This window comes from Periplaneta americana, chromosome 8 (assembly GCF_040183065.1).
Source record: "Periplaneta americana isolate PAMFEO1 chromosome 8, P.americana_PAMFEO1_priV1, whole genome shotgun sequence".
NCBI lineage: Eukaryota > Metazoa > Arthropoda > Insecta > Blattodea > Blattidae > Periplaneta > Periplaneta americana.
Window position 1 is genome coordinate 150,570,963 of NC_091124.1, and position 72,089 is coordinate 150,643,051.

A 72,089-nucleotide genomic window follows, 5' to 3' on the forward strand; every position below is an offset into this window, starting at 1 on the left:
CACACCGGCTGACTACACTAAGGTTCACTGCGTATCCAGTTTTCTGACAGGCAACTCCACTCGATCCAGGATCTGCTCTTTCCGTTAGTCGTTCGGAGGAAAGTTTAAAATAGGGATGACTGGAGATTGCTGGGTTTGCAGTGAAAGAATTACCCTTAGATAGAGGACTATAAATAAATAAATGAGTATAGTATTTGTATAGGTAAATAGCACGCACACACGTCAGAATTTCATTTTTCAGTAGATAACACTTAGCCCCTTTTGAATTTCTTGTCTTAAATTGTATATAAATTAAGATTGTAATGTTTTTATGCAAAGTTCTCAAAATTTCTTAAGACTGTGTTTTCCTTATTTGCACCACTTGGTACAAAATCCTATCAGCCACTGGAAGCCATGTTACTTTAGGTTTATTGATGTCATCTGAACCACCGTCAGATTCCATACTTGTTATTTTCCTTACCTCTATTGTACGCATCTCGTATGAATTTTATTTTTGCTTTCACTTCGGCAATTCCGAATCCATAGATATTCATTGTCATTGCCATGTTTTCCTAAGCCTCTATTCTGGCATCTCTATTTTTTTAAATAAAAATTAGAGTTCAGATCCCACAGACACTGGTGTTTTTCATATAGGTAAAGGAACTTTATGACTATGTCAGAATTCCACTTCCTCATTCCTATAAATCAAATTTATATAACTTAATGCAAAGACATCAGCGGACTATGTTCTGTACAATGCTGGTGTGCCGATGAGAAACTTCATGTTTACACGTGCAACAGAAATGTTCGTTTGCGCATGCAGTGTCCAAACTTGCACGCAACTAAAGGTTTACACGTGAAAGTTGATTTTACTTGCACGCCAATAGATATTGGCTGTGCAAAAGCGAAAATTACCAGAAAAATGTTGGTTAAAGCTTTATTATTAGAAGAGTGTATAATTTTACTAACTCCTTTCATGATCTTTTATCACTCTATTTTGCCTATTAGTAATACTTATTACTAATCCTTATTTTCCTGTCCCCACGAAATATTTTCATTAACTCATCGAAACTGTTTTCTACTCCACCTAGAACTCTGTTTTTGAACTCTCTGAAACTGTCGGGAACTATAGTCCATACATTGCTCCGCACTCTTTTATCTTCACCTTATTTCTTTTTCTCTTTGTCTGCTCCGTTTTCATCCATAGCTCCTCCTTCACTCCTCACACCTTCATCACTTTCAATGTCACAGGTCCAGCCCTTTCTGCAATTTTCTACTATATTTATCTCTTTATTGCTACTGTCATTCCCCTCCCCCATATTTCTGATTTTTCCCCTAACCATTTCTTCTGCTACTGTACTCCCCTTTTCTGTACTTTCCTTTTCGGTTTTACTTGCTGCTCAGTTCATTGTTTTTACACGTTTCATTCCTCATTTTGCTCTCCCAATCGATAAATCTCAATTTCCTATTCAGTTTGTTGCTTTCACACTCATGATTTTGCTCTTCGCTTCATTAAATGTCACTATTCATGTCTTATCTGCCTGCGTTGCTCCACACTGGTGATATTTGTTGATCTAGCCCCATCTTTTATCCAACATTTTTGTAGTTGACGTCTGCAAAAGCCTACACACTTCTATTCATCCCCTTCATATTTCCTATTGTTGCACTTTGATTTACCTGTGCATCACTTCGCACATTTTTCTTCTCCTCGTCTGCCTTCCTTCCTTTCCAGCTGTTCGTGGTTTTCTGCCGCCATCATTCTACTTTTTGTTGATCTCGTCATTTTTTCGTGTTCATTGCTCTGCCGATTTAGTTGTCCTGACGTGTTCTTATTTATCCCAAATTCCAGATGAATAATCATTTATCTTTAGCCTACAAAACTCTAGGTCGTAATACTTTCCATTTATACTTTCAGTTTGTCTTCATGTATTTTTGTAAAATGGTCCTTATTTCTTACATTCATGAATGAAAGTAACTTGCGTTCATTTCTTATTTCATATGGCATATACCTTCCTACTGTCACCTTGTTTTTTTTTTCTTAAATTACTCAGGATTACTTAACTAATTCTCATATTTTTTTAATTTCACTAGTATTGCCTACAAATCTAATATACTAAATTCATTTCTACATAGAGGTACATAGAGTAATAAAATAAAACAGATAAGATTTTATTGGATCAATAGAATCTGGTACACAATGTTTAACTTTTTTCAAAACCAACAGAGGAGGGATTTCATTGGATCAGTAGAATCTGGTACAAAATGTTTAACTTTTTTCAAAACCAACAGCGGAGGTAGGTGCTAGTGATAGGATCCTCCTAGGGCGAGAACTGCGTCGTCGTCGTCGTCGTCGTCATCGTCATCATCATCATCATCATCATCATCATCATCGTTGTCGTCCTCCGATCCTGCATTTAGAAATAGAGTAGCGTCGCGATGTTTCTTGCTAGTCAGGCGTCCTTCCATACTCAGCCTGCGTCCAGTAGCAGAGCGATGACTTCCGATCTCCGGAACCTCGAGCTGGAAGCGGCCATTGTCGGTCCTCAAGATTCCGTAGGCCACTCCTCGTTGCAAGGCTCTGTGTATCTGCCGCTTCAACTTGTTGGGATCAGTGGGGTAGAGCGACTTGATATACTTTGCTATCGTCTTCGGAGTAGAACCGTTGTGCTCTCGTAGATCCTTGATGGCTGATACCACCGACCCATCCTCCAGATCCTCGAGCTGGTAGCGGCCAGTGTTGTTCCTCAGGATACCGTAGGCCACTCCTCGTCTCAAGGCCCTGTCTACCTGCAGCCTTAATTTATTAGGATCATTGGGGCAGCGCGAAATGATATACTTTGCAATCTTCCTCGGAGTAGAGCCTTTGGATTCTTGTAGAATCTTGATGGCCGATACCACTAATTGCATTGGATTTGGAGCTTCCATCTCCGTTGAGTGTTGAGATTATTCTTGACCAAAGCCTTAAATATGCATAGTTAACTGACAAACAAATCATTTATCTCGCCTTATAGTGTTCAAAAGTATAAAGAAAATTTATCAGGTATTTAAGTACTTGTCCCGGACTGCCAAGAAAACACTACATACAATGATTTTGAAGAGTCTTGAACAGTGTGCATTCTTCAAATCAACGAATGTATAAAGAATCATTATGACTGTGTCATTATGAATATAATATAGAAAACTAACTGAAAACACCCAGCGTTGCACGGATTTTACTTTCTGCTTCTATTTTTAATTAAACTGGTTATTACATTTTTGGAAATCTCGGAAACCTAATTATAGGCAACCAAACCGAATATTGTCTTTACTAAACTAAGACGAATCTTTACTTAAGTCACTTACATGAATAGATGAGCTCCTTAGCGAAATGCCTGCCAGTGTTAACTTAGTTTAAAACAGTTGTAAATCAGACACCGGAAAGAAAATATGTCATCATGTGCCCGACGTTCAAAGGTTTTTTAAATTTATATATATTTTTTATTTATTTATTCTGGTGTAGAGGCCATTAGGCCTTCTCTTCCACACCGCCAGAAATAAAAATAAAATAATAGAAAATCAATCTATGAACAAAGTAAAACCCAACGAAAATATGATTCCTTTTCCTCTTTCTGATCAGTTTCAGAATCGAATCAATATGTACATATATAATTTAATTTATATTGGAAGATTTTTTAACCCTTGACCGCTGTACACCCACTTATATTATACCTAGTGTTTTTTTTAATATGACTTGGAAAACTATATCTCACAAATTCAGAACATATTATATTAATTCTTATTTTATAAACAGAATACAGATACAATATAAACTTGCAATAAGTCATTTTTTTTACATAAAGACTAATATTCTGAGAGACGTATAGGTGTAACGGTATTTTAGAAATTAAGAGATTCTTATTTCCACAATGCCTGACATACTACATTTGCAACGTGATTATACAGATATAATTTCGCAGTAACATATTTTCGGACGTGAACAACAATATTTTGAGAATTAATACAGTGTAATTTTCAGTCGCCTTTCGTACATTCACATATTACATTAGCAACATGACAGAAATATCATTGAATTGCTTTTTGATATGTGTAAAATTTTTTTATCCACTCCTTTGTATAAAATATAGTCGAGGATGTGAAAAACATGCAGTTTTTAAGTCAATGTCTCCAACTTAGAGCTACTGTCCTTGAGCTTCATTTTAATATGGCGATTACAAATGTTAGTCGCACTAAAATTGCAGTTGGTTAAAATCGAATGGGTATAATAGAAATACGTGAGATAAAAACATCTTCCCCTTTCGTTTTTTCCAGTTTAATATTGCCACTTCTATTACATTTCGCTTGAGTTCTTCACATCAATTCTTGTTGCTGCATAATTTTGATGGGTCAATATTTCGCAGTAATACTTCTGGTTATTCAATATTAAGTAAATTATGTGGTAGCAATCCTTGTAGTTTTAAAGAATTCTGGAATTCAGTTGGATAAAACACAATCTGCTCACTATCTACAACGGCATCGAGAAATTCATAACACCGTCCTGGACTGCGTAAAGATACTTATTGCACGAATTACCTAGTTTTATCCTTCATGATGTGTATCGACAATTTATTTAATTTCGTGTTATAATTTCCATGGCCTCGTGAAAGTCGATGTTGAATACAACAGATAATAATAAAAAGCAATTGATTATAGAAATGGGTCAAAGCGTGTAAATTTTTATAGAGAACATACATACGTACATACATACATACATACATACATACATACATACATACATACATACATACAGTTTTATATATTAGATATGAGAACATGACATAATAATATTGGTGATGTAATGACCCTTATGCAAGTGACGAGAATCTTATACAAGACCAAAATATATTAATTTATTCCAGACAGTGAGAAAGGAGGATGAAATTCAACACACAATTCTAACGTCATACTAACGTTACTTAGCAACAGCTCAATTTTAAGAAGATGTAGCCTAAAAAAAATTATTAGAACAATACATTAAAATGCTGTAATGAATACTGTAACTTTGAAACATTCTGTATTTAATAACAAATGTTTCATTACAACGAAATTTATGTTCATAAAACAAAACTGGCATCAGTTTCAAAGATCTATGGTTCATATAACTGGGTTCATTATTACTGATTATTATAGTTTGATAATTAATTTATTAGTGGAATATTGTGAACAGAGTTGTGTGTTAATTTATTTATTTTTATAATAGATTTGATGCAAAATGTAAATGCCTACTTCCTCATTAAATTGGTCTTCTATGTCATGTTTAAGACACATAAAGTAAAATATAATATTGGAACCTAAAATAGAATGCACAATCACTTAAAATATGATGATTAAGCTATATTTGTCATAACCAAAAATAAATTCATACAAAGTTATGTGTGGATTGCACTAGAGCCAAACGACTTTTGTCTTCATTTGTTTTGCCTCCTAAGTGATCATATGAAGCTTTACTGTGCACCATCTTCTATTTCTTAGTTTTATCTACTACGTGGCTGTGAATAACCATTGATTTGTAAATGCGAATTATAGGTAACATAATCGGAAGTGAGAATTAAACACGAAGGAATTGCCTATCTGCAACATAATTGTAATCAGAAAGGCCGTTTGCTGATAATATGAAGTAGTTGGGTGAAAACCTGCTAATCAGTGTCAATGTCCACTAAAAGTTTCAGAGAATCTGTTGGAAAATGAACCCAGTATTCATTACTTATTTACAAATGACTTCTAAGGAACACTCAGATTCATTGCCACTCTCACATAAGCCCGCCATCGGTCCCTATCCTGTGCAAGATTAATCCTCTCTCTATCATCATATCCCACCTCCCTTAAATCCATTTTCATATTATCCTCCCATCTACGTCTCGGCCTCCCCAAAGGTCTTTTTCCCTCCGGTCTCCCAACTAACACTCTATATGCATTTCTGGGTTCGCCCATACGTGCTACATCTCCTGCCCATCTCAAACGTCTGGATTTAATGTTCCTAATTATGTCAGGTGAAGAATACAAACCGTGCAGTTCTGCGTTGTGTAACATTCTCCATTCTCCTCTAACTTCATCCCTCTTACATGCAAACATTCTAATGGGGGCAGATAAAAAGTTATTTTTTTTCTTCCACCATGTTAATAATATCAAAAGAAGTGTTTATACAAATTTTGACCACTAGACCGAAATTACTAGGCCGTACAGACAGTGATTTTCCCTGGGACTGTGTACAGAAAAGAGCTCAATTGCATGGAAAGATTTAGGCTTTTGAAACAGATATTGTTGCGCTATTTGTGAACATATCCCTCACTGGAATTGAGACATTTGTTATACCATGGGAACAATTTTTGTATCTCTGTGTCGTAGAAGTCAGCCGTTTGAAATTGGAACCAGCGTTTGACAGCCGTCTGCACCTCTCTGTCGAGACCATGATATGATAAATGTCTCATTTCCGGTGAGGAATATGTTAAAAAATAGCTCACAATTGCTGTGTCTTTTCCAATAAATTTTTCGATGAAATTATGTTTTCTTTCTGTTAACGGCCCCTGGTGAACTTATTTTTACGGCCCCAAATATTTTCCTAAGAACCTTATTCTCAAACACCCTTAATCTCATACAGAACAACCGGTAATATAACTGTTTTAATAAATTATAACTTTCCGAGTTTTTGGCAGTAGACCAGATGACAAAAGCTTCTCAACCGAATAATAAAACGCACTTCCCATATTTATTCTGTGTTTAATTTCCTCCCGAGTGTCATTTATATTTGTTACTGTTGCTCGAAGATATTTGAATTTTTCCACCTCTTCGAAAGATATGTCTCCAATTTTTATGTTTCCATTTCGTTACAATATTCTAGTCACGAGACATAATCATATACTTTGTCTTTTCGGGATTTACTTCCACACCAATCGCTTTACTTGCTTCAAGTAAAATTTCCTTGTTTTCCCTAATCGTTTGTGGATTTTCTCTTAACATATTCACGTCATCCGCATTCAGAAGGAGCTGATATTATCCGTTCACTTCCAAACCCCCTGTGTTATCTTGGATTTTTCTAATGGCATATTCTAGAGCAAAGTTAAAAAGTAAAGGTAATAGTGCTTCTCTTGGCTTTAGTCCGCAGTGAATTGGAAAAGCATCAGATGGAAACTGGCCTATACGAACTTTGCTGCAAGTTTCACTGAGACACATTTTAATTAATCGAACTAGTTTCTGGGGAATACCAAAATCAATAAGAATTTTTTATAAAACTTCTCTCTTATCCGAGTTATATGCCTTTTTGAAATCTATGAATAACTGATGTACTGTACCCTTATACTCCAATTTTTCTCCAATATCTGTCGAATACAAAAATTCTGATCAATAGTCGATGTATTACGCCTAAAACCACTCTGATGATCCCCAATAATTTCATCTACGTACAGAGTTAATCTTCTGAAAAGAATATTGGACAAAATTTTGTACGACGTCAACAAAAATGATTATGCCTCGAAAGTTACCACAGTTAGTCATGTCCCCTTTCTTAAAAATAGGTACAATTATGGACTCCTTCCATTGTCCTGGTACAATTTCCTTTTCCTAAATAGCAAGTACTGTACAAGTTTATAAATTTCGGTAGATAATACGCTTCCACCCTCTTGTATTAATTCTGCTGGAATTTGATCGATACCTGGAGACTTGTACTTTTTCAGTATCCAGCATGAGAAATAATTAGCCAGCTGGTTCATTGACTGATTCGTAGCAATTTATCTGCAAATGTATCCCAATTCTTGAAGGAAATGGTGTCGTTGCTTAGAAATTTAGAACAGAGATTGAGTTAAAATGTTGTATGACTTTCCATGATCCTTCATTTTGCATGTGTGTAGGCCTACATTAATTTATATGATTTCATTTCTTAAGATACACACTAGATTACATGATTTTTACATCCACACTGTAACCACTGTTTTTCGACCACTTTTATGCAGAGATTCCGAATTGATTTAAATTTTGCATTGTATCACATTTTTAAGCCGTTCGATTGCCCATTGAAATTTAAAATCACTTCACTCTAAATAGAAAACATAAGCATGAGTTCGGTTTTGTGTACTTCCTATTTCCTAGTCTTACTGTGTATGTGACCGTTGGAGAAATATGGGTGTCCAACCTTAGTTGGGGAACAACGTTTCTGTGGAGGGGGTAAGAGTAGAAGGGAAGGTCGGGCGTGTGTCTACCGAGTTCAAGGCAAAGGCTAACCCATTCCCCATTATTCTTAAGTAGACTCATCCGATCTCGTGCGCAGCTCAGTAGGAAGAATGGGGGAGTGTTTGGACATAATGCATGAGTTGTACTTGATTGATCTCGGTTTGGATTATTATGTAAAGTTAACATCTCTTCTGTTAACAAAAAAGAACTTTTCATAGTGTTACAGTTCTCTAATAGTTTTTTTAGGAATATGTTTTTGTATGGAAAGCCTATAAGTGAATACTCGATTCGTATATCCTATTTGTTTAGTAGTGTAATTGATTGAAGAAAGTCAATGATAACTAAATTCGAGTTTTTGTTTTAAATGATAGTGCTTGATTTGAACGTGCAATGGATAAAGTTAATCAAACACAATTTTCCCGTCAAATTTCTATTAAGCATGTGGATAACTAACACGAAAATTCCAAGAGGAAAAGATATAGGCTATAAATTAGTATCCTCTGTGTATATGTTGTAAAATTGAATATTAAGAGAAGAAATTGGCCGAAAGATTTTATTTTATTTTATAACCTCCACAACTAATCCGAAATGTAATGATTATATACTGTATCTGGGTGCAAATGAAAAGGGACTATTTGGAGGCTTCTAGTTTCATATATAGGCAATGATTTCAGCATGATCCAGTTGACGCAGAACTATGTCTATACAGTTTAGTGCCTAGGATGTGATGATACGAAATACATGAAAAAAATCACCAGTTTGAATCCTCCCTTTATTTTTTTAAGAGTATAGCATTGAAATTTGCCTATAAAATTTTCATGTGATATCTAGATAACTGATCAAAAGTATATTCCAATTCCTTATAGAAGCTCTCCTATACACAGTCATCTTTCTCTCCTGTAGGGGCGTGAGCATTTATGACTACGATATCGCACCATCTACAGCAGTAAAAGTTTGGAAATATTCAACATTTGTTTCCTCTATTACTGTATATTGTACAATAATGAAAATTAGTACGTTTAAAACACTGTTCTTGTGCCATATGAAAAAAAAATATATATTTTTACGATTAAAAAAATATATATTTACATTTTTTTCCAAAATTCAGTTCACTGTGCAGTGGTGAAGCGCTTCTCACATAACTAAAAAACTATCCAACATTCTGTTATGAATTTTTTGTGTGTATTTATGGATGTCATATCTACCTTTGATAGATTGTCCGAAAAAAATAAATTCATTTAAAAAATGGTCAAATATCAGTATTTTCTTCTAACACAAAATAAAAAAAATATTATTTATTAAAGAATGTAGTTGAAAGAGCATGATATTGTAAACATGAGTTTCAGCAATAAAATAATTTTAATTTTATTTTTATCTGTGTTGGAATCCCCTCCTGAGCACGAGTCTTACTCATTCAGACGTGGGCTAGTTTATCTTACGTTGCATTAACTTGTATTCATTTCAAACTTACTAGCAACAAAATAAATAAATAAATAAATATTACGCATTTACAAAAGCGAAAATATACAAATATATGCATCACACAATTCGGTTTGATAAGCTTAAATATTAATGATTCGTGAAGATAATAATTAATAATAATAATAATAATAATAATGATTTATTTTAGCTGGCAGAGTTAAGGCCGTAAGGCCTTCTCTTCCACACAACCAGCAAAAAGTGTATATACATATGCATGAACTTACAAAGAATTCATTAATCAGAATTTCATTACAGTCAATGCAAAAATATAAGCAAATGCATGAACTTCCTGGCCCTGGCAATGACAGGTATAAGAAATGTTCTAAATACCTCTTTACACCGTGTCCCTCTTAGAGGGATCGAGAAATAAATGCTCACTACTTAAAACCAGATAAAGGTATCGTTGAGATTTATATCTGACAAGATAGAGAAACTATCCAAGTTTACGAAACAAAGTTGAAAACAGCTGCATGCATAACTGTCGTTTGTTTGTTGCTAAAACAAGCCTGGCGCCATTTTGTAGGAGAAAACGCTATGGTCAACATTGGACACCACAACCGAAAGTTCAGTGTATGCTATGGCTAGCATAAGAAAAATCTGTTACGCGAGTACAACCGTGTTCGTCGTACATGGATAGACGCTACACATCTCATAGATGCGAATCTTCGTGGCCATGGGATCGGTATAACACAGGGCCACCGCTGAGACATCACAGAACAATCATAAGACAACAGATAAACACCCAGTCCCGTGGAAGAAAGATGCATTTCTTGCGTTGCCCACGTCGGGAATCAAATCTGAGAGCAATCGATTGCGAAGCGCATGCGCTATTCAAATAGCCAGAACGGCGGATGTATAAATGGGGATAACGAAACAAAAATTATGAAATAATATATCGTAGCCGGAGTCAGAAATATAACGGTTTTGCTCAGTATTTGTAATGGTGATAGTAATTGGTCATAGAATTAAACTAATTTCAAAATGATTAGAAATCAGAAATTAATTAATTTCCCTTAAAATCACAGATGTGTAAATATTTCCTGAGTTCTACAGAATTGTTTTTGGCAAGATTTACCGACCTACGGCATGTGGACCGGCCGGCATTATAGTGAGGGACACATAAGATCAGTTCCTAAACAGCAAATATTGCCATCTTGTCAGTGTTGCCAACTGTTACCAGATATCACACAATCATACGTACTAAATGACTTATTTACTTACCGTACTTTATGTTGGAAGGTTATTCTAAATAATTCAATAATTTGTAACATATTTTCGTAGGCAAACTATACGGGAAAGGGATCAACAGGCCAAGTATTTTGTCTAGCAATACGAAATTCATTGGTTTGACTAAACAAGACTCACGAGACCTAACCTAAAAATGTATTTTGTTTGACCACTTGAAATTATTAGTGCTAACTCCGAAAACTTACCTGACTATAGTCTTGAATTATAACCACACAACACATAAAATAACTATCATGTATTAATATTAATACTGATATTAATTAAATTATTAGTATGTTTATACTTCACTAGCTTCCAGTAATCGGCTCAGAAATCTAGTGCAATTTTAATTTCATGGAACTCCAGTACCGACAAATACTGTCGATATTTGTCTCAGCTGTCAACATACCAGTTACAAAATCGCTACCATTTGTAGTATTTATCAGTATCGAAATTCGAAACGAAGTTGGCAAAAGAAAATTCAACTTGCAAACTAGAAAATCACCACAATCCACTAACACATGTAGTAATGGGGGGAAAAATGGTTAGGTTTCACCCTTATGGTATGAAGTAAGCTGACCCGGACTGTAGTTGCTTCCCAATTCCTTTTCACGTTGGTCGGGTCCATATGTGTTGTGCACGTTTGCAATTGTTGTGAGTGCAGTTTCATGTGACATTAGATCACATTGGCGCTATTCTTGAACGTCCTCCACAAAAATCCCTAAAGAAAATTACTTATCAGACTGCCGTGTCTACATCATCTTCAATCTAATTATTTAATTTCTTTAATATAATTAAGTTGACATGTAATTAATTTAGTTGTCAATGGTTGGGTTTAATAGAAATAGGTTTACTTATAAGTTAGGTTTACGTATACATAGGCATGCTTTATGGTTTAGTCTATGTTAATGAACACTGCTTTTATCGCAGTTACTTATTTACATTTAAACTTAATATCTTATTTTATTCCTGTAATTATGTTATTTTATTGCTATAATATTTTTGTAATATAATTAATGTTTTTTTAGTTGGTTATTTAATGACGCTGTATCAACTACGAGGTTATTTAGCGTCGATGAGTTTGGTGATAACGAGATGATATTTGGCGAGATGAGGCCTAGGATTCGCCATAGATTACCTGGCATTCACCTTACGGTTGGGGAAAACCTCGGAAAAACCCAACCAGGTAATCAGCCCAAGAGGTTTGTGGGGAATTATTTAAATTGGTTTCTAGCTTCCATGTAAGGTAGCGTAATTGACTCACCGCGTGTTTTTTCTTTTCTCAGGTAAGTTGTGGTTTCATCTAAACGGCAGTGTGAACGACCACAACAGATACTGGTGTGCTGAAAAACCTGAAGTCTAGAAAATTGACAATGTGTACAGTATTTATGCTGTATTCCACTTGTGAGGGACAAGAGGGTCGATATTTTTAGCATCTATTATAAGGTAAGTGTGTTACAGTTTAATTGCTCTGTTACGGAACTGATTCTGGCGGCTGTAACAGCGGTCCTCGCCGAGAATCCAGGCGCCGCTACATCGATAAACCAAACAGATAATAACCCTGTATTTACACACCAGAGACCTGCAAAATAGAGCTTACAACCAGTTTAGATTCGACCGGTTGGAACTACAACCGGTTAGGTCGATCGTCCGGCCGAATATTGGACTTTCAAGCGGTTACCCCTGATGTACTGCAGTCTAGTCAGAACACCAGGCGTACCTAATCATACATTAAACTGACTTTTTTTTCGAGTAACAATTATTGAAGTAAATTTACGTTATCTTGTTTTAAAAAGATATTTGCAAGCAATTCTACAGTTGATTCGACATTATAACACATCATTTACTTTCTTTATTATTTTGAACTTGCAGTAACTTTATAAGTATCGTTTATATTTTAAACTTTTACAGTTTTACTAATAAAAGTTGCTTATAGATGTGTTAAACAATGGTATAGTTTTACACAGAACAAGACGTGCATGAACTTATATTTTTCTTACCAATAAACGCTATACAGTAGCGTGCAAATTAAATCCGAACACGACATATTTTTACATTTTCTGTCATTGTTGGCCTCACAGCTGCTCATACCTCTTTAATTGACATCTGTAGTACGTGTAATTCCATTGTTGAAGGTCTGTCATTATTTTTTTTATAATATGTGACATTTTGCCTGTCGTTTTGTACTTATAAGCATTTCAGTTGTGTTGAAGACTTAATACTGCAATCCTGTGTACATTCTGTCGTCTTCACAAATGGATACAACTCCACGAAAACGGTCTAAAATTATAACATTAGCACAGCATTCTTCTATGACACAGAGGCAAATTGCTGCAGAATGTCACATCGGTTTGGCTACTGTTAATTCGATCATAAAACGATACAGGGAGATTGGATCCATCACACCCCAGAAAAAAGGAAACTGTGGCCGGAAAAGGAAGACTTCACCTGCAGATGATCTTTTAATTGTCAGGAAAAGTAAATTAAATCCTAGACTAACTGCTGTCAATTTAACCCGCGAGTTAATGGCTACCACTGGGGCGAATATTCACGTCACAACAGTGCGGCGTAGGCTTTTGAAAGCTGGACGAAGGGCTCGTAAGCCTATTAAGAAGCAACTGCTAACCCCTGTTATGTGCAAAAAACGCTTAATGTGGGCAAAATTACATCAACACTGGACAGTGAATGACTGGAAGAATGTACTTTTTTCCGATGAGTCTCATTTCGAGGTCCACGGCCACCGTGTTTCTTACGTACGGAAAGGATCCGAAAAAGTAACAGCAGCTCATCTCCAACAAGCACCCAAATACCCCCCTAAAGTAATGTTTTGGGGTTGTTTTACACGTGAAGGGCCTGGAGTATTAATACCTATCAAGGGAATGATGAATTCTCACAAATATATTCACTTATTGGAAACCAGAATCGTACCCCAGCTGCAAAAATCATTTCCGGATGGCAGAGATGTGTTCCAACAAGACCTGGCACCATGCCATACGTCTCGAAAAACTACAGAATTCTTCAACAAGGAGAATATTCAGGTACTCCCCTGGCCAGACAACTCACCCGACATCAACCCCAGTGAGAACTTGTGGCCAATTTGCAAAAGAAGAATGCAAAAAATGGACTGTTCTACAAAGGAGAAGATGATTTCTGCCCTCATTGGTGTATGGTTTCGGGATGAAGAAATGAAGAATATTTGTGGGAAATTAGTGGAATCCATGCCAAATCGTCTCAGAGCTGTTATTAGGAACAAGGGAGGCTACATATAACACTGAGGTATGTCTTAGATAATTTTTTGTCCCGTTTGAGTGTTTTTGCATCAGTAATTACGTTGTTCGGATTAATTTGCACGCTACTGTATAGCTGATGTTTTACTATACTAGTGTTAAACAGTAGACTTCATAACTTCATCATTTTATTACGTCGTAACTGTTTCTCGTCATATATCGACTGAATCTCGTTCGATTAGTATAACCCATAATCGATGTTATATAATTATATACTGTTTATGTAAGATTCGCGGATAATTTAGAGCACAAATCTCACACAGAAAGAAATGGGAAAGGGAAGAACATACGATCTCCAAATTGGGACAATACAGAAAAATGAAGTACCATATGCAGTACTTTAATACGTCATTGTTTATATTAATAAACGTCTTTCATAATAGGTAGGCATTATATTAACAAGCCATGAGAATAATCAGCTAATATGTTACACTACCATAAAGGTATGTTTTGACCGTAAGTAGGTCGAGATAAATGCGGTACTTATTCTTATTCTTAAGGAAAAAAGGAGATATTGTAGATTATGGTTTAGTCAACTGTTCCGAGACACGTCCGAACCTCACAAATGATACCAAGAAGGCACCACTTATAAGACAACTAATGCAGAAGATAATGGGGTAGGGTGGCTAGTTCTTTTTTCCCTCCATTGCAAACATCCCCTACTATAAATGTCTAAATAATGGTTACTGAAACGGACAAGTTTTCTAGAATTAATTTATTTCAAATAGAAATTTTGTTTCCTTTATACTGAAAAAAAAACAACATTTAACCACTTATAATATTCAACTCCTAAATTTGCAGTTATAAGCACTTAGATTTCCACTCGTGCCAGAGCCCTGCTTTCTTATATTAATGAAAACTTCACACCATTTCGTGACTTCTTTGGTGCAGCCTTTGGAGAGAATTATAAAAAATATTGATTAAAATGATCTGTAATATTATTTTTAATTATTCAGTTTAGTGGCCAGTGCATTTAGTAACGAAAGCGTGCTTTAATCCATTCTCTACCCCAACAGGTCAGGGAAGGATATGTTGGAAAAAAAGGCATGGCCCATTCATTTTCCCGAATTCGGACACATTATATAATATAGTAACCGTATTCATAGATCTAGGCCTACTTAAAATTAAGTCAATATTTCATTTCTTCGTCGTGTGCGAAGACTTCGACGTAATATTAAAATTTGCAGTTTAGAAGTTATTATAGATCCTCCAGCTTTGAATCTTCTTTTACTATATCAGCGACAATTCATATATATTGCTTGTGAATCTACATTTTCCTTTAAAATTCTCATCGTTAAATTTAAATAGATAAAAAGGAGATTGTACTGCTTTATTTTATATATACCGTCAATGTCCTCTGTACTTATTAAATAATCGTTTCAAACTTTAATTTCGGTTGCATAACTTTATTTACAGGAGATATTTAAGCTCAGTTTTGAAAAAAAAAATCAGGAAACAAACGATCAGCTGTTTATGGAGACGGCCATCTTGTCCTTCTGTGTAATGCTTATACTAGAGTGATAGATTGTGTAACGATTATCATGTGTAATTGTACAACTCTTATATGTAGAACAGCTTATACACTGTTTATTAGTTACGTTTTACATTCCAACTATGTATACGTCCTGTAGCCTCTAACCTTCAGACTGTACACAGTTTATTAGTAAAATGAAAATGTATATCTAAAAAGAAATTGTTATTCATATGTAATGCTTTTTAAATACTGTAAGTACACATGCATAATTATTTCATTAACAAATAATTTCTAAGAAGATAGAATGTCAGTTTTAAGAAAGAATATTATAATTCCTAATGAATGTAGTATTACGTTTTAAGTTGATGCTATTGACGATAGCTAGGTAATTGTAATATCTAGATGGCTCAATGACGTAATCAACCTTTTATATCCAAAAGCCGCAGACGTCCTCCCACAAAGAGAGCGAAACAAATCGAGCCTTCGGTAAACCGAATAATAAGACACCCCGCGTGGTGGAAGAGCTTTGCATACTGCCTACACAGCTAGGCGCTCAGTATCGTTGTGTAATAAAAAATTATTGAAAACCGGTTTTGCAGGAATCTATTCCACACCATTAAGATACTTGCCCTTTGTGGTCTTATGCTTGCTCTTATACCTGCTGCATCATGGGTTCAAACCCGATTGAAGATGATAGATTTTAGAGGGTGGAAAATTTCTCAGTATGGCTTTTTTGGACATAGAGAAGTAAATGTATGTATTCGGCGTCGTAAATTTACTGCACTGGTAAAAATCTGCAGACAAAATTTGTGGGTAATTTCTAACCCGCGTTGAATTCCGAAAGTGAATAACCTCTGGAGTTGAAGGTATTGTTAATGAAATATAGGCTAATAACTAGCAACGAAGTCAGGGTATGTAATGGTGCGAAGGCGAGGAGATAACCGAATTAGTAGGAAAATTCTTTCGGTTAATTAAACTGAGAATCAGTTCGGAGTTCGAGTCACAGTATGTCATAAATGTAAGAGATTATTCTATGTAATCTAATAATTGTAAGCTTAATTTGTGTTTTCAAATCACCTCTAAAACATTTACAAGTAACAAATACAGAAAAGACAATTGTAAAGGCAATTTAAAATCACTTCTAAGGTATTAAAACAGGACAAATATTAATAATTTTATTTTATACATAGCATTATATGCAATGATACCTGTAATAGAGTGTAGTATTAGGATATTTGATCCGATATACATTCTTGATAATTTTCTTACAGTTCTTCTCTTCCTTCCTTGAATCGTGAATTGCTGAATCCCCGTATATCCATTTGAGTAAATATTTCAGGAAGCACAAAATCAGATTATCTTCAAAGTGTTTGGTATTAATTTGAAGTGAATCTTTATCTCTTTATTAAAGTATAAAAATAAGTTCTAGTGTTTCACACATATGAACTTCAATTTATTTCTTTAATATTATCTAAACAGAAGTCTGAATTGCCGGGATATATGAAGTTTATGCAATTCACGGCTAATAAAAATCATTCTATTTGTGCAAACCAACTTTTACATGAAGAAGACGGAGGACAATTTTTATCTTATAATGAAGTCTAAATGTATATTTAAGCCAAGAAGCGGAAAAAGGCATACAAGCATGAAAAAGTAAGATTATGCGAACAGCATAATTTAATTCTTCAAATTCCTTTAATCCTGTTAAAAAAGAAAAGTAAACTGATTTTTTTTAGTTTCTAAAGAATTAAAAATGCCAGTTCAATGTATCTTATTGCCGCTGTGATAGGCAGACTTACTCTGAGTGCTGGACGTGTGGGATTTCTGCCTATTGTACACAACAAAGGAAAAACTGAGTTTCAGAAAGTAATGAGGCTGAGATTTCTGCGGTGCATGATTCATTTCTCTTAATTATGTGGTTCGGGACTTTCAAATGTCCTTACTAAATTATGAAAGTGAAGAAAGTGTGTGGGGGGGAAAAACATTCTTACTAAAATAGAAGACTGTGTGGTTTATGAAGAAATTCGTCTTGCAACCTTAATAATATTACATTTCATTGCTTTGATACTGCCGAAAAATATACCTTAAGGCAGCGTGAGGCTCTCGAGGACATTTATTGTGGCTCTTGGATAATTTTACTTTCATTATATTTACATCTAAATTCTAAGTATAAATATATGTTTATTGAAATTCTACAAAGTTTTGGATATCCCTGTATCATTCCTAGCAGCGCACGTGTTCAGCAGTGCAATGTATTAAATTTCTATGTTCAGCCTTATTGGTTTTGATGATATGTACGTTTATTTGGCAGACCGTTTGAATTTGCTCATTGTCGTCGGAAGTTTTCAAAATAAAATATATATTTTTATTAGTTTCTATGTTCAAGCTACTGAATACTCGGTTACTGTTATACTCCTATGAAGTTGAACAGTTAACTGATAGTGGTAAGTTTATTGCAGTGCAGTGCTTAATAATGGCTGGTGTTTTTTCGAAAGTAAAAAAAAAGTAAATCTGGAAAAGGAAGGAAGAGCTTTACAAGATAGTTGGAAGCATGATTTTTTCTTCATATCTGCTAAAAGGAAAGGTAGTGGCATGTGTTTATTATGTCGTGACATACAGGGTCTCCCATATAAACTAAGACTGAACGCACGGTCTTTGTACTCTGCGCTACGACAGTTGCCTCAGCCGAACTTATGTCGCGCGCGGCCGCCCTGCTTTAAGCGTGTATACAATCTTATATGAAATCTTGCCTTATAAAAGAAACTGGAAGTGTCGTCCTTCCTGAGTTATACAGGCATTGTATCTGGTAACCACATTCTGGCTGACGCGAGTGAGTTCTGCCACAGTAATGTTTCTGATTTCATTCGTAAAGTTGTCTTCCAGTTTCTCCAATTTGTGAGGATTCGTTCGATACACTTTTTCTTTCAGTTTACCCCACGGCTTGTGTTCTTTTCGGATGAGGCCTGGCAGTGCTGCTTATGATTAGGTTTTTCTCCGGAGCGGTTGTTTGTGCGCTTTCAATCAGAGACCTCCGGTTACCTCCGATTGATGCCGCGCAGGTTATATATGTGCTGTGGCGCAGACATACATTTTCCGCTGAGCATTCCTTTAATCGGATCAGGTAGTGGTTGGAGCCCGCTGACGTCCGCGTATCTTTTAAAATAAGTGCGTAATATTTTGTTGTTTATTTTCTCTTTTTTATTTACCTCTCTCTCTCTTTCTTCGGCTCTTCTTTTTTCTTGTTTTGCTTGAAGTGCTACGTTAGCTGACAGATTTTTTTTTCTAGTTTTCAAATTCATAGTGTATGTGGAAATGCGTATTAGTTTTATGTCATTGATCAAATTAATAAGATTAAAATTAACTGAAAACTAATGCAGAGGTAAACCTTTTCAGTAGCTAATGTAAACGTTTATAATTTTCCTGGAAACACTTGTTTATTCACAAACAGTTTTTATCAATTATTATTCTAATCAGTTTAGTTTAACATAAAATATATTAAGGGAGTTTCAGAATGGAACAAAAGAAACGTGTGGTATCAGTAGGTTTACAGTTTACTGTCCAAAATAACTTATTAAGATTCTTCACCAGACAGGATTGTGATCATTGTGTTAAACGGTGTCAGTATTTGAACTGCCTCTTCTAAAACGCGTCACTCTTCCTCTGTAATAAAAAATATAAGCGGATATCAATTTAAGGATAATTGTAATAAATTATTACCGCACGTTTCTTTAGTTTCAGAATGAAACTCAATATATTAATCTAATAACTGAAGTTGCCTTTTACATATTCCATTTAAGTTATGTATGATTTTAATTGCCTCGAAAGTTACGTTTTATAGAAATTTCAAGGCTTTTTTTCTAGACTATGGGCCTTTGGAACAATAGCACTAAAGCAGTTTAAAAATCGTATCAAATGTTTTGCGTAATTTTAAAACTACGAAAACGATTATATCACTAATTAACCGTCAATGTATATCTGAATGGTAATAATTTATTTTTGACAGCAAGTACGAGTACCACAACCGCGGCTCTTAATGTTAGCCTAAATACTTACATACATACATTTTAAAATTTAGAAATACTCAGAGAATCTATCTAACCTAGTCCACGCCATAGAGATTTCCAAATACTGACCTGTTAGCGTCCTAGGAGCGTTTGGCTTTTCTGGCAACACAATCACCAACTCATATTTCATTTCAAGTAAGCGGCTCATCATTGAAGTTTGGAGTTTCATCTCGTAACAATATGCTGGGTCAATCTTAGTGGGTCCTTCTTTGCTGAAAGTCTTGTGCTTTTCATTTTTTCATTCGCAATTTACTCTGTCTGCACACAAAACCACGAAATTATTTATTAGAACTTTTATATATAAATCAAAGTAAACACGCTTTTTAAAAGAGTTCAAAAGTGTTTTGAACAGTTAAATTTACTTACTTACTTTCTTCAAGTTCGCGACTGTGCGATCGCTTCAAATGGTCTAACAAATTGGAAGTTCCACCACTCCTAGAGTAAATTCGCCTACAAAGTTCACAGCGTGCGATTTTATTATTATCTTCAACTGAATTAAAGAATTTCCATGCGACGGATATACGATTTGGTGCCATTCTATTCCACTCACAACTACCCTCAATCCGTTCGCGCCGCTCGTCTTTGAGCTCTACGTCCTCCAACTTCGCTTCGCTCCGAACCACCGCATCCCTCCGTATGTCCCCTGTTCCACCTACGATAGTACCGGAGATCACGGGTGGAGAGCTTTATTCGTAATCTCCGATTCCTCCGCGATAGTCCTCCGATGAGCAGCACTAAGGCCTGGTTTCACCGTAATGATCGTGTGAACAGATATAACTCTCGCTATTGGTGTGCAGAAAATCCTAATGGTGTTTATGAAGTCCCTCATTATGACAGGAAGATTGGTGTTTGGTGTGCTGTTAGTGCAAGAGGAATAATTGGACCTATTCTTTTTCGAGATGACAATAAATGCAGAAAGGTACCAAGATGATATTTTGACGTCGTTCTTCCATCAGTCAACGGAAGAAGAAAAATCGCGTGGGTGGTTTCAACAAGGTCTAGCCCCTGCTCATACAGCAGAAGATCCCGTTCTTACAAACTCGGAAATGTTTGCAGACAGAGTGATCAGTGCTGGTCTATTTCCCCCTCGTTCTCCAGATCTAACAGTGTGTGATTTTTACTTGTGGGGTAAACTGAAGGAAAGAGTGTATCGAACAAAACCTCACACATTGGAGGAACTGAAAGAAAATATTACGAATGAAATCAAAAACATTACAGTGGCAGTACTCACTCGCGTCAGCCAGAATGTGGTTACCAGATACAATGCCTGTATAACCCAGGAAGGACGACACTTCCAGCATATTTTATAAGGTAAGATTCATATAAGATTGTATACACGCTTAAAGCAGGGCGGCCGTGTCCAACATAAGTTCGTCTGTGGTAACTGCCGTAGCGCAGAGTACAAACACTGTGCGTTCGGTCTTAATTTATATGGGAGACCCTGTAGTTCAAGGTTATAAACGATTTAATCTTAATAGGCATTATAGTACCCTGCATTCAAATTTTGACAGCAAGTATCCTAAAGATTCTAAATTGAGAACAGAAAAACTAAAAAACTTTAAAAATGTCAATAGTGCCTGCTATCCTAAGTGAAAATAAATTGAGAACAAAAGCATTGTATCAAGTAGCAGAAATTTTAGCACGCAAAATGAAACCGTTTACTGATGCTTAGATTTTATGGAGTGTTTTCTAGTCGCATGTACACACTATTTTCTCAATTTCTCAATGCAAATCAGATAAAAAATGACATAGAAAAGTTACAACTTTCTGACACTACTTGCGTTAGAAGAGTTAACGAAGTGTCGGGAGACATGCTGCTTTGTACTCTTGATGAAATTCGTGAAGGTGACTATTTCAGCCTTGCTCTGGATTCGTCCACAGATATTAGTTCCACCTCTGAGTTGCTTTTATTTGTCAAATTTAACTGTAATACACTGATAGGTCAGACACTGGGGATAATTTTTTTGAAGCAGTTCATTTTTCGACAAATACAAAAATGACTTGAACAAACTTTTGTCAGAGTGTACTGACGGTTGTCCCTGAATGGTAGGTTGTCATGCAGGATTTATTTCTCTGTTAAAAAAATTAAATAGAGAAGAGTTAGTAACATACTATTACATTTTACATCAAGAAAATCTTGCTGCTAAATTTGACGAAACTGTCAAATCTGTGATGAAGAAAGTAATTAACATTGTTAATTTCATTAGATCACGTGAACTAAATCATACGCAATTCATAGAATTCCTCAAAAAGCTTAATTCACAGTATGATCATGTCATTAAACAGTGGTTGAGTAAAGGAAGAATTTTGGAACGATTTTTTAATCTTCGCCATGAAATAAAACTCTTCTTAAGTGAACGAGTTAAAGAATACCCTGAACTAAACTCTTTTTCATGGTGGTGTCCACATTAAAATGAAAGGTACAAATACACTTATGACTCAGCTGACAAGTGCAATTTTTTTATTAGAAGATAAATTGATAATATATACACAAGAACTGAGTATTAATGATTTTACTAGTTTTCCATGGTTCCAACATCTTATTCAAGGAAACTCAGAGGAAGAAATAAACTTGTAATCCTTCACAGAATTGCTCACTGTAGTACGCCATGATTTCATTGCGAGGTTTAATGATTTTCGAAAGTTTCGAAATCCATTTCGATTGGTCGAAAATTCCTGGTTAGTAACGACAGAAGTAACTGGGTTGTCAATTTTAGGTCCTGAGATTAGAAATCTCAAAAATGAACTGATTCATCTCCAGCAGGATTCAGAACAAGAAAAATTTTTCAAGAGAAACGAAAAACCAAATTCAATTTTAGTGTTTTGGAATACAGTTCCAGAAAAACAGTTCGAAAACTTGGTGTTGTGTGCATATAACATTTTGTGTCTTTTTGGATCAACGTATATTTGTGAAATGACTTTAAGCAAGATAAAGCTCATCAAGGATAAACATAAATCTCGACTCACCAATGTGAACTTGGAAAACTTGCTTAGAATATCTGTCACAAATCAACCAGCTCGTATTGACAAAATTGTGCAAGAGCGTAGCAGAGTTTAACCTTAAACTTCACAGCAGTAGTCTACATAACTGTAAGTCACCTTAAAATTGTGTAATAATAATAATAATAATAATAATAATAATAATAATAATAATAAAGGTAAAGGTATCCCCGTAACAAATAATAATAAAAATATAAAACAGTTGACTATTAATATAAAAATCAATGAAAGTAACCAGAGATGAATGTGTTTATCCACAAATGTAATAAGGCTTGCGTGTTACCAAGTTTGAGTACTGTGAAATTCGGTGCGGCTCTCCGATAGATAGGTTACTGTTTCTTATATTCAGCTCTCTTGTAATTTCTAGTGAGTACCTACCACTGCTTTAAAGGGGACACTATACTGAAATTTCATATTTTTAAGGGTTCACAATAGTCAAATCAATAACTAACATAGTTTACTTATGAAGCTAGATTCATAAAATTTTGATCACTGCTATATGTGGTTAATGATGACAAATGTACAAGATTTCATCCGCCTATGATAAGTGGTTTGCAATTTTATTATTATTTTATTAAAATATTGACCAGCTTTATATAAAAAGTATCTTGCGCCACAATTTACATTATTCTTAACTGATATAGACCTAAGTTATATGGATCCTTGTATACATGGGATCAAAATTTACTATAGAGTTTTGCTGTAAAATTAATACCGGTAATAAATTACTACAGGCTGAATCAAAAGTCTGGAACCATATAAATATCTTCCATATACTTGATTTTCGATTACTATAGGTGTTACCAGTATTTGTAAGACCAACTGCTCTACCAGTGACACATCCGATTCTAGTCATCAGCTATCTCAAAAGCCGCCCTTTAAATAGAAAGGGGGGTCATATAGGTACTCAAAATCATGTGAAATGTTCTGAAAAAAAAACAATGGTAAAATATGTTTTAAGATAGCTATATCTAATCGTTTTCAAGTTGTTTAAAGATAACTGTCGACCAGATTAAATAAATAATAATAATAATAATAGTTATTATTATTATTATTATTATTATTATTATTATTATTATTATTATTATTATTAATGTGATACAAACATTAGTTATTGCATCTACAGGTATTTTGTAACATGGTACAGTACTAAGGAGGCTTTGGAAAAAGGTATTTTTATGCATTTCTGGTAATTAACTCTTCCTGCTTTACTGTTTGGTTAACATGTGACAGTTTCAATGCATTGTTGTGAATATTTGAAGCTTTCCTGTAACAAATTTCTTGATTTTCGTGATGGTATTATCGAAAGAGGAAAGATTTGATATTACTATTCATTCTGGTGGGTAAAGCCACAGAAATGTTGCAGCAGATTCAGTCGCCGTCACCCAGACTTGTACCTATCAGCTACAGTACTGTAACAAAACTTATTAATAGATTTAAAGTCACAGGAAATGTAGCTGATAAAAGGAGAAGTGGATGTCTGAAAACAGCAACCGATGAATTGTTGTTGATTACGATACTAGCTGCAATGGTAAAAAGCCCTAAGAAGAGTACAGTATACGACACCTATCAAGAGAGTGTGGTTCAAGCCAGGCCTCTATTTTACGAGTGCGTCATCAGTAAAGGGCTGAAAGATGTGCGTTATGCGTTAAGTTCAGTATCAACGGACTATACTGTTGCCGTTCACTCACGTAAACAGCAGCAAGAGAGCACAGTCTGGTAATGAGAACCTCATCACTCCATTCGATCGATCTATAAATACTGGAATGAAGTTGTAATATAGTTATTGTGATTTAAAAACTTACCTCAAATGTTACTTGCCACCGTATGATGATTAAAGAATGCATTATACTGAACCACAATATACATCCGTAAATTATCGAAAGAGAAAGTTCGACGTCTCTCACTCAAACAGTTTTTCAACATCGAAAAGCTACTTTCCGTGTCACAAGATGTTAGAAGTGCAAATGAAAAAGCGCCGTAGTATCGTCGTTTTTCCCTCCACTCAAAATGTTACGCAGAACTGTATAACCGGTTTTTTTTTTTTTTTTGCAGAATTTGTGTAATTTTTCTTTCACCTTTTCACCTCTAGAATGTGGATTATCAAGTTTCTTGAACGGAATATTTGTAGAAATCATCATATTACATAAACCCACATTAAATTCAGATCGTGTATGTTTTTCATTATTTGATGTCGAAGACCTTTGTATGTTTTCTGTATGTTTATTGCTGTTATAATGCCGTTCTATGTAATATTTCCCACGTATTTTAATTTCATATTTACGCACGACACAAAAATTATTTTTCCCCTTACGGGATCAAAATCTCTCTTCCGTATTTATTTCTTAGACTGTTTAATTCCAAATCCTTCGACTTAGGTATTTTAAATCACTTTTACACAACACTAGCACCTGCACAAAGGCAATAAACAACATTGTAATCACCTGGCTTTCTTTACCATACAACTAGAAGTTGACACTAAAGATCATTTATTGGTTCCTACTTGTACTGCCTACCTCTTGTGGTGCATTTATATTATTGCGCTTGTACTGTACCTGTGTCGTCAACCATACTTCAGACCAAACTAACCTGTATCGCGTGGTAACGCACATTTTTCCGCCCTCTAGTCATCAGCATAAATGACATCCATTTAAGGTTCAAATGCTACATCATCTCAGTGAAGATGATCCTGACATTTTTTTTAGAATTTTGTTTTTGGTCATTGTGACAGTTATCATTTAATGAACTGAAAACAATTAGAAATATCTCAAAATGGATTGCACCATTAATAGTTAATGCATTGGAACTGTCACAGGTTAACCAAATATTAAAGCAGAAACAGTTAATTACCAGAATGGCATAAAAATACCTTTTCCAAAGCCTCCTTAATACTGTACCATGTGACAAAATATCTGTTAGATGCAATAAGTAATGTTTGTGTCATTATGACAGTTATCTTTAAATAACTTGAAAACGATTAGATATATCTCAAAACAGATTAAACCATTGTTTTTTGTTTTGCTTTTTTTTTTTTTTTTTCAGAAAATTTCACATGATTTTGAGTACCTACATGACTCTCTTGCCATGTAAAATTTCAAAGTTGCATCCAAAATCGCGGCTTTTGCGATGGATGAGGGCTAGAATCGAATGTGTCACTGTTAGAGCACTTGGTCTTACAAATACTGGTAACACCTATAGTAATCGAAAATGAAGCATATGGAAGATATTTATATGACTCCAGACTATTGATTCATCTTGTAGAATTTTTTATTATAATATAATAAAAAAGAAAAATGTTACTAAGCATAAAAATATTCCTAGTAATTTACTGATTCACAGTACAGACAAACCCAATAGTAATGTTTTTCCAATGTATATAACGAATCATATAAGTAAATATCAGTTGAAAATAATGTAAATTGTAACGAAAGGTACTTTTTATATAAAGCAATACAATATTTCATTAATATTCAGTATAGTGTCCGCTTAATATTTTCGTATCTTATTTTTGTAACTTTTAATTTTTAATCTCTTGTGCAGTTTGACATTGTAATTGCCAAACAATATTTTAAGAGTATTTCCGTTCTGTCCCATTCTGTAGTTATTATTATCCGAATATTTTATTATTATTTTCAGATAAATAAGCTTCGTGTCCCGTTATTTTATTTAGAATTATAGTTTGACAACTTCAAGTGAAACTCCGTAAAACACGCCAACTTCTGGAATCTCTCTCTTTCTTTCTTCTCTCCCCCTCGCTCCTCGTCATTCAGTCACCAATCACCACGTAAATATCTGAGAGTGTGTGTGGGCATCGCGACCAATAGAAGAACCACTCTCCAGTATTACCACAATAACGGATTCTTCATTTTTGCCTCGACTATTGGCTAGGAAGGTTCCATTATGCTAGCATTGCAGGCAACTAGTCAACCTTTTAATGCTTTTGTTAGCAGGTTTGACAAACTGTGAGTGGACCTGCAAGTACATAATCACATAGTGCATAGTGCTCTCTCCCTTCCTCTGTGCTTTCTCACTTGCTCCTCCCCAAGACAGCCAGTTCTCACGTAGTAACTCGGTCAGGGTTTCAGTTCGATTTATCAATCTATAGTTATTCCGAAGCGAACCAGAAAGTATCAAACTGGAATAGAATAAATGCCAACTCACGATATATACAGTAGCACAATTCAGGCATGTAAATGCTAGAAGATAAATGGCGTATGAATATTCTGTGATGTACACATCATCTGGAAAAACTCAGTTGATACCAACACGTGCGGTATATTCTGGCGCAAGTGTATGGACGCCTATATAAGGGCATTGTTTTTTTGCCGCCTGTAACACAAAATGAAAAACAGCGTATGAAATTAACAAACAATATAAAATATTAAATTCAATTTGAAAACAAATGAATGAATAGCAAATAAAAATTGCAACGAAAAATTAGATTAACCGAGCGAGTTGGCGCAGATGGTAGCTTTTGTGACTAGTACAGTATTCGGGAAGTCCCGGGTTCATACCACGTTGCCGGCCAATCTGACTGGGGTGTTTCATGATTTCCCTCAGTCACAAAGGCAAATACCGGATTGAAAATCGCCTGAATCAACAATACATACATTAATAAAAAATCTAAAATCTGTCACTTGAACAAAAGCCATTAACCACCTCTATGAAGTAGGAGTCAGCATACTGGTCTCTTACGCAGAGAGCCCGGGTTCAGTTCCCGGGGGGTTGAATTTCCTGGTTGAGGTTTTTCAGGGTTTTCCTCAACCGTAAGGCAAATGCCAGGAAATTTGTGCCGCAACATCCCTGAATATCACCGGCCTCATTCATCACCGAAATCATATTCATAACAAATCAGTAATACATATATAGTCGCCATCTACTTCACAACAATAGAACCAGTATCTACAATAGTACACAGACCTTCGGATTTCAACCAAAAGATTAACTCGCGATATGACCAAAGATGTTAAAGCGAGTATAAATAACAGCGAGAGAAAAAAAAGTCATCTACACAACAGAAACAGGAATTCTACAATACTAACAATCACCTACTGGTATACCCACAGATACTAACACGCGATATGACCACAGATATTAAAGTGTGTATAAATAAACTTAACAAAAAATGAGATTATGTCACCATAAAATAAAATAATTAAGAAAGTAATGAATCAAAAGAATAGAAACGTCCGAAGATAATGTGAAACAAAGATAATATACATACATACATACATAACATTACATACATACATACATACATACATACATACATACATACATACATACATACATACATACATACATACATACATACATGTTCTGCCCAAGTGCATGTCTTTCACTACAAACCCAGCATTCTCCAATCATTCCTGCTTTCTGCCTTTCTCTTAGTCTCCGTATATGATCCATACATCTTAATGTCGTCTATCATCTGATATCTTCTTCTCCCGTTCAAATAGGAAAAAAAAAAAAAAAACATTAGAAATAGTAAAGTATTCCGTATGGATTTCGTTAGGAAATCCTCAGCTTCGTTCTTTATAGACTGTTCCGTGTCTGTAGCGTTTCGGAATAAGCGTGTAATAAACAACTATGGTTTCTCAATTCACGTTTTAATAGAATTGTGCCCCTCCAAGATTCGGACTCTTCTTTACAGAACTGTCTGTGATCGACGCCGACAAGAAATATGAGCCTTTCCATAAAATTGAATATTCTTCACGCTCAAGTTTGTACTTTTATTTTTGTGAGTGGAAGAAAACTTTCACACAAATTGTCTTCTCCTGAAAATTAATCTCCTGTATTCTTTGTCATTCTTCATTTCCATCTCTTTCGTGTTCCATTTTCGAGTTCTTTCGATTTCCTATCCCTGAGTTTGTTTCCGTTATGTATAGTCTGACTCAGTGTACAGTCATACTAATCGGAAATAGTGTGCGAGCTGGAACTAAAAAGAAAGCAATAAACTTGGTGTTTACTTATATTCTGGACGTTAATGCGTCAGGTGTCATATATTGGCCGCAACTAACAACGCAACAAGTTCCATTAGAAGTAAGTGATATAGCGGGAAGAAAATGTGTCCTATATGAACCCCTACAAAGAATTGATTTCGGTATATGTTCTAAATATGAAATCCACCTCCTTGTATTTTTCAAACTGCAGTATTATTTAATTGAAATGTAGGTGAAATAAAATAAAATAAAATAAAATTTGAAAACGTAAAAATATCGAATTCGGGATCATATCTATCTTAGGGTAAGGTTGCCTATATCGCACCACTTTAGCATTTATAATTTTTATTGAACAATACAGTTTTTATTTTCTGCATTCCTTTACAGAGATACATTCCACAGAACATTTACCTTTGATGTAAAAAATAATTCTTGAATTTCATTTAATATTTTTTAATTAAAATGACATTTTCGAAACACATGTCAGTGGTGCCATTTAGGCAACTAGTTTCCTAAATAGCACCTGCAGTTTCTTAAATCGCACCTCTTTATCTGCAGGTAACAGGATGAAGGAAAGCTTTTAATATTGAACATACTGAAGAGTATTTGAATGAATATTGTAATAAATGCAAATTACAAGTTTATTGAGATTAATGAAAGAGAGTAACGCATCTTCAAAAGAAACTGAAAAAATAGAGCGTAAATTACGTAACATTAAAACTTTCTGAATGTGTTTTTCATTGTTATACATTTGCCATGTGCTTCACCAGGCAGTTCAGACTGTAAACTGCGTCACCTTTTCTCCACGATTATCTCGAAGCCACCTGAGAACTGCTTCATGATATAGCTGTCTGAAATGATTTGAAGATAGAAACATCTAAAGGCTGGGCCTGTGAGTATTAAGACGAGGAAGCTGAAATAGGAGCATACTATTTTCCCGAGGTAATCTAGTTTCCTAATTTTTTGGAATGGGTCGTATAGGTGTCCACTTTTTTCTATGACAGGTTTGAGTGGCAAATAAAATGTTTGAGCTATTCGACAAATAGTTCACTGTTGATGTAACCTGACTCAGAGCACACAAATAACGATCCTGGAGGAGCACCAGCTGATAATGTAGGATGCACTGTTTGACGTTTAAAATTTATCACAGGTGGCATAAAATACCTGGTGCGCTTGTACAACACACACTTGTTGCATTAACGCTCTTTTCACCACTTGATATTGCACCCATCTGATGCATTCCTAGTTCAGTTAAAATTTTTGGGGCCTTCTTTTGTACGGTTGGAATTGCTACAGTTGCTGATTTCGCACCGGTGCGAATTAAGCACCTACAAAGTGGTGCGAATTGAGAAAGTACGCCATAAGTTATTATTTCCTTTATTCTAGCCTATAATCATCACATGTTCGAAAATCCTACTATGTTAATGTTCTTTAATACCTCTTTAAACGATTAACATCTTAAGATTATGGATTCCTTTGCATACAAATCCGTTATTTAGTTACAAAATGTTAGCTAAATATACATCCACCTGAGCGATTGTATTAGATACACTAACACCACGCTGCTGACACAAAGAAGTGGCAGAGATAAAGTGACATGGTGGAAGTTCATATGGTATATTGTAACAATACCACACTACTATAGTAATTTGTTTTAAACTAGCAGTGGTGCGATTTAGGAAGCGGTGCGATTTATGCTACTCTACCCTATATGGAAGAAGATGATTTGAATAATAATAAATTGGAAATGGAAGATACGGAACCCGTATGGATAAAACATCAGTCTAATAATGAAATAATAAAAGAAGTCATTGACTTAAGTTATCCACTCATTCATATTTTTCTGCCCAAGGACAAGTCTTTCACTGGAAACCCACCATTCTCCACTCTTTCCTATTCTCCTTCTTTCTCTCAACCTCCGCATATGACTCTTATGTCTTAATGTTGTTTATCACCTGATATCTTCTTCTGCTCCGAACTTTTATCCTGTTCGTCATTCGTTCCAGTATATCTTTAGTACCAGTAGGTAGTTTCTTCTTATCCAGTGACCATGCAATTTATTTTTCTCTTTCTTATCAGTCTGAGCACTTTTTATTTCTTCATCCACTCTTTCTAGCACAGCTTCAGTTCTTATTCTCGCTGTCCATTTCACACGCTCCATTCTTTTTCATTATCCACTTTTCAGATATTTTCATAATACCCATGTTTCTGTACCACACAATGCCACATTCCATACAAAGTACTTCACTAGTCTCTTCCTTAGTTATTTTTCCAGAGGTCCGCAGAAGGTGCTCCTTTATCTACTAAATGCTACCTTTGCCATTGCTATCCTTTGGACTTCCTGGCTGTTGCTTATTTTACTACTACTACTTACAGTACACGCTAAGCATTTGAAGCTGTCCACTTGTTCGACTGCTTCATTTCGTATTCGCAAGTTTACTTTCTTTAGTTTCCTTGAGATGACCATAGTCTTCATCTTGTTTCCATTTATCTTCATCCCACACCGTTCGCAGCTGTCATTTAGCTCCAGTAGCATATCCTTTAGTATCGTCTCCTCTTCTGCTAACAACGCAATGTCATCAGGAAAGTTGGCTCGGGTAACGTAGTAGGTATAGCTCTGGCCTTCTGTGCTCGAGGTTGCGGGTTCGATCCCGGCCCAGGTCGATTACATTTAAGTGTGTTCAAATGCGACAGGCTCACATCAGTAGATTTACTAGTGAGTAAAACAACTCCTGCGGAATAAAATACCGGCACACCGGCATAACGTTGTCGAGCGTCGTTAAATAAACCATAATTTCAAATTATTCACCAGCAAATGTTATGCATTTTATTTTTTTCCCCGTACTATCACCCCACCCGTGTTCTGAAAACAATTCTTCACTAAATCCTCAGAGTAGCTGTTGATAAGGGTAGGTGGTAAAGGGGATTCTTTTCGCACTCCTCTCCCTATTCCACGTCCCTTTGACATTTCTTCTACTATTCTGATTTGACTCGTTGTTTGATATGAAGATTACATGTAATAGCCTGCTCTATTTCCAATCCACACCTAATTTTCTTTAAGGAAACCCATCATTTATTTTAATATCCGCTCTGTCAAGAGCTTTTTCCAGGTCCGCTAATACTACATAAGTTACAGTTGTTTATTTTTTTCTAGGTATCTTTCGCCGATTGTCAGCAGCATTCCCATTGCATTCCTCGCAGCTTTTCCGCTTCGAAAAGCCAAATTGCTCTTCTTCTGTTTCTCCTTCCAACTTAAAACATAAACGTCGATTCAGTATCTTCGTCGATTATGGTAACAGCTCTGAACTCATTACATTTCTCAGGACTAATTTTTTTCGGTATTGGCAGCTACACTGTCTCCGCGAAATCTTCAAGCCATTCGCCTTTCTCATATATTTCGTTTCATGATGACACAATTTCCTTCTTGTCTTCACCCAAGCATTCCTGTTGCTTTCCCATTCTCCTGTTGCTTTCCCATTCTCCATTTTTCTAAGCGCTAGTTCCGCTCCTTCTCTTAGAATAGAAGAAGGGGAGCAATCCATGGTTTTCACTACCGCATCTGTAATAGAAAAGGTTTTCACCAGGTGACCAGTGATTGTGCGTGTGTAATCTGTGTACTGCATTGCCCGCTATATCATCTCTTAGAGTGCTCACTAACGGTCTTACTAATAAAAACCCTATATACAGACGTTTAACTGTCTTATACTTATAAAATGAGTAGCTCGTTTATAAGTTGTGTGTAAATTCCTTACTAATAATCACTACATACGTCGTGTATAACAGTATAACTGTTACACAGCTACGTCATAGTTTCGTCATTACTTCGTTACGAAAGGTAATAGAATATCAGAGGTTCTCTACTGGATCCGGTAGAGCGCTCTAGTGTGGCGTGTTGAAATATCGATAGTACAACTAGCTCTAATCGATTACCACACTAGATTTTGGTCAAAGAGTACAAGCTACAGCAACATTATTCTAATAATTCTATAATCTTTGGTTTGTTCTTCTGTGGTTACAAGGTAAACATCATCATAAAATGACAGTCGATACGAACAGCTGTTAAAAGGGCGGCCATTTTTTCACTATATACAACGCGTAAACAAGGGGTTTCGTGTATATAACTACCGCAAAGCAATTCCCATTGTATAGTTACAGCCTGTTTATACGTCCATAGCTTATTCACGGTTTATTAGTAACGTTTTCTGTCTCAACTCTGCATAAGTCTCGTATAAAAACTATACACGGTTTATTAGTAAGACTGTAAGAACATTGCCGCTGTCGTATTACGCTAAAGATGAGTGAGAAAGAACTGTGTACAATATACTCACAATACTCAATATACACAATGTATTTATTAAATCTATTTATAGAATAGAAGATCTTTTTTTTTTTTTTTTGTCTTCTGAAATGGCTGCTTCATCTTCTATAATAGCTAAATCATCTGGACGATTCTCTGTCTTATATAACTCTTCTACATATTTCGTTCATCTGTCACGTATTTCTTGTTTGTCTGTTATTTGATTGCCGATTTTGCCTTCTGTCAACCACATGAATTTCTTGTTCTTATCCGTGAAGTCCATACATTTTACTTCGCGGTATATTAAATCATAATATATCTTCATTTTCTTTCTAGATCCTACATTTCCTACATAAAAAATATAACTACATACTTTCTCTGGCTCAAGAAAATAGCTTTCGTAAACACATAATAGACACTCTCCTTAAAAAACGTAAAAATAAATTATGTAAAACTTCATATACCTCTCTTGCTTCTGCAACTCCAAAAACTAAAAAATCGTGAACAAATATGACTTATTTCGGGTCAATTTCTAAGAAGCTAGGTAACTTTTTCAAAAAACATGATATAAATATCGCCTTTTCCACTAATAATAAATTAAACAAGATTATGCCAAATAAACTTCAAAATAAAGATCGCCTCAAAGATAGCGGTGCATATATGCTGCACTGCAAGGATTGCCCTAATAAATACATCGACCAAACCCGTAGAAATTGCAGAACCAGATTCAAAGAACATATTTCGGATTTTAAATACAATAAACAGAAGTCAAAATTTGCAATACACTTAATAGAACAAGGACATGAACCAAATGATATAAACAGCACATTACAGATCATTCAACCAATGAACAACAATCCAAGAATTCATATTGCCGAAAAATACTATATCGCACAAGCAATCAATAATGGTGTATTATTGTTAAACGAGCAATTACCGAACTTACATAGCCCACTCTACAATTTAAAATCTCCTAGCAGACGTAACATCCGATATGCCGATACACCCCCCCCCCCTCCAACTTTCAAGCTGGTATTACTTAATCATTCTGTAAACGCAACGCCCTACTGCACTTGTGGCTCATCCAACTTCAAAACAGGACACACCTCTGCTATACCGTAAGTAAAGATTTCAAATTAAACAGCCCTCCTCCATCTTTTTGACATAATTTAGACAATGTAAAAAATTGTTTAAATCGTTTTCATAACTCTAAACATACACAATTTTCGCGTAATTTCAGACCACAAAACCACAGGGGCTCCTGCGTAAAATCAAAATATGATGCTGCATATTCATTCCACTGGATTTCAACGATTCATAATTATGCAATAATTAATTTGTAAATGCAGTTTTCATGATAGTTATCTTGCAAAATGGTCATAAGAAAATAACCGTTTATATTTGGAAGGACTGTATAAGCTGCAAAATAACCTTCATTTTAGACTATTTTAATTTAATATGTTAAGATTTTAAATATTAACGTTTTATGATACCCCGTATTTTATATTTTAACATAATATGGTTAATGTAACCTATTGCACATCAGTATAACAGTTCAATAGAGATAATGTGATCTGAAGATGATTTATAAAAACCGAAAACGTTCATCAAGTAGAATGAAATAAAAAATATCACACTATTATATAAGATAAGTTTTTGACGGAGTTTAGGAAAACATTGATATATCAGCAAGCTTATCGGAACAAAAATGTGTATAAAATTCATGTTGTTGATCAACTTATAATGTATCTGTGAAAAATCTTGCGGCCATCATCACTGAAAAATTGACCTTAAGAAACATAATATATCTTTTTAATGTACTTAGGTGATACACAGTTGCAAATTAATATACAGAAACTCCAATATTTCTTGAATATAGTAACATAATTTTGGGTATTCTAAAATGCATTTAAATGCACAATTTAATTGTTAAAATGGCAACTATCCGCTTTTTTTTTTAATTCAGATTTTTGCTCATAACTTGACCAATTTTTAATATTTCCGTATTCTGGTATTTTCATTTTGATGCCAAAAGATAGCTCTACAAGACTGATCACAATTAGATTTATAGATAAATAAGTAATAGGCTTATTTTAAATGTAAGTTATGTTCAAATTTACGTAACAAGTTTTCAATGTATTATTAGTGCAATAGTATATTATTAAGACAAAGTATCTAAGAGATGGGCTTGATTGTGGTCACTTTTATAGATCTTCTCCTTCTTCTTCGTCTACTTCTTCTTCTTCTTCTGTATTAAGCCTGGTGGCCTGGTACGGTCTCACTCCATTTCTGCGGACGGGCCAAAGATCTTGTTCCTAAAGCGTGGTAATTTAGTGCTTGGCGTGGTATCCTTTTTCTAGGTATCCTGAGTATATGAGATTTCCATTTCCGTCTATAATGTTTCATTTTCTATAAAGTTGGATGAATATTTAATTCTTTCAAAATATCCAAATTTTTCTTTTTATCTTATCTAGTATAGCCAGCAGTTCTTCTGAAAAACTTAATTTCATTGGTAATGATTCGGTGACTTTTATAGATAATGTACATTTAAACATGGATAAAAATTTTATGAATTTCTGCCCACTAGTTTCAGAATTAGCACTGAAAATATGGATTGTATTTAGCTGGAAAAGAGCGTTGATGATGTAATATACAATGAAGTACCATATTTAGAGTCTTGTGTTAAAATTTAAACCTTTAAAATTATTAGTATACAGATTTTAAATAATTGTTTCACCAAAATAAACTTGATTAGTTGGTGCGTATTAAAAAAAAATATTTTGAAAAATCAGTTCTTTGAAATTGTTAATCTGTACCTAACTCCTCAACGAACCGGTATACATTCATTTAGCCTATATTATGTAAAATGTTCTCTATGTGTTTAGGAAAGTGAATGAATTGCGTAAAATTAAAAGGTATGTTATTTATTTTCAGTCGCATTCTATTATCTGTTACGTTATTCACTAACCTTCTAAGAAAACATTGATATTTTTCATTAACAGAGACATTTTCACTGCTAAAATGTTAAGTTATTTGAATAAATAACTACTGCACTGTGTTAACATTATGAATTCTGGTGTTATGTTACCTGATTTACTAGTTTCGATGTTGTTTGAAACATAACATTGTTGACATGATCATCCAAGAATGAAGAGATGTTTTGAAGTAACAGAAATTGTAATGTATTAGTCTTCAGAGAACTTGTAGCAGTTAAGTTCATATAAGCTTTTGTTTTTAATGTTGATCCTATATCTTTGGTTCTCAACTTATGAACCGTAATCCTTAATCAGTTTTAAATAAAAAGCGATAAATTTATAAAATTGATATTTTCGCTGAATGACGGTTTTAAGCGGTTTTAATATTATTGAACAGTAATATTGTGCAATAATATTGACGTTCCCTTTAGACAGCTCAATCCGAAATTAACTTAATGTTATTGCACAATAATTTGGTTTGCTTCGAAATGTTGGACGATCAAGACACTGCTGTCTTCAAAGAATTGAATTTCTTTTATCCACCCTTGTAGTTGTATGGTATCTCTCTGTATATTTGTTGAGTAACACCTCACACGCCTCTTTTTTCTCTTGTATATTTGTTATATTCATTCGACTTGACGTTCCATGAAGTTACTGAAATTTCATAAAGTTGTATGCATTGTGCATTCAATGACAAAATGCACTTTTCGCAAAATATGGAAGCAAAACAAAGAAGTAAACTGCCTACAAAAAGAAACCTTTGAAACAAAGAGCGAAGACGACGATCTGTGACAGAGACGAGTGTCTATACTCCACGGCTTTTCGTGAACAACTGACGGGATATTGCGCAATACTACCTACAGGCATTATAAGTTTTTAAGATTTCACAATATATTTTAAAAAGATTTGTTATACTTAACAATACTGCACATTACTTTAGTCTCACGTATATACGCTCAATATTATTGCGCAACCTCAAATATAGTTAAATAATATTTATCATCTATGGGTCGAATATTTTCTGTTAGTAAATATACGTATAAGTGAAGTGATACTTGGCGAGATGAGGATAAGGATTCGCCATAGATTACCTGACATTGCCTTACGGTTGGGGAAAATCTCGGAAAAAACCCAACCAAGTAATCAGCCCAAGCGGGAATCAAACCCGCGCCCGAGCGCAACTCCGGATCGGTAGGCAAGCGCCTTAGCGGACAGAGCTACGCCGGTGGCTGTATGCACTATTAAAGTGATGATTTCTCTGTTGGAGGTTATGAATATGATCCAGTATCATTTGTTGACTTGTACTTCTGTGAAAAAATGTTCAGGAAAATGAACTGAGTAGCTACTGTTATCCAACCTGAGAAACGTTATCGCAAAAGAACTTTATTGGCACAAAAATATGAGCTTTCGCAGTTGGTTGCATTTTCATGTCCTGAAATATGAAAAAAGTGACTTCTGGCACGACGCCTGTTTACACGGCGTGAGAGCAGCATGTGGTGCACGGACGTCACACATGTCCCATGTTTATGCGACGCATTTTTATGAATATTTAAAATTTTCCGTTGCCATTATGGTACCACTGCAATAAGGGTCATGTACATATTTTGCCGTCGGTCTCTGCCTCTGTAATTGTGAAAGTGAATGATTGTAACCTGTTCTTGAATGCTATGCTAGCAAAGTGAGGCTTCAACCATTTCCTTTGTCTGTTTGAAAGCTCGAACAGTAATGAATTGCAGCAGGCACAGTCGTTTTTAATCGTTGGCCTCTATTATTTGCGCATAGAAGGGACTATGTATTTTTACAAATAGAAACGAACACAAAAGAATAATCCGATTACTCAAAACTATTGAATTGTTCGATAATTTGAAAGCGATTGACTAAATTGATTTGGTTTACAAAACAAAATAAGAGAGTAAGTGCCATTAAGGTCACATGTATGTACGTTCTCGTTATAGGTTTCAGGACAATTTAGTTCATCATAACATTAACTTGCTAATTACATTTCTGCTTGTATTTTCTGCAACTAGCATTCAAAATACATGCATAAATTTAAATTGTTTTCTGTTCACGAAAATATATATAAATATCCATTTTCCGCCTTGCAAATTGAAGAACTGTTCAGAAGACAATCGTATTAATGAGGATGGTGAAACCTCATATAATGAATACAGCTCGACCAAGTTAAGTCTGCGAGCCGAGAGGGGAAGTTGGAGACAGTTCTGTAGGGAAAGGAGGCGGTAACGAGAGGAGACCAGTACAGTCTTATATGACAGCAAAGTTTTCCTACTGCGCTTTAGTTCATAGAGCGGTAACAATTTAAGACGCTTTGAAATAGACTGTACTTATACTTCTGCTTGACAGTGAGGTTTGGCGTTCTGATTGGCAAGCGTGGGCGTAGGAGAGAAAGTTGCATGAGGGGGGGCAGTGTAACTGTTGCCTTTATCTGAAGACAAGGACAACAAATGCGTGCGCTCCGTAGTGTATTTTAAACGATGTGCACACGTTGAAATCTGAGCGTCAAGTGACCTATGTGGCAACTGTGTTTTGCCTCTGCATTCCATCCCGATATCCCCACTCGCAGACTTGACTTGGACGAACTTTATGTGATGCAATCATATTAAGTTAGAAATATTAATTTTTTAAAATGAAAAACTGCTGTACGGATGATACTGCATTTAAGATATACTGGGTGTTCAGTTCAAAGTGTGTCATGGCTCGCTGTATGCCGTCATATGGCTAGTCGATGAGTCTAGAGAATTCAATCTTCCTACACTTCCTACACCTATGTGTCAGAGAAGTTGCATAGCAAGTACGGCGTTCATTCTCAAGAGTACTGATATGTACGGCAACGCCGGTAGTGGCAGGAATGTGAACTGTTTGGAAAAATGTACTGAAGTGGGTTTTTTCTTACTTTCAGGGTATGGGGGAGAGGGTTAAGACGATTACTTACGTACAGTATTTCAGCGTATTCCGAATCTCACCGGTCCGGTGGCATCAATGACGTCACGTTGCAGCAAAATAAGGAACAAAACTGCTGGAAGGATCGATGGCTGTCATGGCGACTGTACAAGTTGTTATCTGTGCTACGCTAGCAAAATTTGCGAAATTTTCGTACTGCCATCTCGTTCAAAGAAAAGATAGCATAAACAATTTATTTCTTTAACCGGTAGTAATAACGGGTCCGTTGACATGTTCGCTCATAAGCCATTAACATATTGTATTTACGTTGTGCTCATTACAAACAATACAGCAGAACCAAAGCAGAACACACCGCCATGACACAACAGTGCACGATGTCATTCGTCTGCTAATTCCCGCCCTATACAAGAACCAATCAGATTCACTGATGGCGGCTGATGGAGACTGTCACCACCTCTGCAAGTTGATGGCACCGGTGCGACACCGGTGGAGCATCAATGACGTCATCGGTGGAATTCGGAACACCGTGATGCCATCGGATTACTCACCGGTGAGATTCGGAATACGCTCTTTGTTGACATTAACTTCGACGGTCAACATGGACACGGAGCATTTGATTTGTGTTGTGGAATGTTGCCGTAGGCAACCAATGATAACAAATACCCTGCGTACGACTTGGCCGCGCAAAACACAGTTCGAAAGAGGTTATGGTACCACACAGACCGTACAGACCGCCGTCTGTTGCTACGACGTTCAAGTTATACCGTACACGTTCTCAAGTTCAGATTGAACGCCTTGATTAATAGGCAACTTCTCTGACATAAAAGCTGAAACTCTCTTCAAATCGCTGACTCACAACAGTGACGTCATGACACACTTTGAAATGAACACCCAGTAGTTAATGAACTTATACTTTATGCAAGATGTTACAGAAAAATTATATTTCCTTTCCAGAATTTTCCATTTGATATTTTAAAATTATAATTAATTTTATAAACATACCAAAAGGAACATATGAAACGTTTGTAATAGTATACGATTAAAATAGATGCGACAAAGTGCACAAAGTAACATGAATTAAAAAATATCGAAGTTCTAGCCTTTTGTAACAACATTCTCTCATTTCCTATTAAATTTGGAAGACACTCAACAGTTTGCCTATAATGAAACAGCATTTACATATCATTTTCCTTTACGAACGATAATGGTTATGATAACTCTAATTGAGGTTCTGGTTGATACGTATATCTAATTTAGGCTGTGCATCTCACTTGACTATGTAAATGTCAGAGAAGAACAATTGCTTGTATACATATGAAGTCTGATTAGCAGGGAACGGATTTATATGGACTAAAAATATATGAAATATGTAAATATATATGTAGTTATTTTTACCAAAATATGGAATTAAATATGGATTTTTACCAAAATATGGAATTAAATATGGACTTAAAATTATAAAAAAATGACTATGTACGTTAAATATTGGTACATTTTAATCAAACTAAACAAAAAATATAATGGACGTACCTTATCTTCCAATGTAGTTTCAACAAAACACAATTTTTATTGTCTGTTACCATAACAATAGGTTACAAACATTTCTTTCAAGTGCTGAAAAGTGAATCTTCTTCTATTGTCTCTGAGGATAGATTTATACTGACTAAAAGAGCGTTCGACGTCACAAGAAGTAACTGGTACATAATTCAATTTCACAATGTCTGCTGGGGATAAGTCCAAGTTAATCTTCACTGTTGATTCACCACTCATCACAGCAACAACCTTTTGTAGTTCTTCATATCCAGGGTTTTTTGAAAGTACAGTGTCCACCTTAGCTCTTACTGCATCTGCAACTTTACCTCTACCACGATTCAGTTGTTCCACAGTACTATTTATAATTTCAAAACTTTCAGATAGTGAAAGGTGCCTATTTTGGAAGACTTTTGAGCGTTTTTATGATGCATGAAAATGTATGCTGAATGTGAGCTAAGTCATTCTTCACACTTATGTCACAGGTAACTGTTTTCGCAGTATCAATTGAGACTGCATCTTCAGAGTCCAATGCAAGGAGAACATTGTTAATAGAGTCTATATGTTCGGCATAATATTCAACTGCTTCTAGCCATGTATCCCATCTAGTTAAAATTGGCTTTGGTGGCAATGGAATTTCAGGGTACATTTCTTTCAACACGTTAACTCTACTGGGAGCTTTGAGAAATACTTTTTTCACTGATGAAATCAACAAATCTACTTTAGGGAAATTGTCTCTGACCACTTCTGCCACACGATGAAATGCATGCGCCACACAAGTAAAATGAGTCAATTTAGGATATACAACAGATAATGCTTGTCCAGCTTTGACCATATAAGGGGCAGCATCGCTAATAAAGAATAACACATTATCGTACATAATACCCTTTGGCCACAGGATACCCATAGCTTCGTTGAACAGTTTAACTATAGTTTTGTTATTGCACTTTTCTAGAACATCACAATGTAAAAGAATTCGTTCAGAATATTGTTCACTTAACAAACCGATAACTACATTACCAACAAGTCTACCTTCTTTGTCGGGAGTCTCATCAATGGAAACCCAAATTGAACTATCTTTAATTTCATCTCTTATCTTCTGTATTGTCTCATCGTAGATGGATGGAGCATACGTCTTCCTAAGTGTTGACTCATCCGGGATTGTATGTTGAGTATATTTTTCAAGGAATTCCCTGAAGACCTTATTCTTTAGTTTGTAGAGAGGAATATCAGCAGAGATGAGAGAACGGCACAGGTCGATGTTAAACTCAGATCTTACATTCGATGTTGTTGGTTGTGTTAAAAACAATTGTCTCTGCTTGGAATTTAGTTGTTTGTTGGCCTGATGTTTACTAGTTGTAATGTGTTGTTGCACCAGGAACTTTTGTGTAGATGATACTGCACACTGACACAAATTACAAAATAATATTTTATTGTCAGTTGATAAACCATCTTCTTTAAATTCTGAAATGTAACTTGTTAGTTTTGATTTTAAATTGACTGAATGACGTACTTTTGGCATATTTACCGTCTTTATAGTATGATTTACAAAACTGAACCTATGTGTACTCTGACTGGCATTTAACTGTTGAGCTGCACAACTGAAGTCTGTTAAAAATTTTAAATTAAATTAATACAGTTTTGTAACTTACTTTCCCATTGTTGATAGGACTGCTAATTTTCAAATAACTCTGATGTTAAAGGGATTACTGAACATGTGTTTAAATCTCTATTGTTGAAATGTATTTTTAAAAGTTAATGGAATTTTGTTTTGTTTTATTGTTAAACCTAATATAATATGGGCTGTTTTATATGAAATATGGAAAATATATGGAAATTAACGAAAATACGTACTAAACTCTAAAATATGGAAAAATATGGAAAATAAAAGTAGGATTTTTCAACCCTACACATTGTGAAACATAAAGATAATGCAAAATATAAATTATATTAGCTTTATAAGTAAATATGTATTTACATATAAATCCTTTCCCTGCTGATTAGTGTGATATGTTACTAATCAGCGATTTATGCAATGCAGTGGGAAAGAAACTGGCCATCATACTCCATTATCTTCTGGCCTAGTTGTCTTATAAGTGCTACCTCACTTACGAGGTTGAAACCTGTCTTCGGACAGATGAATAAGCAATAACAAACAAAGTTTATGGACATTCACCCTACACGGATAGTTTTCAATTGAATGCATGATTATATAAATTTAGAGAGCGTTAAAAAAAAAAAAGAGGGTCTAATATTGTGAGGCGGTAGTACTCACAACAGCGAAAAAAGTTCAGTAAACATGGGTCCTAAAATTAATGGTTTTTACGAAAAATGTACTTAAAATACTGTCTTCGAATGTCGATTCTTTATTTACGGACGAGGAAGGATTCACAAGCGATGTAACTGTAAATTTTCACAATACACAAGTACTGTCTGTGACTCAGGAGAAGACGAGAGCGGACTGAGGACGAAGAGATGTGAACAGATAACGTACAACAATACGAGCAATATTTGTACTGCAGTAACCGGAAACATTAGGTCTCCTTCTGTTCAACTTAGCTTTAATTTCAATACGCATTGTTACTCATGTTTCCTGCACGAGTAATAACCTGGCTACTGGGATGCTTATCTGAGCGATATTTATAATAATCAACAGCGATATTCAAGAAGGTCACATTCTTTCCGCTCGTCTCCTCCTGAGTAACGGACTGTAGTGGGATGATGAAAATCCCCACCCAATTGCAGAAGCGAGGCATCAACAATGATTTTCAGTTAACGTTTGGGTAGGAGTTATTGGTTACAGGTTAATAGGGCCACATATTTTACCAAGTATATTAGTAGATTAACTGATTCTCAGTATCGAGGTCTCTTAGCAAATAATTGCCAGTCTTGCCGGAGGAAGTGCCATACCATCAAAGACTACAAATATAGTTTATGCATGACGGAGCACCAGCCCATTTCCATAACGAAGTCGGACATCTAACACAGGTATTAAATCAGAAAAACCAACGCTTAGACGTCCAACAGAAGAATGTATTATGATGAATGGAAGTAATATCGAGAATTTGATATGAACAAATAAGTTCTAATATCTCGGAAGATATTAATTTCAGGAAACGTGTTTTACTCGTTTTGATGAGTTCTACCATCTCTTAAAATATTAGGCCCTTTTTAACATCCTATATATGTTAATTTTACCGACAAAACAGAAATTCGCTCATACTATATTTTATTATCGCCGCGCTCTCATGGTTAACATGTTGTCATCATACAATAATGTGCGGTGTGCTTTTAAAACATAATTTTGCCGACCGATTGTTGCTCTGTAAGTTTCACTCTAAGCGTCACGTTGTCACGTCTACTTCCTCGATAAGAATAAGCACTAGTTTGTTATATTGTTAAATGGCTATTGTTATTATTATTATTTCATATACGAGTACGTTGACATTCTTAACTCTTAATAATAATGTTTAATCACGTACCTTAATGTTCGTCCTCAGCACAAGACATTGAAACCTCGGTTTTAGTCCACGTGGATTAGACAAGTAGGTGTCATTTAATAATGGAAGCAGCTTATTGGTTTCAATATTGAAATTGAGGCGAGTGATTGGAACGGCGACATAAGAAATTGAAAACAATCATGCAATTAAATTTAAAATGTTACGCACGAGGCCGCTCAAAGACCTGGCGATTGTTAACCATGAGAGCGCGGCGATAATACGACTAGAACTTGGGGAATCGATGCTTGCATCGTTTTATTTTCATTGTTATATGAAAATGAGACTTTTAAAAAATCGTTAAAGCCGGTTTACATAAAAATAACTATTCTGTGCTCTTTTAAAATAAAGACTCATTAACTTTTAGTAAAAATGATTGTATTTGCCCATCATTCTCGAAAGAATTTAATTATAGATTCCAAATATGAATAAATTGCATGTGATAATTCGGTGTAAATCGTAATATTCTGTATTGCAAAAACGATATCTCGGCTTCAGGGATTGTGAAAACCTAGATTCCTTAAAATACTTGAAATCGATTTTTTAGGCATCACATTTCTTTCTCTTTATCTTTCACATAATAACTGATAAGCACAATGACAAAAACATTATTGGCTTAGCAGTTCGATACTTGTCTACTACCTAAGTAGCCAATAGCCTACAGTTAGTGTTATGAATAATAAGCACCAAACTAAGGAATGTGAGCCTCAGCTGCAAGTGTAGGCGTGTCAACCGTCCATTACATTACCAAAGAATTGTTTTCACTTGCCATAAACGTCCATCCCTGCTGCAAAATGAGTAGGCCTATCATAACAGAAGCAGTAAGGTCGTAGAATGCCCATTAGTTATATTGACATCGGAGAAAACTGTCAGGCAGCAGAGGCGCACGGCCATTGCCTGACGTACGTCGTTGTAAATCTGTTCGATATCCTTTACTTTGTGGAAATATGTTCTCATTATACTGTTCGCTAAATATACTATGTAATCAGTTATTTCCAATGGCCTACTTTGCCTCTCCAAAGATTTATTTCTGACCCGCAGATCTAACAAATTCAACAGGAAAATAAGTCTTGTCAGTCACACGATGTAGTTACGCCAAATTAAATTGTTTACAAAAAATATGGAAATCTTCATATATTTTTGGAAATAAGTTTTACCGGCACAAGTGACGCGGCAGGCATATCAACACCCTCAGAGATAAGTACTGCAATAGGGCTATTTTTAAAAAGGTAAATGCATAGTTACCTGAAATAAAACAAAGCAAGTTAGAATAATTTGAATTAGGCCTATATGATATTCAGTGCTCACAGTTACCTAAATGTACATTAATAATTTTGCTTTTTCTTGACACAATATGTTGATAATTTTCAAAACTGCAAGAAACATCGTAAGTTATGCTACTTTTTTGTCGAATTACATGTATGATTGTGGCTTCAATGGGTTTGTACAGCAGTTTCCGACAGTTTGCAACTGTCATGAGTAGAGCCCGGATGTTTAGGAATTTATAATAGTTAAAATAGGCAAGCAAGAAAGGCAATAAAAACGTAAAAAAGGCACAATAATCTCTGAAAAAGGCATAATATATTTTAGCAATAAATTTAAATTATATCAACATAATTCACATATTTACTTCGTAGATGACACATGTTGACTTATAAAATACTTTTTTCGTGATTAACTTGTTTTTCACAAACCTTACATAACAAAACTGTTCCATCGGTTGAAAACACATGGGCACCAAATTCACTAACGTAAGCATGAAGTTTACTTTTCAATGGTTTTTATTGAATGTAGGCATTATAGATAACCCATCTTATATCTTCTGTCAACCGACAATAACTGACTGTAGCTCACTCGAATTTCTTTCACGTACAATAATAAACACGTATAACATAAAATTGTGCAAAAAGATTTGAAAAATATGAAGCAAACAATTGAAAATGCTACGTGACAACTTCTATAAGCTTTAAAATTATAAAACTGATTGCTGGTATCGTGAAGACATGACAATATTATATTTATAGCTGTGGATTGTCGATCATTATTCATATTACACCAATAGTATTAAAGCACGATTATTAGGAGATTAAGCACCCAAATAAATTACTTTTATTTACTACTTTTAGTAACGTTAGTCATTGTTTCAAATATTTAAACTTCATACACATTACAATTAATTAGAAAATTGCAAATAAACAATACATATTGCTTTAAAATGACAAAAAAGATATTTATTAGTACGAAACGCCTTAAAAGGGCAAAATAGGCAAAGTAAAAATTGGCCCTATCACTCTGATTTACTCCAAATCACATTTATGTCTATGTAAATAATGATGTATTTCCACCAGTAAGAAAGGTATTTTGCCAAACATTTGGGCTCTAGTCATGAGCATGCGTACTTAGAATTTACGAGCAGAAAAGTCGATGTACACATGCAATGACTAAAGTCCGAAGAACTAAACTATAATTTTTTCAATCATTTATTATCATAATACACTGCTCTCTTAAATTGACTGAGCATATTGGGAATTCAATCAATGGTTTTCTCATAACACGCTATGAAATGTTTTATATAAAACAATTTTTATCACGAAAAACAAGCAAAAACGAGCAAAATTGTACTAAAAACGTTTTTGTTTGATATATGTAAAAGAATAATCCCCTGAAATCAATTCCATTGCTTTCAGTTCATTCATTTTATGTTCTGCCCAATGGCAGGTCTTTCACTGCAAACCCAGCTTTCTCCAGTCTTTCCTATTTTCTGCCTTCCTCTTTGTTTCCTCATACGATCCATATATCTTAATATCGTCTATGATTTGATATCTTCTTCTACCGTTCACCATTCCTTCCAGTGCATCCTTCAGTAGGCAGTTTCTTCTCAACCAGTGACCCAACCAATTCCTTTTCCTCTTCCTGAACAGTTCAACATCATTCTTTCTTCATCCATTATTTCCAACACCGCTTGTACACTTTGCATCAAATATATTGTTCATTATTGTTATCCATTATCTTGATTGTTTTAATTTACTCTATAACGCGAAACTTGGTTTCTTATTCCTTATATTTATTTTTCTGTCATGCAGTTGTCTTATTAATACGATTGTAGAGTTAACAATTAATGCCTAGCTTTATGAAGGGCGTTGGGCTACTATCTTAGCACAACAAAAATTGAATCACTATTGTTCTAAATTTCTTTCTCCTCCTCCTACTTCTACTTCATGCATTTTCCTTATTCTCTTATATTCCTTCTCCGTATTCCTTTCTTCTCTTCCTTCCTTTCCAATAAATATTAGGCTTCTTTTCTTCCTTGTATTCTTCCCCTTTCTCATTCCTTCTCTTCTATTTTGTAACTCTTTCCATTCCTTCTACTTCTCATCTCATATTCCTTTCATTCTTCTCATTTTTGTTTCTCCTGTGTAACTTTTCTCTCTTCTTCCCTTATTCTCATCCTATTTTTGTCTTTTTTATTCTTCTCTTCCCCTTTTGTTTGTTTGTTTGTTTGTTTCTTTCTTTCTTTCAGTTCCATCTTTTCACTACTTCTCACCCTCCATTTCTTACCTTTTACTTCTATCATTCTCGTCTATCTCTTCTTCATATTCACTTTATACCTTTTCAGACTCTTTCTTTTCTTCTCGTCTCTCCCATGCTTTTCATTTTCTACTATACTTTTCTTTTTCTCACTTCTTCTATTTCTCCTCTCTTTTTTGCTCACTTCTCTTTTCTCCTATATTTACACTTCAAAGTCCCTTCTAAACTGTATGTCATATGGACTCGGTGGAATTCGGTCGACGACTTGTGTGTGTTTCACGTCCCCATATTGAATATCCTCCTTGGAAAGGATATTGTCTAATTAAAATTAGTATTTCACGAGTTTATTTCATTAAATTTTGTTATGATTTATTATACAAAACAGACTAGTGGAAATCCAGTTTTAGTCACTTACACAAGAGACAAATCTGCACTTTGCACTGCCTCTAGCGATACTAAGGTGCAATATTTGACCACTTAAAGAAGAAACCCATTACCGAAGATATTTACATGCCCTTCATGAAATATTAAACGTTTATCAAAATGTGTTTAGTCATGCTCTTAAACATTGAGGTAATAAATTTTGTAAGTGTTTCAATTATTGTTATTTGTTAATTTTTTTCATGTAACTGATTATGGATTTTGATTAATGTTTATGATATTGGTGATTGATGCGGTGAATCATGGCATCTAAATTTACATTCCGACATTTGCCTTTGTAACTGAGGGAAACCATGAAAAACCTCGGTCAGAGTGGCTAGCCATAAGGTTTGAACCTGGTTCTTCTCGAATGCGAGTCTCAAACGCTACCGTCTGAGCCAAATCTCTCGTTTCTAAGTTATTAATATGCTATAGTTAACTGTAATTAATAGTATTAATTTTTCCGTTGTTTTCTTCCATAATTATGGAATGTTTTTCCATTCATAAGATAAGAATTACTTAACTTTAAGGTGTGGTTGAAACAACGATTGCTTACATTGCGTTGGTAAACGACTTTTTTACATTGCTACGAAAACTTATTAACTGAAAATGCGCAGTTCTTCATATAACGCAGGCCTCTAATATGGAGTTTGAAAGCCACTCATCTCTTTCACCGCCAGAAATACGAATTAATTGAAACTCAACCTCTTGGACTACGTATACATACGCAATATTCGACTTTTACTAAGAATAAGCGTATTACAGATATCTCGTAAATGCTGCAACCCAGACTTACGGACCAATTGTCATGTATTATATTCAAAGTTTCACATCTCTTTGCCATGCAAATTGGTGAGGATGGTTTCTACCGCATTCTGCTTGCACTGTGCCGTTTCCGAACTATATGAGGTTAAAACAGAACCTCATTCAGTAGATAACCTGCAGCGTAACATGAGAACACGGTTAGTGGAGACGAGGAAGTTCCCTCAGGTTGTGGCCTCTGCCTAATCTTCAGCTGACGGTTAACAGCTCTGAATGTGGTTAGATCTGTTTGTAGCGCATGTGAGCTTCTCTATTCATATCTTCGCCTTAAGCAGTCATATATCTTTCTCGTGTAATATAGTATTAACTACGAGCTTTTCACTACGAAAACGGGAATCGATACGACAGAGATAAAAACTCAGACGTGATACTGTTAGCTAGTGGACGACTTCTTGTCAAAAGGGAACTACAGAGTGATCCACGACCAAACAACTGTACGTTTAGGTGTGACAGTACGGGCGATTATAAAGGAAAAACATCGTATAAACATATGTCTTATCCTAAACGTTTTTGGAGAAAACGAATTTATTGAAACCATGAAGAACGTGAATGGCGCAGGAAATAGTAAATTAAGTAATCACTGTCTGTATGTTGTGATTAATTGACCAATACCCTTCTGTATGTATTTATTTACACTGCAAGTGGGCAAGCACCCGGTGGCAGTGGTATATACAATATTAACAATACACAGTTAAAATGATAAGCAATACACAATAAAATTTACAATACATAATAAAATTTACAACACATATACAATTTTATACACAATACAATAAGAATACACAATACAATTTAACACAATAATAATAAAACATAAAATAAAACACCTAATTTTACAACACAACCTACATAATTATGTATAGGTCCTACATAAGTTTCAATAGTCTTTCACTTTACTCTCATCTCATTCCCTGTAGTGGCACTATGACGCATTTCACTGACACTTTAGCACACATTTCACTGACACTCTGTAACACATTTCACTGACACTATAGAACACATTTCATTGACGCTATAAATTATCACTGATCGGAACTGTTCACTGCACTGTAAAACCATAACTTCACTGACTCACCTCGCTTCACTGATACAACAGTTCAAATAAGTCAAATAATTGCATTCTTATGCATACTTATAAACAGAACTACATTTAAACTAAACATTTCTAGTCTAAGGCCCTCTTACACGCTAGTTTTAAATAATTTACAATTCAAACCAAGGAAGTAAACTCGTCAGGCTAGATAAATACATGTCACCTTAAAAAATTAAATGTTGAATGTCACCTTAATTTTAATTTTCACTTTATACACAACTCTTTAAATTATTCTTGAATCTCCTTAAGGAAGGACAGCCCTCAAAGACCGCTGCAGGTAGGTCATTCCAATCATTTATAGTTCTATTTAAAAATGAGAATTTACCTACATCCGTTTTCTGTTTCCTACATTTGATTTTAAAATCATGATCGTTCCTACCATAGTACGTTGGCTTTTCTAACCGAGCCGTTATGTCTACCCATGCTTTCTGACCTAGATGTGCTCTATACAATGATGTTATTCTAGTTTTCCTACGTCTGTTTTCCAAAGTTTCCCATTTAAGTTCTTTTATCGTATCGTTCCCATCTTCTCTTTTACCTTTAACAAATTTAGCTGCCCTATACTGGATTCTTTCTAAGGAATTTATCTGATATATTCTATAGGGATCCCAACACGTAGTTCCGTATTCCATTAACGGTCGCACTACCATGTTCAATAATGCCACCGCCAACTTCGCAATTTGCAGCTCGTTATCAAGACGCTGTGTTGCTAATTTGGACATCCTTAATGTGATCACAAAAATTAAAAACGCAGCTAAGCAGTTGCTCTCTTGTTTTCACCTCGCGTTTGTAGACTTTTCTTAGCCAATCCGACAAATAATAATCTAATTGTGTAAGGTTGGGTGATCTAGGTGGCTGAGAAGTGACACCATCGCGACTGATCTAACGCCTGGGATGTTTCATTAAGATACTGAATCACTGGCCGTTTGGAATGTGCAGGTGCCCCTTCTTGTTGAAAGTATATACCGGCCTGTTTAGCCAAAGGAACATCTTCCAAATATTCTGGAAGGGCGCATATGGAAGTGGCCAACATGACAAAAGCAATAGCACGACCTAATGTCGTTTTGATTGCGTCTCCTTCAGTGTGAGCATTTATGCAGAGGAAAAAAGGAGACAAGTCTATTACTTTCAAATAGGTGTTTCTCGGAAATCTTTGAGAATAAGACATAATATGTTTTTATAGTATTTTTCTTTTTGAATCGCCCATACTATTATCACTGAATGTATGTCCCTTTTCTTCTGAATTACCCTGTATATTCGATGCAGAAAATATTTTGAGAGTTCTGTAGATAAAAATTTAACTGTGTAATAGAGTTTTCTTCTATTTTATCCCTTATTACTATTACGTCGCTTGATCCATTATAGGACTATAAGTATCTCATAGTGTCTGAATAATCTCTATAGTTTATAAATAACATCAAATGAATTTATATTACTGAATAAATATTGTGATATTCTCTAAACGAAATATATTGTAAGTTTTCCTGCATAAAATTAATTACTTCTGATTTAAATTCTCTCTGACCAATTGCTCACGAAAAAAAGTTATCCAATCAACGACAAATTATGTCAGTAGATCCTAAAATATGTCAATAAATTAATTGAACTAATAAATTATAAATAATTAAATATATAATAAAACCGACCTCCGTCTACACAATGGCTAAGATGCATAGGTATAACATTGTTTCGAAGCCACAGTCAGGGGTCACAGTTTCGTCCAGTACATGGACTTTAGTCTGTTAAAAGCCGGGACCGCATTCCGTACTACTGGGTCATCCACCGCGACACGGCAGCTGAGGTGGAGTCCCGCTCGCCCGATATGCTGTCGCTTCCCGTTGGCCGGGCAATACAAGAGCCCTATGTTTAGCAAGCTAGAGTGACTGCCTAATAAATTCTAATGCACTTTAAAATTTGTGTACTCACTCATGTCAGTAAATGAGATGCTGGAACTGTCTCCCTTCGTTTTCAACACATTTCTGGTATCTTTTCATGAAATTACCCTTTACGTTTCTTAGTTCTCTTTTAGAAATTGAATTGATCTCTTTGGCGAATGTTATCCTTAAGTTCGTCTAAAGTATATTGATTCATTTTATACACTTTATCGTTTAATGATCCCCAGAGATAATAGTCATAGACGGTTAAATCAGGGGATCTTGTGGGCTATATGTTATTGCTGATAACTATAACGTCAAACACTTCTCGAATTGCCTGCAATGAAACATGAGCCGTCGCCGAGTTCTGTTGAAAAAAAGCGAAACTACGTTCCCTCTCAGTTAATTCAGCAAAAAATGGTTGATAAAGTTGTTCACAGTTAATTGTGTCCTAAAAAAAATTGGGCCTATTATTCTCTTACTGGAAACTGCGCACCACAACCCTAATTTCTCGTCATGAAGAGGTTCCTCATGAAGCAGAAGGAGAAGAATATAGGCTACATTAAAACTGGACAGATGGACGTTAAATTATTGAAAACAATAAAAAAGAGAAAGAAATACGTTCAGCCATGCATGTTTAATATAAATTGGACGTCATCCAATCACGAATCAGAAACGCGGTGACGCGCATCTTTCGTTATAACTCTTCCTCTGTTGTAAACGCGGCAATATTGATACCGACATATTGACTAAAATAACATTAAATTAAAATTGATTGAATGTGTCATGTGGCATGAATGTGCAATGTAATATGGCATAAAACACATTTTTGTTTAATGTTTAAAATTCAAAATCGAACATAACTTGCAGCAAACATAAAAGTATTAAACACGTAAGTTTAACCAGTTTACTACATAGAGTATAAAACTTTGGTGTAGGCGGACCCACGTCCGAACCTGATTTTTTATTACTTTGATAATTTATTTAAGTTATTTTAAAAACGTTATTTTATTTTAACCCGACATAAAGGGGATTTTACAACATAAATAATATCCGCAGTATTTTATTTATGCTGTCTCAAAGTTACCATACAATTATGTAAATGTTCATGCTTACTGAAAATAACAGTGTATTAATTCTAAAATGTATATCTTTCAAAATATTGTTGTTTATGTCCGAATATGTGTTATTGTTCAATTATCTGTATTATCATGTCGTAAATGTATAGTAGTATGTATGTTAAGTCTACTGAAAATAACAATCCGTTAATTCTTAAAATATGCTTCTCTCAAAATATTATTCTTCAAGTCCAAAAAATTATTTATTGCGAGATTATACCGTATTCTGTACATAAAATAAAAACGATATAATTAATATACAGTACTGTGTACGAGTATTTGTAAGACGTCATTTTCAAGTCATATTTAAGAAACCAGGTATGACATAAGCGGGCGTAAAGCGGACAGGGAGTACAAAATTCTCTAATCCTATAACATATATTTTATATACATATTGAATCTTTGAAACGACCCATGAAAAGGTAAATTTTAACTCAACATGATACCGTTAACTGTCTTTAAATGTCAAGCGAAAGCACACATAGACAGGAAATTGCACTAAATTTGTATCAGCACAGCTTTAGATCAATGTAGATCATTGCGTCTATGCTAAATGGATGTAAAGGGATCGAAGGTATGTTTTTGTTTAGCTAAATACAAGACAAAGCTAATTAAAGACAAAAACAGTAAGACACATGATGACATCTTTTCTTTACGGTGCCTGATCTTCAGCTGTTTTAAATTGTGTTAATCTTGACACGTGTTTTAGCTAAGAAGGTCATTAATTTATGTAAGTGACGCTATGTAAAGATTCATCTTTAGGAACGAGGAAAGCTTAGTGAAGACAGTAATTAGTTTTGGTTTGCTATAGTTGAGTTGTCGAGATCTCCTTAAGTCAGAAGCAAAAAGGAAAACTCGGGCAACGCCGAGTGCTTTTAGGTAATATATTATATGAATTGAAATTTTGAAACCGCAGAGGAGAAGGAGTTTAAAAAGAAAGATGAAGAGTGAATGAGTGGATGTGTTGGAAGGGGCAAGCATATATTTTTTGTCATCGACGTAAGACACACACAGCATCTTGTATCCGTGATAATGAGTGCATGAACCGCGTGCTGAAAGTTTTTTCTACTCCTGCTACTCATTGCAGCAATTTTCATAAAAAAAAAAATTAGTGCGTCACAGAAACCACAGACATCTCTAAACATATAGAACACTATCCCGGACCTCATCTCGTGCAAGGACGGTTAGAGTGTTTCATCGTCTTCTGCTTTTTTCTAGTTGTCTTGACGTACGAAGCTGTTTTAGTAACAATTTTCAATTACGAATATATAATTTTTATAGGCAATAATATGCATGTGTATCTTCAGTATATACATATATATTCTTTTTCTTCTAGTTTTGAATAGTGTTTATGATTATTATGGCATACATTTAGCAAACCATTAACAATTTTGTAATAAAACGTGTTTAACTTTTTGTTTTCTTTGATTTGCGTGCATATACAGGTGTTAAAAGAGTATCCAATAGTATGCATCAAAATACGAAAATAATATATAATAAACATGGGTCCTACAACACATACTTTCTGAGATCTGAACACTTGTTCATAGGAGATGTTCAGTGTGCCGTCCATTCATGGCAATTCATTTCTCTGCCCTACAATACAGCACACTGCTAGAAAATCATGCCGTAGTTGACACCCTTGGCAAGGAATAATGATACGTCGTAAGGAATACTGAAAACAAAAGTCTGGTTGCGGATATGAAAGGGGTTCAGGAGAGATGGTGTTGTGAATTTTCGTAATCAGCATATGTGGGCTGATGAAAATTCCAATGCAGTTGAAGAAACAAGGCATCAGCACCCATTCTCAATCAACGTCTGAGCAGGCGTTCTTGGTAAAAGATTAATAGAGCCATAGGTGCTACCACAGAGACTTTCAGGACTGTCTTATTAATATATTGCCTGCCTTGCTGGAGAATATGCCATGTCACCAGGACTACTGATGTGGTTCATGCACGATGGCGCACCAGCACATTTTCTCCGCAATGTGGGTGAACACCTGACGATGACATTTCAGGACCACTACATTGGTCGGGGAAGCTCCACACCTTGGCCTGCTCGTTCCCCAAACCTAAATCCCCTGGACTTCTGGTTATGAGGACACATGAAAGAATCAGGCCAATTTCAAAGAGTGCGTGATTCCTTACGCCAAAGGGGAGAGTAATGCATTGCCATGAATGGACGTCAGATTGAGCACCTCCTATGAAGAAGTGTTCAGATCTCAGAAAGTATGTGTTGTAGAACCCATGTTTATTAGAAGTTTTCTTTATTGATGCATACTAGCACCTCCTAAAATATTGGATATATTTTTTTACACCCTGTATTTTGTTCACTTATAATTTTATTAAAACGGTTTGTTATCATTAGGCTTACTGATCTGTATATCTACTAAATTTAAGTACCTAGATATGTTTTATTTACTCACCCTATCTCGCCAATAAATGTTATAACTTTCAACTTGTTCCACATCTTAAAGCTTCACTGCTAATGTAAGATCTTTGGAATACAATAAATGAAATCAAAACGAAATCCTTGCCAAAGTGTTACATTAATTTTTTAACAACTGTCCGAAGACAGGTTTGAACCTGATAAGTGACACCAATAAAGCATCACCCATGAGGCAACCTCTAAGTCAGAGAATAATGGGGTAGGATGACCATTGCATATATCCCTGACTAGTAACATATTACACTAATAAGACTTCAGATGTTTACAAACAATAACACTGTTCTTCTTCCGAAACATATCGCCAAGTGAGATGTACAGACCGATTATTTAGTCCTGACAGCTCGGCGACGCGAAAAAGGAGAAGTAATTGGAATAGTGGGGAGAGCTCCGGAGTAGAGATAAGGGTGAGCGGTCGGTAAAGTAATGCAGTACAGCTTAACTCTATCTCTCTACCGCACGCATGACAACCGATCGCTCCGAAGGCAAGCGAGTGACTAACCCAAACACCCCTTGGCGTAACTAAATGGACTCGCCTGACCAGGGAGCACATTATCGGCGACTGTCAAGACTAAAATAATCGTACTGTACTTGCTGATAATATATGTAGGCTACATATTAGCCAGAACCTCAATGAGAGGTATTTTATCTAATAGCAGTTTTAATCTTGCAAGTTATATAAAATAATGACAGTACGGAGCTACTCTATGTATGAAAAATATTTGGGGGAGGAAAGATTCTTAATTCAGCAGAATAATGGGTTATGGTCGTTTGAAACACCTTTGTCTTTGAATGAGATATTTTCAAGTTTCTACAAAATCTTTGCCTCTCTTCTGTTTGTAGCCATAGGTTCATTAGGCTTGTAGTAGTTTTTTTTTTCCTTGGGGATTAATTGAAGTGAATTTTTATGGCAGGCAGAGTAACTATCTCATGCCCCCATGTTTTAAATTGCTTCCAGTGCACTTCATTAGAACCAGGTACCCAGCTTCGAAGCCGTTAGCCCTGTGAACTTACAATATATTTATTTCCCCCTATTATCATAATACAGGGTTGTTATCTAAGAAATTAGCAAGTTCTTTGTGATAGTAGAAGAGAAAGAGTGGGGGAAGGGAAGTGGTCCGTGGCCCATTTCTTTTAGGGCTCATCCTGACATTTGTCTTATTGCTCAAGGGAAACCACGGAAAAACCTAGAGCAGGATGAGATGTCGTGCTGACGACAAGCCAATTGGCTACAATGGGGTCATGACTATGTTGTGGTGGGAGGTTGTCATTTAATCATAATTTGAAGTACTCAAACATTAAAATACATATTGATTTGTTACAAGAATTCAAAGCATCTATGCAGCCAATAACGTGATGACTCTGGAACAGAGAAATAACATTATTAGTGCATTAATTGACATGTATGTCTGAGGAGTCAAATGGTTGTTTAGAGTTCAAGTTGGTATTCGTCTTGTACCTTGTCGTTCCAAGCTAGAGGGTGGAGTACACTCTTAGGTCTTTTATGTTTATCTAATGCAGGATTATAATTTCCTAGTGAAGAAATTAGTGGGTTTGTGCTGCTGTACGACTTGGTGTACGTGCAGAAGGCTTGATTTGAAATATATTCTTGAATTGTCGAAATTTCTAGTTCTTCATGAATCAATCTAACAGGAGTTACTCTAGGAAGTCCTGTGATGAATCTTAAAATTTTGTTTTGGAAAACTTGTAATTTTTTACGGACTGTAATAGGTGCATGTCCCCAAGCAGGACAAGCATATAGTATTACTGACCTAATTAATATTTTATACAAAGTTAGAGCTGTGTGTATATTTAGATTTCTGCTTTTATTTAATATTGGGTAAAGCTCCACCATTCTAGCATTGACAAGTCTGAGTTTTTGTAGTATATGTTCAGAAAAAGTGAGCCGTCTGTCTAGTGTTACTCCGAGATATTTAACTGAAGTTTTCCACTCGATTTGTGATCCATTTATAGCTAACTTCGTGTGATTTATACCCGGTTTATTGAATTTATTTCTTCTGCTAAATAAGATGGCTTGTGTTTTAGATATGAAATCATGACTTATAAATGGCGCCTTTTATGTGTTCGCTGTGTGATCTGTCTGGACCATAGACTTTATTAGTTTTTCAATGCCATAATGGCTTTTATAGTTATGATCGATTGTCATCGGTTGCAAGCTTTTGTATTTCGATCACATTAATCTTTAATTCGTAGACAGAGGTTTTAATTCCCTAGTTTAGAATGTTTATGTGTCTATTTTCCCGCTTGCTGGCGTCTTTCTTGGTTTGGGTGCCAAGTAGGAAACTTCATTAGCTTATACTAACTTCATTGCTACCATTCGATTGATGTTTTTCTTTCCTGAGTTCTTTATTTTTCGTTAGTGCTTCTTGCTAAGTGTAGGACTCTTTAAGTTAATTTTTCTCCTTGCTTAGCGTTCAGCGTCGAACCATATTGTGACTCTTCGTTGCGACTGTGGTATGAATGCAGATTGGATGATGGCGTGTAAGACTAGGAATCATGTTCCTCCAAGTCAGGGGTCGTCAGCACAGAGCACGCTGGGGCTAGCCTCTCTTACCCGCGGAAAACGCAGTGCACTAGGTTGTACTCCGTAGCTGCTAGCGGGTATGCTCTATATCTCTCCCTGTTGCACGACAGTGCACACGGGACAGCACCGCGTACCCTTTGCACATTTTAGCGAGTGCTGACGACCACTGCTCTAAGTGTTGATTTATTTCGAGTGCTTGTTTAATATTATTTTTTCAGTAGATCAGTATTTAGTTTCCTTGACAGGATTGCCGTTTTTGTGTGCTAGAACCGTTGTTACGTAGTGGGTCTTGTCTTCTGCGTTGTTTACTAACGTTTCTTTTTAGGTTACTGAATTTCATCTTGGTCTATCTTTTTTTTTTGTAAATATTCATATTTATTGACTTTTTTAAACATAACATTTTAATTAAGACATACAATGTGGCTCAGAGTAACAATAAATTAATATAGAGCTTATCATATCTTTTCAACAAAACATTCATAGAAGCTCAAAATAATATTTAGATGTAAAATATCTAAACATAACATTTTAACTAAACATTCAAAGCTAATAGTATCAATGACCTGATGTAGAGCTTAAAAACATTCTTCTACAAAAACATACATATAGAAGCTCAAATTAGCAGTGATTTGATACAGATCATAACATAAAATTTTAAACATTAACAAAAGTTTTTAACTTCACATACTTTTTAACGTAAGCATAATAAAAATACGAAAGTAGAAAGGAACAAATATAGAGATTAATATACCGGTAACATTTCAATCAAGCAACTTCTCCTCTGCCTTATAGGCCTACATTCATTCAATAATTTAAGATAATTAAGTAGAAATCTTTTTTCTTTGTGTGCAGTTTGTATTTATCTATCTTTATATATGTGATGCATTCCTCACATAGAGGATCTTCATAATTTAATATGAAGTGAGCGGTATGTCCAAGGATCTATACTAGAGCACTGCTGGCAAGTAGAATGTCTGGTCGTAGCAAATATCTGTTGTAAACCAATAGTATTGTGCAATGTTCATTTTCTGTGTATGACATTGCAATTGCTGCCAGATATCAAGGTCCTAGCGCATCGTCCCAGCCTGTGGGATATGGTATCAGGTTGATTACAGTATTGACAATTAGGGCTATTAAACATGTGTATACGATATTGATGATATCTAGTACCTATTAGATCGTGAACAATTAAAAACCAAGTAGATTTAATTGTAGCAGAAAGAACTTTATGGGTAATGTTTTTCCACAGTTCAGTAACATTTGTATTTGGCAGCAGAATATTAACAATGCGCATTGGTATAATTGCTCTGCAATGTTGCAAACATACATAAAGTCCTTGTTTTGACGGACAGGCCGAGGAATCGTAGTAATTTGGAGATAACTCCATACTTGTAAATATATTCCTAAGTATTTAAATTGGGAAGGTATTTGTCGAATAACTGTAGGATATCTGAGATCGAGATTGTGACGCCATTGCTGAAACCACGCTTTTCTGGGTGTTCCATTTGGAGATTCAATGATAAAATTTCTATATAGAAATAAGGAGAGACATTTGTCCGAGACATCCCACAGTTCAAGTCCACCCGCGGTTAGAGGAAGATGTAAGGTCGACAGTGGCGCTTGGAACAAACAACCTTTCCAAATAAACCACAGCACTGCACTAGAAATTTGTCTACCATGACTAACTGTAATTGGTAACACTTGTGCTACATACCATAATTTTGAGAGTATAAATGTATGCACGAACCAGACTCATTCATACATTTATAGCTTTGAGCTAGTCCTTTAATGGACTGAACAACCATTTTCCAGTTCAAACACAGCATGGTATTAACCCAGATATGCCTACTGTCCTATTAAAAGGACAGTTGTCAATGTTTCAAATTACCCTCTCTACAGTCAACGCATTTGCTTTTTCACAGGTGTCTTAATTAGAGGGTTGCTGGGTGAGGTAATACTGGTAATGAGAGTTCTGGTCATCGCTGAGTTTGAGATATGGACATGAGAATTGTTCGTTTATTTCAGCTATGGCATCCGAGACGCAAATCAGATAAGAATATTAAATATTTTTACAGATGGGAATTATTTTACAAATTGTTGTAGATCAAATGACTCCTAATAAACCTAAATATAACGTAAAACCACAATGTGTTCGAAATATCTATTCATTGCGACATTACAATGACGAAAACTTGTGTGTCCTTTTAAAAGGAAAATAGGCATATCCCCATATATTTTGAAAAATTTTCGCTTTTTCAATTTCAGTGGATTTTCCCTGCATGAAATGCTATTTATGTTTGAAAATTATGCTACGGGCGAAATATCATCTCAAATACAGACATATCACTATAAAGCAGCCTACAAATGCCACACAGAGGTCATGTGCACTCAAAATTGGGTTTCTGGCGTCTTGTCAGCCCACTGAAGTGTGTGGATATGAAGGGAAAAGTTGAGACAGTGTCGGGTGTAATTGATGGGTAGCTAGTCGGCAGAGCGTTGGTGCGCTAAGCCAAAGGTCCCGGGATCGATACCCGGCTCCGGAACAATTTTTTCTTTGAAATTATTCAAGTCTGCTTCACAGGAAGATATACCTGAAAGCCAGATTTGCACACCAAGATCGGTTTACAAGTGGAGAACTGTTGACGTTCTGGAGGGGGGTATTGAACGGATATAAGTTTCTATTGTTTTTTTTTTCATTTAGTATTTTTGGAAGAGATCTTGTTTTCTATCTAAATTGTCATTGTCATAACAATGTAGATTTTAGAAAATGAACTGAAACCTGTCTTTCGACATTGCCACACCAATTGCTTCATTATATGTATCGTCACTTCTCTCCCAATATAACCTCCTCCTCGAAACTTCAACACTCTTTTAGCCCATTACTTATTTTTATGTATCAATAGCAATACGGTACTATTCAATGACGAAAGCATTCGAGAGTTAAAACGAATTTAGCCACAGTGATTCATTCTTCAGAATAATATTAGTAGTAATAATAAAGAAACTATAATAAAATAACAACGTAATAATTTGTTAATAATAATAATAATAATAATAATAATAATAATAATAATAATAATAATAATTGTAAATTATAACAATTACATTGTTTCCTTTCATGTAAGCATAGTATACAATTATTCCTCAAAATATATGCTCATATACCTGTTTCTACTTCAACCAGTTACAACTAGAATGTTTCGACACCATACAAATACTTCAGTTATATATTGCACTAAATGAGATTTGAAAAATACGCAAAAATTGCAAAAAAAATATTTCAGGCATATCTGGGTTAAGGATCCTATGATAATAAATATCCAATACTTTTACTTGTTCTACAATGGGTAATGTACCTAAAACTGGTTCCTATGGACAAAGCATGAGATTAATTTGTGTTTATTTGTAATACAGATACATTTGTAAAAGATTGAAGAACATCCCACATTTTTCGGCACTCTTCTTCATTAGTCAGTAATACATTAACATTATCGGCATATGCTGTTACTGCTACTCTAACATTGTCAAGCCGGATACCTGTAATCTGTTAATGTAATGGATTGAGAGCAAGATTGAAAACCTCCATGGAGGCAGGACATCCTTCCCGAATGGACCGATTAACAAGAATAGGAGATATCAAAAAACCATTAATTTGAATAACATTAATGTCATTATATAAACCTTTCAGGTAATTAATAAATTTATTAGTGAAGCCATGCCATTCCAGTACGTTAAAGAGAAACTTGCGGTTAATGGAATCAAAAGCACGTTGGAAATCAAGAGATACTAAAAAACTTTGCGTATGGTTATAAAAACCGTAAGCAACCGCATCTTATAGTTGATTCATAGTATTTAATATCGATCTGCCTGGAACTCCACAGTTTTAAGGCTTATAAATCAGGTGGGGGATCAAAACGTTTTTATGATTCGTTAAAGCTCTTGCAAACAATTTTTAATTGTAGCGGTGAGATCAAAAACCATTCAAGTACACTTTTGGCCATTCATTTTTTGCAAATTTGAAATTAAACTTTTGATATTTCCACAAGTGTTACGACTTTAAAAGTTGATGTAGTACTTTGTCTTGATATCTAAGACAACCAGAAATATTACGTACAAAAAATAATAATTAGATAAGAAATAAAGAAAGTTTTTGCATTTTTCTCTAAACTTGTGTAAATGGACTTGAATGGTTATTGATCTCATCTCTTCAATTGTAATTTAACAAAGTAATGGGTCTATAGAAAAACTATAGAAATGTTCTTATTGGATCCATTTTTATGAATGAGCACAAACACTCCACTTCTCTGAGATAGAGTAAGTTTCTGTCGCTGTATAATAACATTGTAGATCTCTGTTAATATCGATCCAATGCATGGTCAAAATTGCTGATAAAATTCATTTGATAGACCGTCGTTTCGAGGTGTCTTCGATTTTTGGCCTTGTTTCAATGTGATGTAAATTTCCTGTTGAGTAAAGGGCTGCTAGAGTTGCTTATCTTCATTCGAAATGGGAGGAGATGTGGGCAGTGAGAGCTCATCAAGAGTCTGGGAACACTGAATCTTATCAGAAATCAATGTAATATCCCTAATAGTTTTAGAAATTATATGCTGTGTTGACATTGTTTGTCCTCCATTAACCTCTATTTCAGTAATTTTATTAGTTTTACGTCGTCGTGCAATTTTCGTGAGAAAATATAAATATGTTCTTTTTCCATTTGTAGAATTAGATTCTCTACTCCTAACCTTCAGACCTTGCATTCGTCTACGGTATATTCCCTGTATTTTAGGTTTACTGCTCTCCTCTCCGGTGTCGGATAATAATCATCCTGGTATTCTCTAAGACATTTGTAATAAAAGTTTATCGATCTTTCTTCTTCTTCATACTTCTTTTAAGAATGTTGTTTGAAAAAGCTAAGAATTTTTTCCTTTGAATGTAGGATCCCACCAATCCGCAATATCGTGATATTTATCTCGTCTGTGTAGCCACATCTGCCATTGATGATGAAAACTTTCTCGAAGTTCAGAATCTTTAAGACATGACATTTTTATTTTCCAATATGATTGACCTATTGGAGGTAAAAACTTATTCATAACAAGGTGAAGAATGATAGCAAAATGATCACTAAATGGTGCTGGAACAATCACTATAGATTGTACCCGAGATTTAAACAAATGGGAAACAAAATCTGTCTAATCGAGAGGTTGACTAACCAGAAAAATACGTGTACTCAACCTTCTTATGGAATAACGTCCAAGCATCACAAAGATGCAATTTTGTGATAAGTTGTAGGCATTCACTCGGAAGAAATTTACTTGTAGTATCTTTTGGTTTCAACACAGAATCATAATCATCACCCACAATTAGTTTTTGAGGTAAAGAACGAATCAAAATAAGGAAGATCTTCATTGTAGAATACATTACGCAATTGTCTCTTATTCGTTCCTGAAGGCGCGTAGAGATTAACAGACGTATATTCTTTATATGCACCACTGATTCCTCTACCTGACGACAGTTTTTCTATGGAATGAAGCTCAATTACTTTCCTCGTCAAAATTGCAGTTCCAAAAGCTTCAGACCCAATATTTGTACAGGAATTGTAGTTACATGCAAGTGTGAAATCATTAGATTTAATTTCTTGTAGAAACATTATATCAATACAATTCTTCGTGAGGAAGATATTCAGTAATTGTATTTTAAGCGGTGCTGAACTATCATTAAAGTTTAGACTGGCCACTAAGATGGTTTGGGCCAATAGAAATATGAAAGTCACATACAACATAATATCACGTACTGCTGAATATTACACAGTTGATTTCAGTAGAAGAAAACACTAATCATGTTTCCGAAGCAAGGCGAAACCTAGTTTACTCTCCTCTGGTTTGTGGGGATGTGTCCTATGTTTACTAATGGTCTTTACAGGCTTTACATTCTTTTCAGTTTGTTCCATCGTCGGTTGAGATCCCTCTACATCCGCTTGGGTTATCACGACTGTTTTGTCACCTGATGAAGTATGCACCACAGAATTTGATGTGTTTGCTCTATTTAACATTGAATGACGTTCATTTTATTGTCCTGACTAATTTCTGACGTTCCGGAATCTATCGCACTTTCTTTCAGCAAAGACATTTGTTGCACAACATTCTCTTACGGACATAATCTGTCACCTTTAGATTTCTTGGGCGTCGATTACAACTCGTGACTGCGCTCGTTGTCATCAAAATTCTCAACAGAATCTGTATCCCAATTATGTGATTCCTCCTCTTCGACCATCTCAGTTGCTACTAACGGAGTTGCATGTTCAACTGGAGGTTCCGCACTATATTCTCCGCTGTGTTCACTATCCATACATTTCATATCAGATATACTGCACAGTGGGCCGAAATTCAAATCTAGCAGGAAAATATTGAATTTTGTAATGTTTTAAATAACGTTTTCTCGCTATATAGTCACGAAGTACTAAAACTGATCTTCATAAATCTGTATGCCATCAATTCCATCAATTTATACCGAGCGAAATGCCAACAGTGCTGGCTGCTAAAAGTCGCTTAGTGTGAGATCCCGAGCGCCGAGCGCCAGACGGTTTATGGCGGGAGTGATGTGAGGGTGATCTGTGTGTTGTTGATGTGGAGAAAAGTGTCTTTCTGTGATGGTAGTTTTAACAGAAGGTTCGTACTTCCTATTTCCATTATTCATACTTTAATTGTATACGTGAAATATTACTAGGGATGCGTTAAACATAGCTTTAAAACATTGCGGAATTATGTCTTTACTTCATTTTAAATTAGAGATGTAAAAAATGTTGCACCAGGTGTCACCTTAAAATCTACATCAGATTATAAAGCAATTCTTACAGTTTATTACAAATGTTAAGATTTGCTTGCGTTTGCTTGCCTTTTTCTTATATTTGCGTTTTTATTTCAGAGGTAGATCCCCATATCCAGTCCACTGTGACTCGGATGGACTTAAACGAGGAGTTGACTACTAAAAAAGGGTCAACTCAAACTCTCACTGATTTCGTAGTGACAAAATTAGAAATACAACATTGTTCCAAGGATATTATACGGTTTGTCGAAAAAGTTGTGCGCACATTTAGAAGTAATTTAGAAAAAAAGCTTGAAACAGTGCTCCAGGAAAAAGGACAGGTTTTGTGTAAAGATTCGGAATGGTTAGTGAAATCAACGGATCACGTACATCCTCCTCCCTTCCCTCTACTTTTCCCACATGCCTGGCCGATTACTCCAGACTCTTCCTTCTCTCCATTAATAAATTATTGTCAATATTTTAGTGAAACCTGAAACTTTTAAAAGGGAATTAAATACACTGTAAATTCACAGGGCTAACGGCGTCAAAGCTGGGTACCTGGTTCAATTAAAGTGCACCGGTACAAAATTTAACATGGAGGCATGAGGTAATTACTCTGCTTGCCATTAAAATTTCACTTTAATTCATGTATCCCCAATTTAAAAAAAGGACATCAAATTTCCCCAAAGAGTTCTACAATAAATAAAAACTCGCCAAATGTCCAAGAATTTAATTCCATCCGTTTCAGGTGTAGGCAGACCCCAAAAATTGTTTGAAGAAAGTGGCTTGAAAACAAGAATTAAACATGTAGAGTACGGTCTCTGAAAGATCAGCGTTCTTAAAGTGAATTAATTCTAGCTACTCAATTATCTTTGCGAGATTCAGGGAAAAGAGATGCAACATACGTTCTACAACAAATTATCACAAATTACTCCAAAAAGAGCATCAACGTATACGATAGCCTATAATAAATCTCCAACTTTATCAAGACCATATACACCAGAAAAAGCATTACAATTTTTAATAGAGAACGTCACCAAACGTAAATACAATGTGCAGTGTTACCTATAGGTTTGCCCAAGAAGCCCAAGAAGCTAGACATTAGAGCATTAGAAAGTACTATGAAGATTATTCAAGAAAATTTTAACGAATTCAAACAATATAGGATATCTTAAATCATCTTCTTGTAACACCTGATCCTATCATATCAAGTATTAATCCGTTTTAAGAAAATAAGAAGAATTCCTTTCCCGCTGAAGTGCGACAAATGTTGAAGGAACTCCATACTTACAGTACAAGTGAAGACGTGCGTGTGACAAGAGGGAAGGATGATGAAGCAGACGAAGAGCAACTGCAGCTGGAAGAGGAGGAGGAAGAGAAAGAGGAAGGAAGATAAGAAGGACGATGATGCAGATGATGACTCCTTCAATTAGAGAATATTGGAAACTATAATTTCACGAAAAGAACAAGTGATATACAGTAATTAATTACCCAGTAGGCTCATTGAAAATAGTTATTCAAACTCGCAGTCATAGCTCATTACTACGGATAACAATTCCATACTGGCTTATTATTATTCCATATGCTATTAGAGATAATTATTTAGTAAAACAGAATCATTTAAAATTATATTCCATACTCATTTAATTTTTTCCCGCTAGATTTGAATTCTGACCCACTGTGCACTGGCAGTAGTTTTATCAGACTCCACATCATGGACAATTATCTGTGATACAGAGACGTTCATACTGCTAGTCGGTTTCAGAAGGTCACGAAACTGCAGAGTTTGTCTCGGTTTCGTATTCACTGGCATAACTGTAGTTGCCATAAGTTACGACATTGTTGTTTCAGATGTGTTGTTTCTTTACAATAGTAGCAAGTAGATTCTTGACCCGGATAGGAAATGAAAGCTTCATACCCATGAAATTTTAAACTACTGAGTATTGCTTTGGTCACTTCCATTTGTACACATCGAATACCATTTTCCAGTCTGTATTTTATACTGATTAGACCACACTTCACGGTCGATTTTATGAATCGAACCATAATCCTATAACACTCTTATAATTTTATCATTTGTCAGTTCCGAAGGAATGTTAAATATACGAAGGTGGACCCAAAAGTAACTCGAACCGAACTGTTGCACGCGCATACTTTGTAGTTATGAGTTGTGCCGTTAGGTGGTGTTAGTTTGGGGTCTCCCACGACAGTTAGTGAGCTGGCGTCAGTCTGAGTTAAGTGGTTTGTTTTTGGTGCTGTGTTTGCGTTCCTGTTTCAACCGTTTGGCGATTAGTGACATGGCCGACCACAAGGAACAAAGAGTGTGTGTGAAATTTTGTTTTCTGTTAGGGAAAACTACAACCGAGACCGTTGGGATGCTTCGGCAAGCCTTTAATGATGATGCTTTGGGGAAATCACAGGTCTACGAGTGGTTTTCCCGTTTCAAATATGGCAACATGTCAACTGAAGACATGCCACGCCCCGGGTGTCCTTCGACAGGAAGAAATGACGAAAAAAATTGCCAAAATCAAACGTGCAATTGATGAAGATCGTCGAAAGACCATTGACGAAGTTTCTGAACAAACGAACCTGTCATGGAGCACGGTTCAGCGAATTTTAACATGCATATGAGACGGGTGTCTGCAAAATATGTTCGTCGCTTGCTCACAGTTGACCAAAGAGAAAACCGCGTGAGAGTTTGCCGCAACTTGAAGAGTGAAGTGCAGAACGATCCAAATTTTCTTAAAAGAATTGTGACTGGGGATGAGTCTTGGTGCTATGGGTACGATCCAGAATCAAAGCAAGCATCGAGCCAGTGGAAAACTCCAAATTCATCACGATACAAGAAAGCACGTCAATTGCGATCCAATGTGAAAACAATGTTGATTTGTTTTTTTTTATATGAATGGCATTGTCCACAAAGAGTTCGTTCCGCCAGGACAAACAGTGAACCAACATTTCTATTTGGATGTGTTACGAAGATTACGAGAGAGTGTGCGACGAAACGGCTCGAAATGTGGAGAAATGGGAACTGGTTGATTCATCATGACAATGCTCCAGCCCACACAGCTCTGACGGTCCGACAGTTTTTCACAGATGATGCTTGTGCCTTATCCAACCTACTCACCCGATTTGGCTCCGTCGGACTTTTTTTGTTCCCGCGGATGAAGAAATGTTTGAAAGGAAAGCGATTCAGTGATGTGGATGACGTCAAAGAAAACACGCTAACCACTTTGAACAGTATCCTGCCTCAAGAGTTCCAGCACCGTTTTCAGCAGTGGCAAGTTGGGACAAGTGCATTAATGCACATGGACAATACTTTGAAGGGGACTAAAGTACTGTGAATGTACAGTTCAATAAAAATGGAAAAAAAAAAAAAAAAAAAACATTCCGGTTATTTTTGGGTTCCCCCTCGTACGTACATTCACAAAGACTATATCTGCAGGTTGAATTGTCACTGAAGTTTCATCACCGCTAAGCAATTTGCATTTACGGATTACTTCATATTGTTGCAATAGTTCATAAATTACGTTATTGTTCAGTTTATTAAAATGGAATTTTCCTTACTCACAAGCTGTAATGTAGGAACTTTATCTGGTGGAATTTGTAGCTCCGAATCCATCCAATTATGAATCTCAATTGCAGTAGGTCGAGGTCCTTCTTTGTCGAACACAACTTTAAATGTATTTTTCCATACTGAGTTATTCATATTTTACTGTTACTTGACACTGAAAAAGTAGAAAAAGAATCGCAAAAACTATAGTATAACACATTACACTGAGACGCGGTTTGTAAACAAGGATCGCATACTAGATTTCAACGTACTCTCACTCTACACCAGCGGTGACCAAAAGTCGAACGGCAGTGATTACACGCGAGAGACAGTCTATGAAGTAAAGAGATGGGGGAGAGGTACATGGCATGAAAACTACAACCAGTGGTGGTTCGTGCACTAACAATGAGTTCTTCATCCATCCGTTAATAAAAATCGCAATCTTTGCTATATCAGTAATGTCACTATTGTCATTTTCTTACTTTTTTTTTAATATTCCTCGTAAACACAATCAGATATTTCCTGAATCCTCTTCTGGATATTTAGTCGAGAAATGCGCAGTTTTTCAAAATTAATTAACAACTTTCATTGGACAAATTATTTCAGCCACCTTGATCATTATGCTTTTATAAAACTCTCCTTCGTTGGAAGTCTTAAGAGGACGAGCTATTTCGTTAGCCACTAGATAGCTGGTTTCCTTACATTTATTTATGTCATCTTTCTCTTCATGACGATGATTGAAGGCTGATTTAAGTTCTTGGAGTTTAATTGGTCGTTTCATTACTACACTTACCTACTTACAAATAGCTTTTAAGGAACCCGAAGGTTCATTGCCGCCCTCACATAAGCCCGCCATCGGTCCCTATCCTGTGCAAGATTAATCCAGTCGCTATCATCATATCCCACCTCCCTCAAATCTATTTTAATATTATCCTCCCATCTACGTCTCGGCCTCCCCAAAGGTCTTTTTCCCTCCGGTCTCCCAACTAACACTCTATATGCATTTCTGGATTCGCCCATACGTGCTACATGCCCTGCCCATCTCAAACGTCTGGATTTAATGTTCCTAATTATGTCAGGTGAAGAATACAATGCGTTGTATAACTTTCTCCATTCTCCTCTAACTTCATCCCGCTTAGCCCCAAATATTTTCCTAAGCACCTTATTCTCAAACACCCTTAACCTATGTCCCTCTCTCAGAGTGAGAGTCCAAGTTTCACAACCATACAGAAGAACCGGTAATATAACTATTTTATAAATTCTAACCTTCAAATTTTTTGACAGCAAACTAGATGATAAAAGCTTCTCAACCGAATAATAACACGCATTTCCCCACATTTATTCTGCGTTTAATTTCCTCCCGAGTGTCCTTTATATTTGTTACTGTTGCTCCAAGATATTTGAATTTTCCCACCCCTTCGAAGGATAAATCTCCAATTTTTATGTTTCCAGTTCGTACAATATTCTGGTCACGAGACATAATCATACACTTTGTCTTTTCGGGATTTACTTCCAAACCGATCGCTTTACTTGCTTCAAGTAAAATTTCCGTGTTTTCCCTAATCGTTTGTGGATTTTCTCCTAACATAGACAAGAAGCTGATGTAACCCGTTCAATTCCAAACCCTGCCTGTTATCCTGAACTTTCCTAATGGCATATTCTAAAGCGGAGTTAAAAAGGAAAGGTGATAGTGCATCTCCCTGCTTTAGCCCTCAGTGAATTGGAAAAGCATCAGATAGAAATTGACCTATACGGACTCTGCAGTATGTTCCACTGAGACACATTTTAATTAATCGAACTAGTTTCTTGGGAATACCAAATTCAATAAGAATATCATATAATACTTCCCTCTTAACCGAGTCATATGCCTTTTTGAAATCTATGAATAACTGATTTACTGTACCCTTATACTCCCATTTTTTCCTCCATTATCTGTCGAATACAAAAAATCTGATGAATAGTCGATCTATTACGCCGAAAACCGCTTCATTACTACACTAGCACGTAATATTTAATCAGTATTATCTATTATTACTATCATTATTGTTATTATTATTATCATTATTATTATTATTATTATTATTATTATTATTAAAATAGTAACTAGTAAATAACTGATAATTCTCATCAAAAGACTAAAAAAAATTAAAATGGAGATATAGCGTAGTCTAGTAATTATTTTATCCTTCAAGGGAAGATGTAGGCGTATATATTCAGGAACGTATATAAGAATTATGGTAACACTTGCTGATAAATAATAATAATAATAATAACAGTAATAATAATAACAATAATAATCCCTGTTATGCCTGTGTGTTCAGTGTAATGCCCTGTAATGTCGCTTCTATATACTACTACTAATTGAACCGTTGAGCAAAGCAACATATTACATTTTCTCGGACAGAACACCGAATAAATTCCTCTTCCCATTCTGTACGAAATCTTCTGTTCCTGCTAGAGACAGAATTTGTAGAGCGACATGGTACGGACACTGCTTACCTTCAGTACGTGAGCGAGACAGAGAGCAATGTACAGGAAACTCCCCTTATCAGTATGAATGTCTGTGATTACACGATTTAATCACAACACCCGTTTTTGTCACTGCTGCTCTACACACTAAACTCCGATGTTGCAGTAAGAGCGGATTATAGAAACGACCAGCTACGACGACTGTCTCAGCCAGACTATGACTTGATTCTTCCTTTATTGATTCACCAAAATATAATATTTCTTCTCTTTTGTTGAGCGAGTTTGTTAGGAATTTTAATTCTCCAGCGATTATTAGAGCTTATTTTGAGTTCAGTTTACTGATTGTTTTCATGATATTTGCTACCACATCCTCAATTGTAGTTAGCGGTAGGCAATACATGCATGTGATAGTGAGGTTACCGGCTCTCATTATTGGAGCTTCCTTGTCTGTATGAATGACCGTAATTTTTCCTAATTTGTATTCGTAAAAGTAGAATAGACCACATAACGACTGTCCTGTTTGTTTACGGCGTAGACATGAGCTGAATAAAATACTTTATCTCTGTTGCTTCTGCTAATAATGTTTTGGTGGAGATCAATATGTTGCTTTTAGTTGGCCTGCGGTTGTTGTATGGAAGACTTCAATAATGTTAATGAAGCATAGCCTATATTTTTGATTAATGTTTATAATATTAAATTACTAGAATAGTAATATTGTATCGAAAAAGTATCTTTGAAGTTGAATTCTAGATATTTCTCATAAAATCATCTGTTTCTCTCGGTTATTTTTTTAGTCGGTTATTTAACGATGCTGTATCAACTACCGCTTATTTAACGTCGATGATGGTAATAGCGAGATGGTATTTGGCGAGATGATGCCGAGGATTTGCCATACATAACTTGACACCGCCTTAAAGTTAGGGAAACTCTCGGAAAAATCCAACCAGGTAATTGAACCCATACCCGAGCGCAACTCCGGGTTGGCAGGCAAGCGCCTCTGCCTAATGAACTACGCCGGTGGCTCTCTGTTATTGATAACACTGTATCAACTGTACAGTCTCATAGCATCAGTGAGAATTAATGATAGATTATACTGTATATTGTGTAATGTTCCCGAGGATACATCATGGAGTGACATAACATTTGTCCTATAGTTTAGGGTAACTCCTGGCAGTTAATCTAAACCGGATTGTAAGTGACGTTCGAGCCCAGTCTCGGAGTATAAGTCGAGCTTGCGTAACCCTCAGGTACTCCAGTAGATAAAAAGTTGTTACTGGCTTCAGTATTGCATTAAATTTCCTTGGTCTTGTGATAAAAGTTGTACCTTCTATAATGACCGATCACACGCATCTATTTTCTCTAAATTCTACTATCAGCAGTGTGTACTAATAACTGACTTGCCTTCCCATGAGTATTAGGACTGTGTTCTACTCGTTTTATAGTACATTAAACTTGAATCGCGTTTATTTATTAAATTCCAATTGAAATACACATTTAATCAGGACAACTGAATAATACATGTCTTATTCCCGTACTAAGTGCATTTCAT